We start from the raw sequence: 72,089 nt of genomic DNA, 5'->3' as shown, positions 1-72,089 counted from the left end.
ATAAAGCACAGGGAATATAATATACACCTGTTTATATGGGATATGTGCTCATTCCTCTATCTACATATATTTCATGTTCATTCCCCACCTATAAAGCACAGGGAATATAATATACACCTGTATATATGGGATATGTGTTCATGCCCCTATTCTCTACATATATTTCATGTTCATTCCCCACCTATAAAGCACAGGGAATATAATATACACCTGTTTATATGGGATATGTGATCATTCCTCTATTATCTACATATATTTCATGTTCATTCCCCACCTATAAAGCACAGGGAATATAATATACACCTGTATATATGGGATATGTGTTCATGCCCCTATTCTCTACATATATTTCATGTTCATTCCCCACCTATAAAGCACAGGGAATATAATATACACCTGTTTATATGGAATATGTGTTCATTCTCCTATTATCTACATATATTTTATGTTCATTCCCCACCTATAAAGCACAGGGAATATAATATACACATGTTTATATGGGATATGTGTTCATTCTCCTATTATCTACATATATTTCATGTTCATTCCCCACCTATAAAGCACAGGGAATATAATATACACATGTTTATATGGGATATGTGTTCATTCTCCTATTATCTACATATATTTCATGTTCATTCCCCACCTATAAAGCACAGGGAATATAATATACACATGTTTATATGGGATATGTGTTCATTCTCCTATTATCTACATATATTTCATGTTCATTCCCCACCTATAAAGCACAGGGAATATAATATACACCTGTTTATATGGGATATGTGATCATTCCTCTATTATCTACATATATTTCATGTTCATTCCCCACCCATAAAGCACTGGGAATATAATATACACCTGTTTATATGGGATATGTGTTCATTCCCCTATTATCTACATATATTCCATGTTCATTCCCCACCTATAAAGCACGGGGAATATAATATACACCTGTTTATATGGGATATGTGCTCATTCCTCTATTATCTACATATATTTCATGCTCATTCCCCACCTATAAAGCTCAGGGAATATAATATACACCTGTTTATATGGGATATGTGTTCATTCTCCTATTATCTACATATATTCCATGTTCATTCCCCACCTATAAAGCTCCGGGAATATAATATACACCTGTTTATATGGGATATGTGCTCATTCCTCTATTATCTACATATATTTCATGCTCATTCCCCACCTATAAAGCTCAGGGAATATAATATACACCTGTTTATATGGGATATGTGATCATTCCTCTATTATCTACATATATTTCATGCTCATTCCCCACCTATAAAGCACAGGGAATATAATATACACCTGTTTACATGGGATATGTGTTCATTCCCCTATTATCTACATATATTTCATGTTCATTCCCCACCTATAAAGCTCAGGGAATATAATATACAACTTTTTATATGGGATATGTGATCATTCCTCTATTATCTACATATATTTCATGTTCATTCCCCACCTATAAAGCACAGGGAATATAATATACACCTGTTTATATGGGATATGTGATCATTCCTCTATTACCTACATATATTTCATGCTCATTCTCCACCTATAAAGCACAGGGAATATAATATACACCTGTTTATATGGGATATGTGTTCATTCCTCTATTATCTACATATATTCCATGTTCATTCCCCACCTATAAAGCACGGGGAATATAATATACACCTGTTTATATGGGATATGTGCTCATTCCTCTATTATCTACATATATTTCATGCTCATTCCCCACCTATAAAGCTCAGGGAATATAATATACACCTGTTTATATGGGATATGTGTTCATTCTCCTATTATCTACATATATTCCATGTTCATTCCCCACCTATAAAGCTCCGGGAATATAATATACACCTGTTTATATGGGATATGTGCTCATTCCTCTATTATCTACATATATTTCATGCTCATTCCCCACCTATAAAGCTCAGGGAATATAATATACACCTGTTTATATGGGATATGTGATCATTCTCCTATTATCTACATATATTTCATGTTCATTCCTCACCTATAAAGCACAGGGAATATAATATACACCTGTTTATATGGGATATGTGATCATTCCTCTATTATCTACATATATTTCATGCTCATTCCCCACCTATAAAGCACAGGGAATATAATATACACCTGTTTACATGGGATATGTGTTCATTCCCCTATTATCTACATATATTTCATGTTCATTCCCCACCTATAAAGCTCAGGGAATATAATATACAACTGTTTATATGGGATATGTGATCATTCCTCTATTATCTACATATATTTCATGTTCATTCCCCACCTATAAAGCATAGGGAATATAATATACACCTGTTTATATGGGATATGTGTTCATTCCTCTATTATCTACATATAATCCATGCTCATTCCCCACCTATAAAGCACGGGGAATATAATATACACCTGTTTATATGGGATATGTGCTCATTCCTCTATTATCTACATATATTTCATGCTCATTCCTCACCTATAAAGCACAGGGAATATAATATACACCTGTTTATATGGGATATGTGTTCATTCCTCTATTATCTACATATATTCCATGCTCATTCCCTACCTATAAAGCACGGGGAATATAATATACACCTGTTTATATGGGATATGTGCTCATTCCTCTATTATCTACATATATTTCATGCTCATTCCCCACCTATAAAGCTCAGGGAATATAATATACACCTGTTTATATAGGATATGTGATCATTCTCCTATTATCTACATATATTACATGTTCATTCCCCACCTATAAAACACAGGGAATATAATATACACCTGTTTATATGGGATATGTGTTCATTCCTCTATTATCTACATATATTTCATATTCATTCCCCACCTATAAAGCTCAGGGAATATAATATACACCTGTTTATATGGGATATGTGCTCATTCTTCTATTATCTACATATATTCCATGTTCATTCCCCACCTATAAAGCACAGGGAATATAATATACACCTGTTTATATGGGATATGTGATCATTCTCCTATTATCTACATATATTACATGTTCATTCCCCACCTATAAAACACAGGGAATATAATATACACCTGTTTATATGGGACATGTGCTCATTCCCCTATTATCTACATATATTCCATGCTCATTCCCCACCTATAAAGCACAGGGAATATAATATACACCTGTATATATGGAATATGTGTTCATGCCCCTATTATCTACATATATTTCATGTTCATTCCCCACCTATAAAGCACAGGGAATATAATATACACCTGTATATATGGAATATGTGTTCATGCCCCTATTATCTACATATATTACATGTTCATTCCCCACCTATAAAGCTCAGGGAATATAATACACACCTGTTTATATGGGACATGTGTTCATTCCTCTATTATCTACATATATTACATGTTCATTCCCCACCTATAAAGCACAGGGAATATAATATACACCTGTTTATATGGGATATGTGTTCATTCCTCAATCATCTACATATATTTTATGTTCATTCTCCACCTATAAAGCACAGGGAATATAATATACACCTGTTTATATGGGATATGTGTTCATTCCCCTATTATCTACATATATTTCATGTTCATTCCCCACCTATAAAGCACAGGGAATATAATATACACCTGTTTATATGGGATATGTGTTCATTCCTCTATTATCTACATATGTTACATGCTCATTCCCCACCTATAAAGCACAGGGAATATAATATACACCTGTATATATGGGATATGTGTTCATTCCTCTATCATCTACATATATTTTATGTTCATTCTCCACCTATAAAGCACAGGGAATATAATATACACCTGTTTATATGGGATATGTGTTCATTCCTCTATTATCTACATATATTTCATGTTCATTCCCCACCTATAAAGCACAGGGAATATAATATACACCTGTTTATATGGGATATGTGATTATTCCTCTATTATCTACATATATTTCATGTTCATTCCCCACCTATAAAGCACAGGGAATATAATATACACCTGTTTATATGGGATATGTGCTAATTCCTCTATTATCTACATATATTCCATGTTCATTCCCCACCTATAAAGCACAGGGAATATAATATACACCTGTTTATATGGGATATGTGATTATTCCTCTATTATCTACATATATTTCATGTTCATTCCCCACCCATACAGCTCAGGGAATATAATATACTCCTGTTTATAAGGGATATGTGCTCATTCCTCTATTATGTACATACATTACATGTTCATTCCCCACCTATAAAGCACAGGGAATATAATATACTCCTGTTTATATGGGATATGTGATCATTCCCCTATTATCTACATATATTACATGCTCATTCCCCTCCTATAAAGCACAGGGAATATAATATACATCTGTTTATATGGGATATGTGTTCATTCCCCTATTATCTACATATATTTCATGTTCATTCCCCACCTATAAAGCACAGGGAATATAATATACACCTGTTTATATGGGATGTGTTCATTCCTCTATTATCTACATATATTTCATGTTCATTCCCCTCCTATAAAGCACAGGGAATATAATATCCACCTGTTTATATGGGATATGTGTTCATTCCCCTATTATCTACATATATTACATGTTCATTCCCCACCTATAAAGCACAGGGAATATAATATACACCTGTTTATATGGGATATGTGATCATTCCTCTATTATCTACATATATTACATGTTCATTCCCCACCTATAAAGCACAGGGAATATAATATACACCTGTTTATATGGGATATGTGTTCATTCCTCTATTATCTACATATATATCATGTTCATTCCTCACCTATAAAGCACAGGGAATATAATATACACCTGTTTATATGGGATATGTGTTCATTCCTCTATTATCTACATATATTCCATGCTCATTCCCCACCTATAAAGCACGGGGAATATAATATACAACTGTTTATATGGGATATGTGCTCATTCCCCTATTATCTACATATATTTCATGCTCATTCCTCACCTATAAAGCTCAGGGAATATAATATACACCTGTTTATATGGGATATGTGCTCATTCCCCTATTATCTACATATATTCCATGTTCATTCCCCACCTATAAAGCACAGGGAATATTATATACACCTGTTTATATGGGATATGTGCTCATTCCCCTATTATCTACATATATTTCATGCTCATTCCTCACCTATAAAGCTCAGGGAATATAATATACACCTGTTTATATGGGATATGTGTTCATTCCCCTATTATCTACATATATTTCATGTTCATTCCCCACCTATAAAGCACAGGGAATATAATATACACCTGTTTATATGGGATATGTGCTCATTCCCCTATTATCTACATATATTTCATGCTCATTCCCCACCTATAAAGCACAGGGAATATAATACACACCTGTTTATATGGGATGTGTGATCATTCCCCTATATCTACATATATTTCATGTTCATTCCTCACCTATAAAGCACAGGGAATATAATATACACCTGTTTATATGGGATAGGTGCTCATTCCCCTATTATCTACATATATTTCATGCTCATTCCCCACCTATAAAGCACAGGGAATATAATATAGACCTGTTTATATGGGATGTGTGATCATTCCCCTATATCTACATATATTTCATGTTCATTCCCCACTTATAAAGCTCAGGGAATATAATATACACCTGTTTATATGGATATGTGTTCATTCCTCTATTATCTATATATATTACATGTTCATTCCCCACCTATAAAGCTCAGGGAATATAATATACACCTGTTTATATGGGATGTGTGATCATTCCCCTATTATCTACATATATTACATGTTCATTCCCCACCTATAAAGCTCAGGGAATATAATATACACCTGTTTATATGGGATGTGTTCATTCCCCTATTATCTACATATATTTCATGTTCATTCCTCACCTATAAAGCACAGGGAATATAATATACACCTGTTTATATGGATATGTGTTCATTCTCCTATTATCTACATATATTCCATGTTCATTCCCCACCTATAAAGCACAGGGAATATAATATACACCTGTTTATATGGGATGTGTGATCATTCCCCTATTATCTACATATATTACATGTTCATTCCCCACCTATAAAGCACAGGGAATATAATATACACTTGTTTATATAGGGTATGTGCTCATTCCCCTATTATCTACATATATTACATGTTCATTCCCCACCTATAAAGCACAGGGAATATAATATACACTTGTTTATATAGGGTATGTGCTCATTCCTCTATTATCTACATATATTTCATGTTCATTCCTCACCTATAAAGCACAGGGAATATAATATACACCTGTTTATATGGGATGTGTGATCATTCCCCTATTATCTACATATATTACATGTTCATTCCCCACCTATAAAGCACTGGGAATATAATATACACTTGTTTATATAGGGTATGTGCTCATTCCCCTATTATCTACATATATTTCATGCTCATTCCTCACCTATAAAGCTCAGGGAATATAATATACACCTGTTTATATGGGATATGTGCTCATTCCCCTATTATCTACATATATTCCATGTTCATTCCCCACCTATAAAGCACAGGGAATATTATATACACCTGTTTATATGGGATATGTGTTCATGCCCCTATTATCTACATATATTTCATGTTCATTCCCCACCTATAAAGCACAGGGAATATAATATTCACCTGTATATATGGAATATGTGTTCATGCCCCTATTATCTACATATATTACATGTTCATTCCCCACCTATAAAGCTCAGGGAATATAATACACACCTGTTTATATGGGATATGTGTTCATTCCTCTATTATCTACATATATTACATGTTCATTCCCCACCTATAAAGCACAGGGAATATAATATACACCTGTTTATATGGGATATGTGTTCATTCCTCTATCATCTACATATATTTTATGTTCATTCTCCACCTATAAAGCACAGGGAATATAATATACACCTGTTTATATGGGATATGTGTTCATTCCCCTATTATCTACATATATTTCATGTTCATTCCCCACCTATAAAGCACAGGGAATATAATATACACCTGTTTATATGGGATATGTGTTCATTCCTCTATTATCTACATATGTTACATGCTCATTCCCCACCTATAAAGCACAGGGAATATAATATACACCTGTATATATGGGATATGTGTTCATTCCTCTATCATCTACATATATTTTATGTTCATTCTCCACCTATAAAGCACAGGGAATATAATATACATCTGTTTATATGGGATATGTGTTCATTCCTCTATTATCTACATATATTTCATGTTCATTCCCCACCTATAAAGCACAGGGAATATAATATACACCTGTTTATATGGGATATGTGATTATTCCTCTATTATCTACATATATTTCATGTTCATTCCCCACCTATAAAGCACAGGGAATATAATATACACCTGTTTATATGGGATATGTGCTCATTCCTCTATTATCTACATATATTCCATGTTCATTCCCCACCTATAAAGCACAGGGAATATAATATACACCTGTTTATATGGGATATGTGATTATTCCTCTATTATCTACATATATTTCATGTTCATTCCCCACCCATAAAGCTCAGGGAATATAATATACTCCTGTTTATAAGGGATATGTGCTCATTCCTCTATTATGTACATACATTACATGTTCATTCCCCACCTATAAAGCACAGGGAATATAATATACTCCTGTTTATATGGGATATGTGATCATTCCCCTATTATCTACATATATTACATGCTCATTCCCCTCCTATAAAGCACAGGGAATATAATATACATCTGTTTATATGGGATATGTGTTCATTCCCCTATTATCTACATATATTTCATGTTCATTCCCCACCTATAAAGCACAGGGAATATAATATCCACCTGTTTATATGGGATATGTGTTCATTCCCCTATTATCTACATATATTACATGTTCATTCCCCACCTATAAAGCACAGGGAATATAATATACACCTGTTTATATGGGATATGTGATCATTCCTCTATTATCTACATATATTACATGTTCATTCCCCACCTATAAAGCACAGGCAATATAATATACACCTGTTTATATGGGATATGTGTTCATTCCTCTATTATCTACATATATATCATGTTCATTCCTCACCTATAAAGCACAGGGAATATAATATACACCTGTTTATATGGGATATGTGTTCATTCCTCTATTATCTACATATATTCCATGCTCATTCCCCACCTATAAAGCACGGGGAATATAATATACACCTGTTTATATGGGATATGTGCTCATTCCCCTATTATCTACATATATTTTATGTTCATTCTCCACCTATAAAGCACAGGGAATATAATATACACCTGTTTATATGGGATATGTGTTCATTCCTCTATTATCTACATATATTTCATGTTCATTCCCCACCTATAAAGCACAGGGAATATAATATACACCTGTTTATATGGGATATGTGATTATTCCTCTATTATCTACATATATTTCATGTTCATTCCCCACCTATAAAGCACAGGGAATATAATATACACCTGTTTATATGGGATATGTGCTAATTCCTCTATTATCTACATATATTCCATGTTCATTCCCCACCTATAAAGCACAGGGAATATAATATACACCTGTTTATATGGGATATGTGATTATTCCTCTATTATCTACATATATTTCATGTTCATTCCCCACCCATACAGCTCAGGGAATATAATATACTCCTGTTTATAAGGGATATGTGCTCATTCCTCTATTATGTACATACATTACATGTTCATTCCCCACCTATAAAGCACAGGGAATATAATATACTCCTGTTTATATGGGATATGTGATCATTCCCCTATTATCTACATATATTACATGCTCATTCCCCTCCTATAAAGCACAGGGAATATAATATACATCTGTTTATATGGGATATGTGTTCATTCCCCTATTATCTACATATATTTCATGTTCATTCCCCACCTATAAAGCACAGGGAATATAATATACACCTGTTTATATGGGATGTGTTCATTCCTCTATTATCTACATATATTTCATGTTCATTCCCCTCCTATAAAGCACAGGGAATATAATATCCACCTGTTTATATGGGATATGTGTTCATTCCCCTATTATCTACATATATTACATGTTCATTCCCCACCTATAAAGCACAGGGAATATAATATACACCTGTTTATATGGGATATGTGATCATTCCTCTATTATCTACATATATTACATGTTCATTCCCCACCTATAAAGCACAGGGAATATAATATACACCTGTTTATATGGGATATGTGTTCATTCCTCTATTATCTACATATATATCATGTTCATTCCTCACCTATAAAGCACAGGGAATATAATATACACCTGTTTATATGGGATATGTGTTCATTCCTCTATTATCTACATATATTCCATGCTCATTCCCCACCTATAAAGCACGGGGAATATAATATACACCTGTTTATATGGGATATGTGCTCATTCCCCTATTATCTACATATATTTCATGCTCATTCCTCACCTATAAAGCTCAGGGAATATAATATACACCTGTTTATATGGGATATGTGCTCATTCCCCTATTATCTACATATATTCCATGTTCATTCCCCACCTATAAAGCACAGGGAATATTATATACACCTGTTTATATGGGATATGTGCTCATTCCCCTATTATCTACATATATTTCATGCTCATTCCTCACCTATAAAGCTCAGGGAATATAATATACACCTGTTTATATGGGATATGTGTTCATTCCCCTATTATCTACATATATTTCATGTTCATTCCCCACCTATAAAGCACAGGGAATATAATATACACCTGTTTATATGGGATATGTGCTCATTCCCCTATTATCTACATATATTTCATGCTCATTCCCCACCTATAAAGCACAGGGAATATAATACACACCTGTTTATATGGGATGTGTGATCATTCCCCTATATCTACATATATTTCATGTTCATTCCTCACCTATAAAGCACAGGGAATATAATATACACCTGTTTATATGGGATAGGTGCTCATTCCCCTATTATCTACATATATTTCATGCTCATTCCCCACCTATAAAGCACAGGGAATATAATATAGACCTGTTTATATGGGATGTGTGATCATTCCCCTATATCTACATATATTTCATGTTCATTCCCCACTTATAAAGCTCAGGGAATATAATATACACCTGTTTATATGGATATGTGTTCATTCCTCTATTATCTATATATATTACATGTTCATTCCCCACCTATAAAGCTCAGGGAATATAATATACACCTGTTTATATGGGATGTGTGATCATTCCCCTATTATCTACATATATTACATGTTCATTCCCCACCTATAAAGCTCAGGGAATATAATATACACCTGTTTATATGGGATGTGTTCATTCCCCTATTATCTACATATATTTCATGTTCATTCCTCACCTATAAAGCACAGGGAATATAATATACACCTGTTTATATGGATATGTGTTCATTCTCCTATTATCTACATATATTCCATGTTCATTCCCCACCTATAAAGCACAGGGAATATAATATACACCTGTTTATATGGGATGTGTGATCATTCCCCTATTATCTACATATATTACATGTTCATTCCCCACCTATAAAGCACAGGGAATATAATATACACTTGTTTATATAGGGTATGTGCTCATTCCCCTATTATCTACATATATTACATGTTCATTCCCCACCTATAAAGCACAGGGAATATAATATACACTTGTTTATATAGGGTATGTGCTCATTCCTCTATTATCTACATATATTTCATGTTCATTCCTCACCTATAAAGCACAGGGAATATAATATACACCTGTTTATATGGGATGTGTGATCATTCCCCTATTATCTACATATATTACATGTTCATTCCCCACCTATAAAGCACTGGGAATATAATATACACTTGTTTATATAGGGTATGTGCTCATTCCCCTATTATCTACATATATTTCATGCTCATTCCTCACCTATAAAGCTCAGGGAATATAATATACACCTGTTTATATGGGATATGTGCTCATTCCCCTATTATCTACATATATTCCATGTTCATTCCCCACCTATAAAGCACAGGGAATATTATATACACCTGTTTATATGGGATATGTGTTCATGCCCCTATTATCTACATATATTTCATGTTCATTCCCCACCTATAAAGCACAGGGAATATAATATTCACCTGTATATATGGAATATGTGTTCATGCCCCTATTATCTACATATATTACATGTTCATTCCCCACCTATAAAGCTCAGGGAATATAATACACACCTGTTTATATGGGATATGTGTTCATTCCTCTATTATCTACATATATTACATGTTCATTCCCCACCTATAAAGCACAGGGAATATAATATACACCTGTTTATATGGGATATGTGTTCATTCCTCTATCATCTACATATATTTTATGTTCATTCTCCACCTATAAAGCACAGGGAATATAATATACACCTGTTTATATGGGATATGTGTTCATTCCCCTATTATCTACATATATTTCATGTTCATTCCCCACCTATAAAGCACAGGGAATATAATATACACCTGTTTATATGGGATATGTGTTCATTCCTCTATTATCTACATATGTTACATGCTCATTCCCCACCTATAAAGCACAGGGAATATAATATACACCTGTATATATGGGATATGTGTTCATTCCTCTATCATCTACATATATTTTATGTTCATTCTCCACCTATAAAGCACAGGGAATATAATATACATCTGTTTATATGGGATATGTGTTCATTCCTCTATTATCTACATATATTTCATGTTCATTCCCCACCTATAAAGCACAGGGAATATAATATACACCTGTTTATATGGGATATGTGATTATTCCTCTATTATCTACATATATTTCATGTTCATTCCCCACCTATAAAGCACAGGGAATATAATATACACCTGTTTATATGGGATATGTGCTCATTCCTCTATTATCTACATATATTCCATGTTCATTCCCCACCTATAAAGCACAGGGAATATAATATACACCTGTTTATATGGGATATGTGATTATTCCTCTATTATCTACATATATTTCATGTTCATTCCCCACCCATAAAGCTCAGGGAATATAATATACTCCTGTTTATAAGGGATATGTGCTCATTCCTCTATTATGTACATACATTACATGTTCATTCCCCACCTATAAAGCACAGGGAATATAATATACTCCTGTTTATATGGGATATGTGATCATTCCCCTATTATCTACATATATTACATGCTCATTCCCCTCCTATAAAGCACAGGGAATATAATATACATCTGTTTATATGGGATATGTGTTCATTCCCCTATTATCTACATATATTTCATGTTCATTCCCCACCTATAAAGCACAGGGAATATAATATCCACCTGTTTATATGGGATATGTGTTCATTCCCCTATTATCTACATATATTACATGTTCATTCCCCACCTATAAAGCACAGGGAATATAATATACACCTGTTTATATGGGATATGTGATCATTCCTCTATTATCTACATATATTACATGTTCATTCCCCACCTATAAAGCACAGGGAATATAATATACACCTGTTTATATGGGATATGTGTTCATTCCTCTATTATCTACATATATATCATGTTCATTCCTCACCTATAAAGCACAGGGAATATAATATACACCTGTTTATATGGGATATGTGTTCATTCCTCTATTATCTACATATATTCCATGCTCATTCCCCACCTATAAAGCACGGGGAATATAATATACACCTGTTTATATGGGATATGTGCTCATTCCCCTATTATCTACATATATTTCATGCTCATTCCTCACCTATAAAGCTCAGGGAATATAATATACACCTGTTTATATGGGATATGTGCTCATTCCCCTATTATCTACATATATTCCATGTTCATTCCCCACCTATAAAGCACAGGGAATATTATATACACCTGTTTATATGGGATATGTGCTCATTCCCCTATTATCTACATATATTTCATGCTCATTCCTCACCTATAAAGCTCAGGGAATATAATATACACCTGTTTATATGGGATATGTGTTCATTCCCCTATTATCTACATATATTTCATGTTCATTCCCCACCTATAAAGCACAGGGAATATAATATACACCTGTTTATATGGGATATGTGCTCATTCCCCTATTATCTACATATATTTCATGCTCATTCCCCACCTATAAAGCACAGGGAATATAATACACACCTGTTTATATGGGATGTGTGATCATTCCCCTATATCTACATATATTTCATGTTCATTCCTCACCTATAAAGCACAGGGAATATAATATACACCTGTTTATATGGGATAGGTGCTCATTCCCCTATTATCTACATATATTTCATGCTCATTCCCCACCTATAAAGCACAGGGAATATAATATAGACCTGTTTATATGGGATGTGTGATCATTCCCCTATATCTACATATATTTCATGTTCATTCCCCACTTATAAAGCTCAGGGAATATAATATACACCTGTTTATATGGGATATGTGTTCATTCCTCTATTATCTACATATATTTCATGCTCATTCCCCACCTATAAAGCACAGGGAATATAATATACACCTGTTTATATGGGATAGGTGCTCATTCCCCTATTATCTACATATATTTCATGCTCATTCCCCACCTATAAAGCACAGGGAATATAATATAGACCTGTTTATATGGGATGTGTGATCATTCCCCTATATCTACATATATTTCATGTTCATTCCCCACTTATAAAGCTCAGGGAATATAATATACACCTGTTTATATGGGATATGTGTTCATTCCTCTATTATCTACATATATTTCATGCTCATTCCCCACCTATAAAGCACAGGGAATATAATATACACCTGTTTATATGGGATAGGTGCTCATTCCCCTATTATCTACATATATTTCATGCTCATTCCCCACCTATAAAGCACAGGGAATATAATATAGACCTGTTTATATGGGATGTGTGATCATTCCCCTATATCTACATATATTTCATGTTCATTCCCCACTTATAAAGCTCAGGGAATATAATATACACCTGTTTATATGGGATATGTGTTCATTCCTCTATTATCTACATATATTTCATGCTCATTCCCCACCTATAAAGCTCAGGGAATATAATATACACCTGTTTATATGGGATAGGTGCTCATTCCCCTATTATCTACATATATTTCATGCTCATTCCCCACCTATAAAGCTCAGGGAATATAATATATACCTGTTTATATGGGATATGTGATCATTCTCCTATTATCTACATATATTACATGTTCATTCCCCACCTATAAAACACAGGGAATATAATATACACCTGTTTATATGGGATATGTGTTCATTCCTCTATTATCTACATATATTTCATATTCATTCCCCACCTATAAAGCTCAGGGAATATAATATACACCTGTTTATATGGGATATGTGATCATTCTCCTATTATCTACATATATTACATGTTCATTCCCCACCTATAAAACACAGGGAATATAATATACACCTGTTTATATGGGATATGTGTTCATTCCTCTATTATCTACATATATTTCATGTTCATTCCTCACCTATAAAGCACAGGGAATATAATATACACCTGTTTATATGGGACATGTGCTCATTCCCCTATTATCTACATATATTCCATGCTCATTCCCCACCTATAAAGCACAGGGAATATAATATACACCTGTATGTATGGAATATGTGTTCATGCCCCTATTATCTACATATATTTCATGTTCATTCCCCACCTATAAAGCACAGGGAATATAATATACACCTGTATATATGGAATATGTGTTCATGCCCCTATTATCTACATATATTACATGTTCATTCCCCACCTATAAAGCTCAGGGAATATAATATACACCTGTTTATATGGGATATGTGTTCATTCCTCTATTATCTACATATATTACATGTTCATTCCCCACCTATAAAGCACAGGGAATATAATATACACCTGTATATATGGGATATGTGTTCATTCCTCTATCATCTACATATATTTTATGTTCATTCCCCACCTATAAAGCACAGGGAATATAATATACACCTGTTTATATGGGATATGTGATCATTCCTCTATTATCTACATATATTTCATGCTCATTCTCCACCTATAAAGCACAGGGAATATAATATACACCTGTTTACATGGGATATGTGTTTATTCCCCTATTATCTACATATATTTCATGTTCATTCCCCACCTATAAAGCTCAGGGAATATAATATACAACTGTTTATATGGGATATGTGATCATTCCTCTATTATCTACATATATTTCATGTTCATTCCCCACCTATAAAGCACAGGGAATATAATATACACCTGTTTATATGGGATATGTGTTCATTCCTCTATTATCTACATATATTCCATGTTCATTCCCCACCTATAAAGCACGGGGAATATAATATACACCTGTTTATATGGGATATGTGCTCATTCCTCTATTATCTACATATATTTCATGCTCATTCCCCACCTATAAAGCTCAGGGAATATAATATACACCTGTTTATATGGGATATGTGTTCATTCTCCTATTATCTACATATATTCCATGTTCATTCCCCACCTATAAAGCTCCGGGAATATAATATACACCTGTTTATATGGGATATGTGCTCATTCCTCTATTATCTACATATATTTCATGCTCATTCCCCACCTATAAAGCTCAGGGAATATAATATACACCTGTTTATATGGGATAAGTGATCATTCTCCTATTATCTACATATATTTCATGTTCATTCCTCACCTATAAAGCACAGGGAATATAATATACACCTGTTTATATGGGATATGTGATCATTCCTCTATTATCTACATATATTTCATGCTCATTCCCCACCTATAAAGCACAGGGAATATAATATACACCTGTTTACATGGGATATGTGTTCATTCCCCTATTATCTACATATATTTCATGTTCATTCCCCACCTATAAAGCTCAGGGAATATAATATACAACTGTTTATATGGGATATGTGATCATTCCTCTATTATCTACATATATTTCATGTTCATTCCCCACCTATAAAGCACAGGGAATATAATATACCCCTGTTTATATGGGATATGTGCTCATTCCTCTATTATCTACATATATTTTATGTTCATTCCCCACCTATAAAGCACAGGGAATATAATATAGACCTGTTTATATGGGATATGTGATCATTCCTCTATTACCTACATATATTTCATGCTCATTCTCCACCTATAAAGCACAGGGAATATAATATACACCTGTTTACATGGGATATGTGTTCATTCCCCTATTATCTACATATATTTCATGTTCATTCCCCACCTATAAAGCTCAGGGAATATAATATACAACTGTTTATATGGGATATGTGATCATTCCTCTATTATCTACATATATTTCATGTTCATTCCCCACCTATAAAGCACAGGGAATATAATATACACCTGTTTATATGGGATATGTGTTCATTTCTCTATTATCTACATATATTCCATGTTCATTCCCCACCTATAAAGCACGGGGAATATAATATACACCTGTTTATATGGGATATGTGCTCATTCCTCTATTATCTACATATATTTCATGCTCATTCCCCACCTATAAAGCTCAGGGAATATAATATACACCTGTTTATATGGGATATGTGTTCATTCTCCTATTATCTACATATATTCCATGTTCATTCCCCACCTATAAAGCTCCGGGAATATAATATACACCTGTTTATATGGGATATGTGCTCATTCCTCTATTATCTACATATATTTCATGCTCATTCCCCACCTATAAAGCTCAGGGAATATAATATACACCTGTTTATATGGGATATGTGATCATTCTCCTATTATCTACATATATTTCATGTTCATTCCTCACCTATAAAGCACAGGGAATATAATATACACCTGTTTATATGGGATATGTGATCATTCCTCTATTATCTACATATATTTCATGCTCATTCCCCACCTATAAAGCACAGGGAATATAATATACACCTGTTTACATGGGATATGTGTTCATTCCCCTATTATCTACATATATTTCATGTTCATTCCCCACCTATAAAGCTCAGGGAATATAATATACAACTGTTTATATGGGATATGTGATCATTCCTCTATAATCTACATATATTTCATGTTCATTCCCCACCTATAAAGCATAGGGAATATAATATACACCTGTTTATATGGGATATGTGTTCATTCCTCTATTATCTACATATATTCCATGCTCATTCCCCACCTATAAAGCACGGGGAATATAATATACACCTGTTTATATGGGATATGTGCTCATTCCTCTATTATCTACATATATTTCATGCTCATTCCTCACCTATAAAGCACAGGGAATATAATATACACCTGTTTATATGGGATATGTGTTCATTCCTCTATTATCTACATATATTCCATGCTCATTCCCTACCTATAAAGCACGGGGAATATAATATACACCTGTTTATATGGGATATGTGCTCATTCCTCTATTATCTACATATATTTCATGCTCATTCCCCACCTATAAAGCTCAGGGAATATAATATACACCTGTTTATATGGGATATGTGATCATTCTCCTATTATCTACATATATTACATGTTCATTCCCCACCTATAAAACACAGGGAATATAATATACACCTGTTTATATGGGATATGTGTTCATTCCTCTATTATCTACATATATTTCATATTCATTCCCCACCTATAAAGCTCAGGGAATATAATATACACCTGTTTATATGGGATATGTGCTCATTCTTCTATTATCTACATATATTCCATGTTCATTCCCCACCTATAAAGCACAGGGAATATAATATACACCTGTTTATATGGGATATGTGATCATTCTCCTATTATCTACATATATTACATGTTCATTCCCCACCTATAAAACACAGGGAATATAATATACACCTGTTTATATGGGATATGTGTTCATTCCTCTATTATCTACATATATTTCATGTTCATTCCCCACCTATAAAGCACAGGGAATATAATATACACCTGTTTATATGGGACATGTGCTCATTCCCCTATTATCTACATATATTCCATGCTCATTCCCCACCTATAAAGCACAGGGAATATAATATACACCTGTATATATGGAATATGTGTTCATGCCCCTATTATCTACATATATTTCATGTTCATTCCCCACCTATAAAGCACAGGGAATATAATATACACCTGTATATATGGAATATGTGTTCATGCCCCTATTATCTACATATATTACATGTTCATTCCCCACCTATAAAGCTCAGGGAATATAATACACACCTGTTTATATGGGATATGTGTTCATTCCTCTATTATCTACATATATTACATGTTCATTCCCCACCTATAAAGCACAGGGAATATAATATACACCTGTTTATATGGGATATGTGTTCATTCCTCTATCATCTACATATATTTTATGTTCATTCTCCACCTATAAAGCACAGGGAATATAATATACACCTGTTTATATGGGATATGTGTTCATTCCCCTATTATCTACATATATTTCATGTTCATTCCCCACCTATAAAGCACAGGGAATATAATATACACCTGTTTACATGGGATATGTGTTTATTCCCCTATTATCTACATATATTTCATGTTCATTCCCCACCTATAAAGCTCAGGGAATATAATATACAACTGTTTATATGGGATATGTGATCATTCCTCTATTATCTACATATATTTCATGTTCATTCCCCACCTATAAAGCACAGGGAATATAATATACACCTGTTTATATGGGATATGTGTTCATTCCTCTATTATCTACATATATTCCATGTTCATTCCCCACCTATAAAGCACGGGGAATATAATATACACCTGTTTATATGGGATATGTGCTCATTCCTCTATTATCTACATATATTTCATGCTCATTCCCCACCTATAAAGCTCAGGGAATATACTATACACCTGTTTATATGGGATATGTGTTCATTCTCCTATTATCTACATATATTCCATGTTCATTCCCCACCTATAAAGCTCCGGGAATATAATATACACCTGTTTATATGGGATATGTGCTCATTCCTCTATTATCTACATATATTTCATGCTCATTCCCCACCTATAAAGCTCAGGGAATATAATATACACCTGTTTATATGGGATAAGTGATCATTCTCCTATTATCTACATATATTTCATGTTCATTCCTCACCTATAAAGCACAGGGAATATAATATACACCTGTTTATATGGGATATGTGATCATTCCTCTATTATCTACATATATTTCATGCTCATTCCCCACCTATAAAGCACAGGGAATATAATATACACCTGTTTACATGGGATATGTTTTCATTCCCCTATTATCTACATATATTTCATGTTCATTCCCCACCTATAAAGCTCAGGGAATATAATATACAACTGTTTATATGGGATATGTGATCATTCCTCTATTATCTACATATATTTCATGTTCATTCCACACCTATAAAGCACAGGGAATATAATATACCCCTGTTTATATGGGATATGTGCTCATTCCTCTATTATCTACATATATTTTATGTTCATTCCCCACCTATAAAGCACAGGGAATATAATATACACCTGTTTATATGGGATATGTGATCATTCCTCTATTACCTACATATATTTCATGCTCATTCTCCACCTATAAAGCACAGGGAATATAATATACACCTGTTTACATGGGATATGTGTTCATTCCCCTATTATCTACATATATTTCATGTTCATTCCCCACCTATAAAGCACAGGGAATATAATATACACCTGTTTATATGGGATATGTGTTCATTCCTCTATTATCTACATATATTCCATGTTCATTCCCCACCTATAAAGCACGGGGAATATAATATACACCTGTTTATATGGGATATGTGTTCATTCCTCTATTATCTACATATATATCATGTTCATTCCTCACCTATAAAGCACAGGGAATATAATATACACCTGTTTATATGGGATATGTGTTCATTCCTCTATTATCTACATATATTCCATGCTCATTCCCCACCTATAAAGCACGGGGAATATAATATACTCTTGTTTATATGGGATATGTGCTCATTCCTCTATTATCTACATATAGTTCATATTCATTCCCCACCTATAAAGCACAGGGAATATAATATACACCTGTTTATATGGGATATGTGTTCATTCCTCTATTATCTACATATATATCATGTTCATTCCTCACCTATAAAGCACAGGGAATATAATATACACCTGTTTATATGGGATATGTGTTCATTTCTCTATTATCTACATATATTCCATGTTCATTCCCCACCTATAAAGCACGGGGAATATAATATACACCTGTTTATATGGGATATGTGTTCATTCCTCTATTATCTACATATATTTCATGTTCATTCCCCACCTATAAAGCACGGGGAATATAATATACACCTGTTTATATGGGATATGTGTTCATTCCTCTATTATCTACATATATTCCATGTTCATTCCCCACCTATAAAGCACGGGGAATATAATATACACCTGTTTATATGGGATATGTGTTCATTCCTCTATTATCTACATATATTCCATGTTCATTCCCCACCTATAAAGCACGGGGAATATAATATACACCTGTTTATATAGGGTATGTGTTCATTCCCCTATTATCTACATATATTCCATGTTCATTCCCCACCTATAAAGCACAGGGAATATAATATACACCTGTTTATATGGGATATGTGATCATTCTCCTATTATCTACATATATTTCATGTTCATTCCCCACCTATAAAGCACAGGGAATATAATATACACCTGTTTATATGGGATATGTGTTCATTCCTCTATTATCTACATATATTTCATGTTCATTCCCCACCTATAAAGCACAGGGAATATAATATACACCTGTATATATGGGATATGTGATCATTCCTCTATTATCTACATATATTCCATGTTCATTCCCCACCTATAAAGCACGGGGAATATAATATACACCTGTTTATATAGGGTATGTGTTCATTCCCCTATTATCTACATATATTCCATGTTCATTCCCCACCTATAAAGCACAGGGAATATAATATACACCTGTTTATATGGGATATGTGTTCATTCCTCTATTATCTACATATATTTCATGTTCATTCCCCACCTATAAAGCACAGGGAATATAATATACACCTGTTTATATGGGATATGTGTTCATTCCTCTATTATCTACATATATTTCATGTTCATTCCCCACCTATAAAGCACGGGGAATATAATATACACCTGTTTATATGGGATATGTGATCATTCTCCTATTATCTACATATATTTCATGTTCATTCCCCACCTATAAAGCACAGGGAATATAATATACACCTGTTTATATGGGATATGTGTTCATTCCTCTATTATCTACATATATTTCATGTTCATTCCCCACCTATAAAGCACAGGGAATATAATATACACCTGTTTATATGGGATATGTGTTCATTCCTCTATTATCTACATATATTTCATGTTCATTCCCCACCTATAAAGCACGGGGAATATAATATACACCTGTTTATATGGGATATGTGATCATTCTCCTATTATCTACATATATTTCATGTTCATTCCCCACCTATAAAGCACAGGGAATATAATATACACCTGTTTATATGGGATATGTGTTCATTCCTCTATTATCTACATATATTCCATGTTCATTCCCCACCTATAAAGCACAGGGAATATAATATACACCTGTTTATATGGGATATGTGTTCATTCCTCTATTATCTACATATATTACATGCTCATTCCCCACCTATAAAGCTCAGGGAATATAATATACACCTGTTTATATGGGATATGTGATCATTCTCCTATTATCTACATATATTACATGCTCATTCCCCACCTATAAAGCACAGGGAATATAATATACACCTGTTTATATGGGATATGTGATCATTCTCCTATTATCTACATATATTTCATGTTCATTCCCCACCTATAAAGCACAGGGAATATAATATACACCTGTTTATATGGGATATGTGTTCATTCCTCTATTATCTACATATATTTCATGTTGATTCCCCACCTATAAAGCACAGGGAATATAATATACACCTGTATATATAGGATATGTGATCATTCCTCTATTATCTACATATATTCCATGTTCATTCCCCACCTATAAAGCACGGGGAATATAATATACACCTGTTTATATGGGATATGTGATCATTCTCCTATTATCTACATATATTTCATGTTCATTCCCCACCTATAAAGCACAGGGAATATAATATACACCTGTATATATGGGATATGTGATCATTCCTCTATTATCTACATATATTTCATGTTCATTCCCCACCTATAAAGCACAGGGAATATAATATACACCTGTATATATGGGATATGTGATCATTCCTCTATTATCTACATATATTCCATGTTCATTCCCCACCTATAAAGCACAGGGAATATAATATACACCTGTTTATATGGGATATGTGATCATTCTCCTATTATCTACATATATTTCATGTTCATTCCCCACCTATAAAGCACAGGGAATATAATATACACCTGTATATATGGGATATGTGATCATTCCTCTATTATCTACATATATTTCATGTTCATTCCCCACCTATAAAGCACAGGGAATATAACATACACCTGTTTATATGGGATATGTGTTCATTCCTCTATTATCTACATATATTTCATGTTCATTCCCCACCTATAAAGCACAGGGAATATAATATACACCTGTTTATATGGGATATGTGTTCATTCCTCTATTATCTACATATATTTCATGTTCATTCTCCATCTATAAAGCACAGGGAATATAATATACACCTGTTTATATGGGATATGTGCTCATTCCTCTATTATCTACATATATTTCATGTTCATTCTCCATCTATAAAGCACAGGGAATATAATATACACCTGTTTATATGGGATATGTGATCATTCCCCTATTATCTACATATATTCCATGTTCATTCCCCACCTATAAAGCACAGGGAATATAATATATACCTGTTTATATGGGATATGTGTTCATTCCCCTATTATCTACATATATTCCATGTTCATTCCCCACCTATAAAGCACAGAGAATATAATATACACCTGTTTATATGGGATATGTGATCATTCCTCTATTATCTACATATATTTCATGTTCATTCTCCATCTATAAAGCACAGGGAATATAATATACACCTGTTTATATGGGATATGTGCTCATTCCTCTATTATCTACATATATTTCATGTTCATTCCCCACCTATAAAGCACACGGAATATAATATACACCTGTTTATATGGGATATGTGCTCATTCCTCTATTATCTACATATATTTCATGTTCATTCTCCATCTATAAAGCACAGGGAATATAATATACACCTGTTTATATGGGATATGTGTTCATTCCTCTATTATCTACATGTATTACATGTTCATTCCCCACCTATAAAGCACACGGAATATAATATACACCTGTTTATATGGGATATGTGATCATTCCTCTATTATCTACATATATTTCATGTTCATTCTCCATCTATAAAGCACAGGGAATATAATATACACCTGTTTATATGGGATATGTGTTCATTCCTCTATTATCTACATATATTTCATGTTCATTCCCCACCTATAAAGCACAGGGAATATAATATACACCTGTTTATATGGGATATGTGCTCATTCCTCTATCTACATATATTTCATGTTCATTCCCCACCTATAAAGCACAGGGAATATAATATACACCTGTTTATATGGGATATGTGTTCATTCCTCTATTATCTACATATATTTCATGTTCATTCCCCACCTATAAAGCACAGGGAATATAATATACACCTGTTTATATGGGATATGTGCTCATTCCTCTATCTACATATATTTCATGTTCATTCCCCACCTATAAAGCACAGGGAATATAATATACACCTGTTTATATGGGATATGTGTTCATTCCTCTATTATCTACATATATTTCATGTTCATTCCCCACCTATAAAGCACAGGGAATATAATATACACCTGTTTATATGGGATATGTGTTCATTCCTCTATTATCTACATATATTTCATGTTCATTCCCCACCTATAAAGCACAGGGAATATAATATACACCTGTATATATGGGATATGTGATCATTCCTCTATTATCTACATATATTCCATGTTCATTCCCCACCTATAAAGCACAGGGAATATAATATATACCTGTTTATATGGGATAGGTGTTCATTCCCCTATTATCTACATATATTCCATGTTCATTCCCCACCTATAAAGCACAGGGAATATAATATACACCTGTTTATATGGGATATGTGTTCATTCCCCTATTATCTACATACATTCCATGTTCATTCCCCACCTATAAAGCACAGAGAATATAATATACACCTGTTTATATGGGATATGTGATCATTCCTCTATTATCTACATATATTTCATGTTCATTCTCCATCTATAAAGCACAGGGAATATAATATACACCTGTTTATATGGGATATGTGCTCATTCCTCTATTATCTACATATATTTCATGTTCATTCCCCACCTATAAAGCACACGGAATATAATATACACCTGTTTATATGGGATATGTGCTCATTCCTCTATTATCTACATATATTTCATGTTCATTCTCCATCTATAAAGCACAGGGAATATAATATACACCTGTTTATATGGGATATGTGTTCATTCCTCTATTATCTACATGTATTACATGTTCATTCCCCACCTATAAAGCACACGGAATATAATATACACCTGTTTATATGGGATATGTGATCATTCCTCTATTATCTACATATATTTCATGTTCATTCTCCATCTATAAAGCACAGGGAATATAATATACACCTGTTTATATGGGATATGTGTTCATTCCTCTATTATCTACATATATTTCATGTTCATTCCCCACCTATAAAGCACAGGGAATATAATATACACCTGTTTATATGGGATATGTGCTCATTCCTCTATCTACATATATTTCATGTTCATTCCCCACCTATAAAGCACAGGGAATATAATATACACCTGTTTATATGGGATATGTGTTCATTCCTCTATTATCTACATATATTTCATGTTCATTCCCCACCTATAAAGCACAGGGAATATAATATACACCTGTTTATATGGGATATGTGCTCATTCCTCTATCTACATATATTTCATGTTCATTCCCCACCTATAAAGCACAGGGAATATAATATACACCTGTTTATATGGGATATGTGTTCATTCCTCTATTATCTACATATATTTCATGTTCATTCCCCACCTATAAAGCACAGGGAATATAATATACACCTGTTTATATGGGATATGTGTTCATTCCTCTATTATCTACATATATTTCATGTTCATTCCCCACCTATAAAGCACAGGGAATATAATATACACCTGTACATATGGGATATGTGATCATTCCTCTATTATCTACATATATTCCATGTTCATTCCCCACCTATAAAGCACAGGGAATATAATATATACCTGTTTATATGGGATAGGTGTTCATTCCCCTATTATCTACATATATTCCATGTTCATTCCCCACCTATAAAGCACAGGGAATATAATATACACCTGTTTATATGGGATATGTGTTCATTCCCCTATTATCTACATATATTCCATGTTCATTCCCCACCTATAAAGCACAGAGAATATAATATACACCTGTTTATATGGGATATGTGATCATTCCTCTATTATCTACATATATTTCATGTTCATTCTCCATCTATAAAGCACAGGGAATATAATATACACCTGTTTATATGGGATATGTGCTCATTCCTCTATTATCTACATATATTTCATGTTCATTCCCCACCTATAAAGCACACGGAATATAATATACACCTGTTTATATGGGATATGTGCTCATTCCTCTATTATCTACATATATTTCATGTTCATTCTCCATCTATAAAGCACAGGGAATATAATATACACCTGTTTATATGGGATATGTGTTCATTCCTCTATTATCTACATGTATTACATGTTCATTCCCCACCTATAAAGCACACGGAATATAATATACACCTGTTTATATGGGATATGTGATCATTCCTCTATTATCTACATATATTTCATGTTCATTCTCCATCTATAAAGCACAGGGAATATAATATACACCTGTTTATATGGGATATGTGTTCATTCCTCTATTATCTACATATATTTCATGTTCATTCCCCACCTATAAAGCACAGGGAATATAATATACACCTGTTTATATGGGATATGTGCTCATTCCTCTATCTACATATATTTCATGTTCATTCCCCACCTATAAAGCACAGGGAATATAATATACACCTGTTTATATGGGATATGTGTTCATTCCTCTATTATCTACATATATTTCATGTTCATTCCCCACCTATAAAGCACAGGGAATATAATATACACCTGTTTATATGGGATATGTGCTCATTCCTCTATCTACATATATTTCATGTTCATTCCCCACCTATAAAGCACAGGGAATATAATATACACCTGTTTATATGGGATATGTGTTCATTCCTCTATTATCTACATATATTTCATGTTCATTCCCCACCTATAAAGCACAGGGAATATAATATACACCTGTTTATATGGGATATGTGTTCATTCCTCTATTATCTACATATATTTCATGTTCATTCCCCACCTATAAAGCACAGGGAATATAATATACACCTGTATATATGGGATATGTGATCATTCCTCTATTATCTACATATATTCCATGTTCATTCCCCACCTATAAAGCACAGGGAATATAATATATACCTGTTTATATGGGATAGGTGTTCATTCCCCTATTATCTACATATATTCCATGTTCATTCCCCACCTATAAAGCACAGGGAATATAATATACACCTGTTTATATGGGATATGTGTTCATTCCCCTATTATCTACATATATTCCATGTTCATTCCCCACCTATAAAGCACAGGGAATATAATATACACCTGTTTATATGGGATATGTGATCATTCCTCTATTATCTACATATATTTCATGTTCATTCTCCATCTATAAAGCACAGGGAATATAATATACACCTGTTTATATGGGATATGTGCTCATTCCTCTATTATCTACATATATTTCATGTTCATTCCCCACCTATAAAGCACACGGAATATAATATACACCTGTTTATATGGGATATGTGCTCATTCCTCTATTATCTACATCTATTTCATGTTCATTCTCCATCTATAAAGCACAGGGAATATAATATACACCTGTTTATATGGGATATGTGTTCATTCCTCTATTATCTACATGTATTACATGTTCATTCCCCACCTATAAAGCACACGGAATATAATATACACCTGTTTATATGGGATATGTGATCATTCCTCTATTATCTACATATATTTCATGTTCATTCTCCATCTATAAAGCACAGGGAATATAATATACACCTGTTTATATGGGATATGTGCTCATTCCTCTATCTACATATATTTCATGTTCATTCCCCACCTATAAAGCACAGGGAATATAATATACACCTGTTTATATGGGATGTGTTCATTCCTCTATTATCTACATATATTTCATGTTCATTCCCCACCTATAAAGCACAGGGAATATAATATACACCTGTTTATATGGGATATGTGCTCATTCCTCTATCTACATATATTTCATGTTCATTCCCCACCTATAAAGCACAGGGAATATAATATACACCTGTTTATATGGGATGTGTTCATTCCTCTATTATCTACATATATTTCATGTTCATTCCCCACCTATAAAGCACAGGGAATATAATATACACCTGTTTATATGGGATATGTGCTCATTCCTCTATCTACATATATTTCATGTTCATTCCCCACCTATAAAGCACAGGGAATATAATATACACCTGTTTATATGGGATGTGTTCAGTCCTCTATTATCTACATATATTTCATGTTCATTCCTCACCTATAAAGCACAGAGAATATAATATACACCTGTTTATATGGGATATGTGCTCATTCCTCTATTATCTACATATATTTTATATTCATTCCCCACCTATAAAGCACAGGGAATATAATATACACCTGTTTATATGGGATATGTGTTCATTCCTCTATTATCTACATATATTACATGTTCATTCCCCACCTATAAAGCACAGGGAATATAATATACACCTGTTTATATGGGATATGTGCTCATTCCTCTATCTACATATATTTCATGTTCATTCCCCACCTATAAAGCACAGGGAATATAATATACACCTGTATATATGGGATATGTGTTCATGCCCCTATTCTCTACATATATTTCATGTTCATTCCCCACCTATAAAGCACAGGGAATATAATATACACCTGTTTATATGGGATATGTGATCATTCCTCTATTATCTACATATATTTCATGTTCATTCCCCACCTATAAAGCACAGGGAATATAATATACACCTGTATATATGGGATATGTGTTCATGCCCCTATTCTCTACATATATTTCATGTTCATTCCCCACCTATAAAGCACAGGGAATATAATATACACCTGTTTATATGGAATATGTGTTCATTCTCCTATTATCTACATATATTTTATGTTCATTCCCCACCTATAAAGCACAGGGAATATAATATACACATGTTTATATGGGATATGTGTTCATTCTCCTATTATCTACATATATTTCATGTTCATTCCCCACCTATAAAGCACAGGGAATATAATATACACATGTTTATATGGGATATGTGTTCATTCTCCTATTATCTACATATATTTCATGTTCATTCCCCACCTATAAAGCACAGGGAATATAATATACACATGTTTATATGGGATATGTGTTCATTCTCCTATTATCTACATATATTTCATGTTCATTCCCCACCTATAAAGCACAGGGAATATAATATACACCTGTTTATATGGGATATGTGATCATTCCTCTATTATCTACATATATTTCATGTTCATTCCCCACCCATAAAGCACTGGGAATATAATATACACCTGTTTATATGGGATATGTGTTCATTCCCCTATTATCTACATATATTCCATGTTCATTCCCCACCTATAAAGCACAGGGAATATAATATACACCTGTATATATGGGATATGTGCTCATTCCTCTATTATCTACATATATTTCATGCTCATTCCCCACCTATAAAGCTCAGGGAATATAATATACACCTGTTTATATGGGATATGTGTTCATTACTCTATTATCTACATATATTTCATGTTCATTCCCCACCTATAAAGCACAGGGAATATAATATACACCTATTTATATGGGATATGTGATCATTCCTCTATCTACATATATTTCATGTTCATTCCCCACCTATAAAGCACGGGGAATATAATATACACCTGTATATATGGGATATGTGTTCATTCTCCTATTATCTACATATATTCCATGTTCATTCCCCACCTACAAAGCTCAGGGAATATAATATACACCTGTTTATATGGGATCTGTGTTCATTCCTCTATCTACATATATTTCATGCTCATTCCCCACCTATAAAGCTCAGGGAATATAATATACACCTGTATATATGGGATATGTGTTCATTCCTCTATTATCTACATATATTTCATGTTCATTCCCCACCTATAAAGCACAGGGAATATAATATACACCTGTATATATGGGATATGTGATCATTCCTCTATTATCTACATATATTCCATGTTCATTCCCCACCTATAAAGCACAGGGAATATAATATATACCTGTTTATATGGGATAGGTGTTCATTCCCCTATTATCTACATATATTCCATGTTCATTCCCCACCTATAAAGCACAGGGAATATAATATACACCTGTTTATATGGGATATGTGTTCATTCCCCTATTATCTACATACATTCCATGTTCATTCCCCACCTATAAAGCACAGAGAATATAATATACACCTGTTTATATGGGATATGTGATCATTCCTCTATTATCTACATATATTTCATGTTCATTCTCCATCTATAAAGCACAGGGAATATAATATACACCTGTTTATATGGGATATGTGCTCATTCCTCTATTATCTACATATATTTCATGTTCATTCCCCACCTATAAAGCACACGGAATATAATATACACCTGTTTATATGGGATATGTGCTCATTCCTCTATTATCTACATATATTTCATGTTCATTCTCCATCTATAAAGCACAGGGAATATAATATACACCTGTTTATATGGGATATGTGTTCATTCCTCTATTATCTACATGTATTACATGTTCATTCCCCACCTATAAAGCACACGGAATATAATATACACCTGTTTATATGGGATATGTGATCATTCCTCTATTATCTACATATATTTCATGTTCATTCTCCATCTATAAAGCACAGGGAATATAATATACACCTGTTTATATGGGATATGTGTTCATTCCTCTATTATCTACATATATTTCATGTTCATTCCCCACCTATAAAGCACAGGGAATATAATATACACCTGTTTATATGGGATATGTGCTCATTCCTCTATCTACATATATTTCATGTTCATTCCCCACCTATAAAGCACAGGGAATATAATATACACCTGTTTATATGGGATATGTGATCATTCCTCTATTATCTACATATATTTCATGTTCATTCTCCATCTATAAAGCACAGGGAATATAATATACACCTGTTTATATGGGATATGTGCTCATTCCTCTATTATCTACATATATTTCATGTTCATTCCCCACCTATAAAGCACACGGAATATAATATACACCTGTTTATATGGGATATGTGCTCATTCCTCTATTATCTACATATATTTCATGTTCATTCTCCATCTATAAAGCACAGGGAATATAATATACACCTGTTTATATGGGATATGTGTTCATTCCTCTATTATCTACATGTATTACATGTTCATTCCCCACCTATAAAGCACACGGAATATAATATACACCTGTTTATATGGGATATGTGATCATTCCTCTATTATCTACATATATTTCATGTTCATTCTCCATCTATAAAGCACAGGGAATATAATATACACCTGTTTATATGGGATATGTGTTCATTCCTCTATTATCTACATATATTTCATGTTCATTCCCCACCTATAAAGCACAGGGAATATAATATACACCTGTTTATATGGGATATGTGCTCATTCCTCTATCTACATATATTTCATGTTCATTCCCCACCTATAAAGCACAGGGAATATAATATACACCTGTTTATATGGGATATGTGTTCATTCCTCTATTATCTACATATATTTCATGTTCATTCCCCACCTATAAAGCACAGGGAATATAATATACACCTGTTTATATGGGATATGTGCTCATTCCTCTATCTACATATATTTCATGTTCATTCCCCACCTATAAAGCACAGGGAATATAATATACACCTGTTTATATGGGATATGTGTTCATTCCTCTATTATCTACATATATTTCATGTTCATTCCCCACCTATAAAGCACAGGGAATATAATATACACCTGTTTATATGGGATATGTGTTCATTCCTCTATTATCTACATATATTTCATGTTCATTCCCCACCTATAAAGCACAGGGAATATAATATACACCTGTACATATGGGATATGTGATCATTCCTCTATTATCTACATATATTCCATGTTCATTCCCCACCTATAAAGCACAGGGAATATAATATATACCTGTTTATATGGGATAGGTGTTCATTCCCCTATTATCTACATATATTCCATGTTCATTCCCCACCTATAAAGCACAGGGAATATAATATACACCTGTTTATATGGGATATGTGTTCATTCCCCTATTATCTACATATATTCCATGTTCATTCCCCACCTATAAAGCACAGAGAATATAATATACACCTGTTTATATGGGATATGTGATCATTCCTCTATTATCTACATATATTTCATGTTCATTCTCCATCTATAAAGCACAGGGAATATAATATACACCTGTTTATATGGGATATGTGCTCATTCCTCTATTATCTACATATATTTCATGTTCATTCCCCACCTATAAAGCACACGGAATATAATATACACCTGTTTATATGGGATATGTGCTCATTCCTCTATTATCTACATATATTTCATGTTCATTCTCCATCTATAAAGCACAGGGAATATAATATACACCTGTTTATATGGGATATGTGTTCATTCCTCTATTATCTACATGTATTACATGTTCATTCCCCACCTATAAAGCACACGGAATATAATATACACCTGTTTATATGGGATATGTGATCATTCCTCTATTATCTACATATATTTCATGTTCATTCTCCATCTATAAAGCACAGGGAATATAATATACACCTGTTTATATGGGATATGTGTTCATTCCTCTATTATCTACATATATTTCATGTTCATTCCCCACCTATAAAGCACAGGGAATATAATATACACCTGTTTATATGGGATATGTGCTCATTCCTCTATCTACATATATTTCATGTTCATTCCCCACCTATAAAGCACAGGGAATATAATATACACCTGTTTATATGGGATATGTGTTCATTCCTCTATTATCTACATATATTTCATGTTCATTCCCCACCTATAAAGCACAGGGAATATAATATACACCTGTTTATATGGGATATGTGCTCATTCCTCTATCTACATATATTTCATGTTCATTCCCCACCTATAAAGCACAGGGAATATAATATACACCTGTTTATATGGGATATGTGTTCATTCCTCTATTATCTACATATATTTCATGTTCATTCCCCACCTATAAAGCACAGGGAATATAATATACACCTGTTTATATGGGATATGTGTTCATTCCTCTATTATCTACATATATTTCATGTTCATTCCCCACCTATAAAGCACAGGGAATATAATATACACCTGTATATATGGGATATGTGATCATTCCTCTATTATCTACATATATTCCATGTTCATTCCCCACCTATAAAGCACAGGGAATATAATATATACCTGTTTATATGGGATAGGTGTTCATTCCCCTATTATCTACATATATTCCATGTTCATTCCCCACCTATAAAGCACAGGGAATATAATATACACCTGTTTATATGGGATATGTGTTCATTCCCCTATTATCTACATATATTCCATGTTCATTCCCCACCTATAAAGCACAGGGAATATAATATACACCTGTTTATATGGGATATGTGATCATTCCTCTATTATCTACATATATTTCATGTTCATTCTCCATCTATAAAGCACAGGGAATATAATATACACCTGTTTATATGGGATATGTGCTCATTCCTCTATTATCTACATATATTTCATGTTCATTCCCCACCTATAAAGCACACGGAATATAATATACACCTGTTTATATGGGATATGTGCTCATTCCTCTATTATCTACATATATTTCATGTTCATTCTCCATCTATAAAGCACAGGGAATATAATATACACCTGTTTATATGGGATATGTGTTCATTCCTCTATTATCTACATGTATTACATGTTCATTCCCCACCTATAAAGCACACGGAATATAATATACACCTGTTTATATGGGATATGTGATCATTCCTCTATTATCTACATATATTTCATGTTCATTCTCCATCTATAAAGCACAGGGAATATAATATACACCTGTTTATATGGGATATGTGCTCATTCCTCTATCTACATATATTTCATGTTCATTCCCCACCTATAAAGCACAGGGAATATAATATACACCTGTTTATATGGGATGTGTTCATTCCTCTATTATCTACATATATTTCATGTTCATTCCCCACCTATAAAGCACAGGGAATATAATATACACCTGTTTATATGGGATATGTGCTCATTCCTCTATCTACATATATTTCATGTTCATTCCCCACCTATAAAGCACAGGGAATATAATATACACCTGTTTATATGGGATGTGTTCATTCCTCTATTATCTACATATATTTCATGTTCATTCCCCACCTATAAAGCACAGGGAATATAATATACACCTGTTTATATGGGATATGTGCTCATTCCTCTATCTACATATATTTCATGTTCATTCCCCACCTATAAAGCACAGGGAATATAATATACACCTGTTTATATGGGATGTGTTCAGTCCTCTATTATCTACATATATTTCATGTTCATTCCTCACCTATAAAGCACAGAGAATATAATATACACCTGTTTATATGGGATATGTGCTCATTCCTCTATTATCTACATATATTTTATATTCATTCCCCACCTATAAAGCACAGGGAATATAATATACACCTGTTTATATGGGATATGTGTTCATTCCTCTATTATCTACATATATTACATGTTCATTCCCCACCTATAAAGCACAGGGAATATAATATACACCTGTTTATATGGGATATGTGCTCATTCCTCTATCTACATATATTTCATGTTCATTCCCCACCTATAAAGCACAGGGAATATAATATACACCTGTATATATGGGATATGTGTTCATGCCCCTATTCTCTACATATATTTCATGTTCATTCCCCACCTATAAAGCACAGGGAATATAATATACACCTGTTTATATGGGATATGTGATCATTCCTCTATTATCTACATATATTTCATGTTCATTCCCCACCTATAAAGCACAGGGAATATAATATACACCTGTATATATGGGATATGTGTTCATGCCCCTATTCTCTACATATATTTCATGTTCATTCCCCACCTATAAAGCACAGGGAATATAATATACACCTGTTTATATGGAATATGTGTTCATTCTCCTATTATCTACATATATTTTATGTTCATTCCCCACCTATAAAGCACAGGGAATATAATATACACATGTTTATATGGGATATGTGTTCATTCTCCTATTATCTACATATATTTCATGTTCATTCCCCACCTATAAAGCACAGGGAATATAATATACACATGTTTATATGGGATATGTGTTCATTCTCCTATTATCTACATATATTTCATGTTCATTCCCCACCTATAAAGCACAGGGAATATAATATACACATGTTTATATGGGATATGTGTTCATTCTCCTATTATCTACATATATTTCATGTTCATTCCCCACCTATAAAGCACAGGGAATATAATATACACCTGTTTATATGGGATATGTGATCATTCCTCTATTATCTACATATATTTCATGTTCATTCCCCACCCATAAAGCACTGGGAATATAATATACACCTGTTTATATGGGATATGTGTTCATTCCCCTATTATCTACATATATTCCATGTTCATTCCCCACCTATAAAGCACAGGGAATATAATATACACCTGTATATATGGGATATGTGCTCATTCCTCTATTATCTACATATATTTCATGCTCATTCCCCACCTATAAAGCTCAGGGAATATAATATACACCTGTTTATATGGGATATGTGTTCATTACTCTATTATCTACATATATTTCATGTTCATTCCCCACCTATAAAGCACAGGGAATATAATATACACCTATTTATATGGGATATGTGATCATTCCTCTATCTACATATATTTCATGTTCATTCCCCACCTATAAAGCACGGGGAATATAATATACACCTGTATATATGGGATATGTGTTCATTCTCCTATTATCTACATATATTCCATGTTCATTCCCCACCTACAAAGCTCAGGGAATATAATATACACCTGTTTATATGGGATCTGTGTTCATTCCTCTATCTACATATATTTCATGCTCATTCCCCACCTATAAAGCTCAGGGAATATAATATACACCTGTATATATGGGATATGTGTTCATTCCTCTATTATCTACATATATTTCATGTTCATTCCCCACCTATAAAGCACAGGGAATATAATATACACCTGTATATATGGGATATGTGATCATTCCTCTATTATCTACATATATTCCATGTTCATTCCCCACCTATAAAGCACAGGGAATATAATATATACCTGTTTATATGGGATAGGTGTTCATTCCCCTATTATCTACATATATTCCATGTTCATTCCCCACCTATAAAGCACAGGGAATATAATATACACCTGTTTATATGGGATATGTGTTCATTCCCCTATTATCTACATACATTCCATGTTCATTCCCCACCTATAAAGCACAGAGAATATAATATACACCTGTTTATATGGGATATGTGCTCATTCCTCTATTATCTACATATATTTCATGTTCATTCTCCATCTATAAAGCACAGGGAATATAATATACACCTGTTTATATGGGATATGTGCTCATTCCTCTATTATCTACATATATTTCATGTTCATTCCCCACCTATAAAGCACACGGAATATAATATACACCTGTTTATATGGGATATGTGCTCATTCCTCTATTATCTACATATATTTCATGTTCATTCTCCATCTATAAAGCACAGGGAATATAATATACACCTGTTTATATGGGATATGTGTTCATTCCTCTATTATCTACATGTATTACATGTTCATTCCCCACCTATAAAGCACACGGAATATAATATACACCTGTTTATATGGGATATGTGATCATTCCTCTATTATCTACATATATTTCATGTTCATTCTCCATCTATAAAGCACAGGGAATATAATATACACCTGTTTATATGGGATATGTGTTCATTCCTCTATTATCTACATATATTTCATGTTCATTCCCCACCTATAAAGCACAGGGAATATAATATACACCTGTTTATATGGGATATGTGCTCATTCCTCTATCTACATATATTTCATGTTCATTCCCCACCTATAAAGCACAGGGAATATAATATACACCTGTTTATATGGGATATGTGTTCATTCCTCTATTATCTACATATATTTCATGTTCATTCCCCACCTATAAAGCACAGGGAATATAATATACACCTGTTTATATGGGATATGTGCTCATTCCTCTATCTACATATATTTCATGTTCATTCCCCACCTATAAAGCACAGGGAATATAATATACACCTGTTTATATGGGATATGTGCTCATTCCTCTATTATCTACATATATTTCATGTTCATTCCCCACCTATAAAGCACACGGAATATAATATACACCTGTTTATATGGGATATGTGCTCATTCCTCTATTATCTACATATATTTCATGTTCATTCTCCATCTATAAAGCACAGGGAATATAATATACACCTGTTTATATGGGATATGTGTTCATTCCTCTATTATCTACATGTATTACATGTTCATTCCCCACCTATAAAGCACACGGAATATAATATACACCTGTTTATATGGGATATGTGATCATTCCTCTATTATCTACATATATTTCATGTTCATTCTCCATCTATAAAGCACAGGGAATATAATATACACCTGTTTATATGGGATATGTGCTCATTCCTCTATCTACATATATTTCATGTTCATTCCCCACCTATAAAGCACAGGGAATATAATATACACCTGTTTATATGGGATGTGTTCATTCCTCTATTATCTACATATATTTCATGTTCATTCCCCACCTATAAAGCACAGGGAATATAATATACACCTGTTTATATGGGATATGTGCTCATTCCTCTATCTACATATATTTCATGTTCATTCCCCACCTACAAAGCACAGGGAATATAATATACACCTGTTTATATGGGATGTGTTCATTCCTCTATTATCTACATATATTTCATGTTCATTCCCCACCTATAAAGCACAGGGAATATAATATACACCTGTTTATATGGGATATGTGCTCATTCCTCTATCTACATATATTTCATGTTCATTCCCCACCTATAAAGCACAGGGAATATAATATACACCTGTTTATATGGGATGTGTTCAGTCCTCTATTATCTACATATATTTCATGTTCATTCCTCACCTATAAAGCACAGAGAATATAATATACACCTGTTTATATGGGATATGTGCTCATTCCTCTATTATCTACATATATTTTATATTCATTCCCCACCTATAAAGCACAGGGAATATAATATACACCTGTTTATATGGGATATGTGTTCATTCCTCTATTATCTACATATATTACATGTTCATTCCCCACCTATAAAGCACAGGGAATATAATATACACCTGTTTATATGGGATATGTGCTCATTCCTCTATCTACATATATTTCATGTTCATTCCCCACCTATAAAGCACAGGGAATATAATATACACCTGTATATATGGGATATGTGTTCATGCCCCTATTCTCTACATATATTTCATGTTCATTCCCCACCTATAAAGCACAGGGAATATAATATACACCTGTTTATATGGGATATGTGATCATTCCTCTATTATCTACATATATTTCATGTTCATTCCCCACCTATAAAGCACAGGGAATATAATATACACCTGTATATATGGGATATGTGTTCATGCCCCTATTCTCTACATATATTTCATGTTCATTCCCCACCTATAAAGCACAGGGAATATAATATACACCTGTTTATATGGAATATGTGTTCATTCTCCTATTATCTACATATATTTTATGTTCATTCCCCACCTATAAAGCACAGGGAATATAATATACACATGTTTATATGGGATATGTGTTCATTCTCCTATTATCTACATATATTTCATGTTCATTCCCCACCTATAAAGCACAGGGAATATAATATACACATGTTTATATGGGATATGTGTTCATTCTCCTATTATCTACATATATTTCATGTTCATTCCCCACCTATAAAGCACAGGGAATATAATATACACATGTTTATATGGGATATGTGTTCATTCTCCTATTATCTACATATATTTCATGTTCATTCCCCACCTATAAAGCACAGGGAATATAATATACACCTGTTTATATGGGATATGTGATCATTCCTCTATTATCTACATATATTTCATGTTCATTCCCCACCCATAAAGCACTGGGAATATAATATACACCTGTTTATATGGGATATGTGTTCATTCCCCTATTATCTACATATATTCCATGTTCATTCCCCACCTATAAAGCACAGGGAATATAATATACACCTGTATATATGGGATATGTGCTCATTCCTCTATTATCTACATATATTTCATGCTCATTCCCCACCTATAAAGCTCAGGGAATATAATATACACCTGTTTATATGGGATATGTGTTCATTACTCTATTATCTACATATATTTCATGTTCATTCCCCACCTATAAAGCACAGGGAATATAATATACACCTGTTTATATGGGATATGTGATCATTCCTCTATCTACATATATTTCATGTTCATTCCCCACCTATAAAGCACGGGGAATATAATATACACCTGTATATATGGGATATGTGTTCATTCTCCTATTATCTACATATATTCCATGTTCATTCCCCACCTATAAAGCTCAGGGAATATAATATACACCTGTTTATATGGGATATGTGCTCATTCCTCTATTATCTACATATATTTCATGCTCATTCCCCACCTATAAAGCTCAGGGAATATAATATACACCTGTATATATGGGATATGTGTTCATTCCTCTATTATCTACATATATTTCATGTTCATTCCCCACCTATAAAGCACAGGGAATATAATATACACCTGTTTATATGGGATATGTGTTCATTCCTCTATTATCTACATATATTTCATGTTTATTCCTCACCTATAAAGCACAGGGAATATAATGTACACCTGTTTATATGGGATATGTGTTCATTCCTCTATTATCTACATATATTTCATGCTCATTCCCCACCTATAAAGCACAGGGAATATAATACACACCTGTTTATATGGGATATGTGTTCATTCCTCTATTATCTACATATATTTCATGCTCATTCCTCACCTATAAAGCACAGGGAATATAATATACACCTGTATATATGGGATATGTGTTCATTCCTCTATTATCTACATATATTTCATGCTCATTCCCCACCTATAAAGCACAGGGAATATAATATACACCTGTTTATATGGGATATGTGTTCATTCTCCTATTATCTACATATATTTCATGTTCATTCCCCACCTATAAAGCACAGGGAATATAATATACAGTAAGTTACGTTAATTCTATTTTATTCCTTAGCGTCCGTGTTTTTAGTACGTTCCCGAGAACACAGGCAGAGCGACAGCGGTGACTTATAGCTTTGGACATGACCTCAGCCTCACAGCCAATACTGGACCCTGGGAGCTGTAGCAGAGACTGAGCACTGGACCCAGGAACAGTGAGTAGAGCACAGTGTGTACTGTTTTATTATTGTACAGGTTTCCTATATGCACACGGTCTCCTAGACTAAGACATGTGAACACCTGGAGCTCTTTCACCCCCCATTGCTCCGGGGCTGACTGCTGCTGCAGGACGGTGACCCCCCACCCCGGTCCCAGCCGTGACGTCACCGGGCTCTTGGCAGCACAACACACCGGCACCAATACTGTCCGTTCTCTCGGTCTGACGCAATTGACATTGCGCTGAAACACTTGGGTGAGGATGCTCTGTATCCTTCCTAACACGCAGGTCGCCGGGTAAGGAGCGTGGCGGCCATCTTGTTGTAGCCTCGCCCCACAATGCCCTGCTGTACGTGTACTACTTCCCTAATCCGTGCTAATCCTGTATTTCCTGTGTGGCAGATGTAGAAACTCTTTATTCGTGGCTCGCGTCCAGTGAGAGGTAATGGAGCAACTGGTGGGCTGCCTTTCTTTTAGAAAACGTTATGGATGGCGCAGTTTCATTGCCCCGGATAGTGGAGCTTCTGCTGGAAACCGTGACTTTCTGGTGGCAGGAGCTTCCTCCTTGGGGACAATGTCAAGCCAAAACTAGGACCGGTCAGACGTCGCTTTTTATGTATTGGTTTTGTCATGGATAGATCACGTCCCCATTACAAACTATGCGGCTGTTCGCATATCAGTCTGCTGCCTGTGCGTTACATTGTAGGAATAGGAGATGCTTTGTAATTTTTCCATACAAGAAAATGCTATTTTTCACACGGGCTAAACACCTAACATTCGGACCATTTATTGCCTTCTTGAAAAACCACTGATGTCTGATTGAGGCCTAAGAGTATGAGCCCATGACCTCTTTTTCAGGCAGTTCTGGCCAAAACCCTGTAAAAATGCTCCCAGAGATGCTGTTCCCATGTTCAGTCTTTGGAGCATCTTGGAAGCTCTTCCGGTTTCCTCAGACGCCAAGCAGTGAGCTGACCGTTCTTCTGCGGCTTTCTGCTCTGAAGACACTCCGCACTTTATAATAGAAGTCAGTGGAAAGGCCTGAAAGATGTCCAGGGGTCTTTCTGAGCCTTTTTTTTTTTTTTTTTACTTTAAAAACTACTAGCAATTTCCTAATTGTTGAATGGGGTATAGAAAAAAAAAAGTCTGCAAAAATGTGAGAACATAAGACGCCACTGACAGTCAAAACCGTTGAAAAGCTTGCAGAAAAGAGCTAAACACATTCTTCAAAAAACCCAGTGGCGTTTCCAGAAGTCTATTAATTCGCCTGACAAAGATGTCATGTGCACATATCACCCAGGGGCATCTGCACATATGACATGGGGGAAAATCTGCACTGCTGATGGAATCTACGTTCCCTGCCATTAGTGTCATACTTACCTGTCGCCTTTTTCTTCTGTTCTCCGTATGGCTCCGGTTGGTCTCCAACATTTTGTGAACCGCCGGACTGCTCCAGTGTTTGCTGGATGAGCCAGAGGTCACCGCTCCATGTAAGTCTATGAGAGCTAGAATGAGGGTCTCACAGACTTAAGGCCCCATCACACACAGCGAGATCGGTGATTTTGTGACGCCACAGCGATCTCGCCAGCGAGATCGCTGTGTGAGACGGGGATCAGTGACTGGCCCCCCCTGCCGGTTATTGCTGATTGTCCTCGATCGGCCTGGGCCTTTTTTCGATTGCTGGTCTGCCGCTGGCCAGCATGCATCGCTGTGTGTGGCAGCGAGAGACCAGCGATCAGTGACGCTGGTTTCTAATGTAATCATCAGGTATCCAGGAGCCGCGGCTCTTAGATACCCACTGTTTACCTTGGATACCAGCTTGCTCGCTGGTCCTGATCGCTGGAGGGGCTGTCTATGTGACAGCTCACCAGCGATCAGCTAACTATGTCCCAGTGATCCCATCCATGTCAGATCGTTGGTGGGATCGCTGGGACATCGTTATGTGTAACGGGGCCTTAAATTACATACAAATTCTTGGCAAAATCAGAATCGTCCTTGCTTTTTGCGTCACTATTGTTATCCGCACAGCTTGAGTGACACGTTAAGGCTGTGTGCCCACGTAGCGATTTTTAAGCGTTTTTGCAGCGATTTTCGGCGCAAAAACGTTTAAAAATCATGTACAGAACGCCCCCCATGCATTCCTATGGCATTCCGCACATGCTGTGCTAATGCTGCGCTTTTTTCCACGGCGGAATCGCATCGCGGAAAAAAATCGCAGCATGCTCATTCTTTTGTGCGGAATCGCAAAGAATTGCCGCGATTCCGCACCCATAGGAATGCATGAGAATCGCTTACTTCCCGCATGTGGCTATGCCCACCATGCGGGAAGTTAAGCGTCTCATGTGCGGTTGGTACCCACGGTGTGGAGGAGAGGAGACTGTCCTCCAGGCCCTGGGTACCATACCCCTGTAAAAAAAAAAAAGAATAAAAAATCGGGGTATATTTACCTTCCGACGTCCCGCGCTGCATTCCCGGCCTAGCGTTCCCAGTAATGCCTTGCGGCAAGGTCCTGTAATGACGTGGTCTCGCGAGATCGCTATAGCAACGCAAGACTACGTCATCACAGGTCTCGCAAGGCATCGCTGGGAACGCTGAGGCCCGGGAATGCAGCGCAGGACGCCGGAAGGTAAATATACCCCGATTTAATTTTTTTTTATCATTTTTAACATTCTATCTTACTATTGATGACGCATAGGCGGCCTCAATAGTAAAAACCTGGTCACACTTGTCAAACACTATGTTTGACGAGTGTGATCAACCTGTCAATCACTTTCCAAGCGATGCTTCAAATCGCTTGGAAAGTGCTTGAATATCGCACGCGAAAATCGCGGCAAAATCGCGATCATAATCGCGGTAAAATCGTGCGGAAAAAAACGCGTGATTTCTGGGAAGGAGTCCGGTTTTTAGTGAGCGTTCTAAAACGCTACGTGGGCACATAGCCTTAAACATGCTTCACTTATAGATTCTGAAGGAACCAAATCTGGAGAATAAAGTGCAAGGAGTGTGGCTGCGCAGCACATTACCTCTGACATTCCGCACTCAAAAATTACTGAGTATATCAATATACATAATGTAATGTTCTGTAGCTCATCTGTTCACGTTGTTGTATTCATTTTGCCTTCTATTTGTATTGTAGCGGGACCTTGTGTGTTGTACACAACTTTTTATTTCAAATACTTGAAGATGGACCAAGACAAGAGTCTGAAAGCTGAGAGTATATTGAGAATCACATTGGAGATCATCTATGTACTGACTGGAGAGGTGAGAGATTCTGGAAATGTTGTCAAATGACCTCAGACTTGTCTTTAACAATAAATGTCAGGAGAGGAGAGATTTGGAATTTTTGCAACTATTAACCCTTTAGCGACAACAGCCGTACATGTGTGTCAGCAATGTGCTATTACTGTATGGAGAGGGCTCAAGAGCGGAGCACAATCCATGTAGCACATGTATTGGCTTTGTTACATCGTCAACAACTAACACTAGCTGATGCAATAGGAGCAAGCTCCAGTCACATCAGTTTCATTTCTTGACAGTGGCATTTACAAGTCTTCAAGGTGGCAGCTGTCACTATTCATGACCACCAACACCCTGTGTAACACAATCGCGGGGTGCTGATCTGTTGCCCTAGCAGCCAAGCTCCTTCTCAAGGTCCCTTTGTAATATGTAGATCTTCGATGATGACCTGTTGGTGGACGTCATAGGTGATTGCCTATTTCACAACACACTTCAATGCAATGTATTGCAGATGATTGCATATACAGTATATTCAAGTCACCAAAAGGGACTAAATATAAGTGAAAAGAAAACCTTAAAAAGAAGTACAATTCAGTGAAAAATAAATATAAAAGTTTTAAATCTCACTTTTTTCCCTAAATGCGAAGTGTAAAAAAGAGAAAATTACATATTTGGCATTGCAAAGTCCATAAGTTGTATGTATCCTACAATGATATCTGTAAAAGCAAGCCCTCATACAAGTTCATTGAAGGAAAATTGGAAAAGCTATGGGTCTTGGGAAAATGAAGACACATTATTTTTTTTATTTAGTTATAACTGTTTTGGGTAAATCGCCCACATTTTTTTTTTCACCCTATCTATCCATATTTGATTTCTTAGTTATTTTTTTGGTATCACTGTATTTGTGGTGACATGGAGAATCAGGCTGCAGAGTCATTTTTACAGCACGGTGAATACAGTTGTGGAATTACATATTTATTCACCACTTCAGATTACTTTTTGCACGTTTTCCAGTATATTGTAAGGTAAAATTAATTGCCATTCAATACTACAAGTCGTCCTACAAAAAATATCCTTTATTCGGCTACGTTGACGGAAAAATAAAAAAACTAACTTTTTTACAAAAGAAAGCATAAAAACAAAAAATAGCTATTTATTATTAGAGCGGCATTTATTCCATGGAGCTTTACATGTGAGGAGGGGTATACATAATAAATAAAAGTACAATAATCTTAAACTATACAAGTCACGACTGGTACAGAGGAGAGAGGACCCTGTCTGCAAGGGCTCACAATCTACAGGGGATGGGTGAGAATACAATAGGTGAGGGTAGATGGTCGTGTAGCGGTTTGGTGATTACTGCAGGTTGTAGGCTTGTCGGAAGAGGTAGGCCTTCAGGTTCCTTTTTCAAAGTTCTCACAGTATGCAAGAGTCTGATGTGTTTGGGTAGAGAGTTCCATAGTAGGGCGGATGCATGGGAGATATTTTGTGTGTGATTGTGGGAAGAGGAGATAAGAGGGGATTAGAGAAGGAGATCTTGTGAGGATCGGACGTTGTGTGCAGGTAAGTACCGGGAGACTAGGTCACAGATGTACGGAGGACTCAGGTTGTGGATGGCTTTATATGTCATGGCTAGGGTTTTGAACAAGAGTCTCAGGGTAATGGGGAGCCAGTGAAGGGATTGACAGAAGGGGGAGGCCAGGGAATAGCGGGGGGACAGGTAGATTAGTCAGGCAGCCGAGTTTAGAATAGATTGGAGGGGTGCGAGAGTGTTGATTCTAAAGGGGTTAAAGAAGCACTCGCTGAAAATGCTTTAATGTATGACCAGTTTATAATGTTGATCAAGTAAATTATAAAAATGTTAATTTGCTTATTGACCACTTTATTTTATTAGTTCCATTTTAGTCCTTTCCTACATCACTTGACCTAAATTCTAATTCTTCAAATTGCACAAGAGGACACAAATCTAGTTTCTCTATGTATATCTATGTTAGTCATGTTAAAGGGACTCTGTCAGCACACAATAACTGTTCAAATCAAGTACAGGTGCTCGGTGCACCATAGTGGGGCCAATCACTTAAGTACACATTCACACCTACTTGTTCTCCCACTATCTACACTCCTCATCTTCTTTGACCACTCTGGCTTCATAGAGCCAGAGAAGGGTGGAAATAAGAGGGAAAACAAGCAGGTGCGAAAGTGTATTTTTTTTTAAATCAGATTATTTTTTATTAAACAGTTTTAACTTACAAAATTGAGACCAGGCACACACAGTTTGGCTACCCCAAGATGCACCGAGTTCCTGTACTTTGTTTGAACATTATATTCTTGGGAATCTGTCTGCAGGATTCACCCCCAAACTACTATGCGCATGTAGCGGTTTTAAAGACCGGTCCAGCAATGCCTTAATGTGGACAGTCACATTTCTCCATTACTGAAAAATCAGCATTTGAATTGATATGAATATGATATGAACTATTTGTAGATCTGAAGCCTTTGTCACTCGAGGTCTATTCCCAGCCAAGTGCTGCTTCCTCCTGCTATGCTGACAGCTTGATTGCCTGAAGTCACACAGCATAGAGGCTGTCAGTCAAACAAAAGGTGGGGAATAGATGGGTGGGTGGGTGGGGAATAGAGCTGGAGTGACCGAGGCTTCAGACCTACAAATAGTTCTTCAGCCTTATTTGCATATCAATTGCAACACTTATTTCTCAGAGCGCCACCTCAGTAGTGCATATCTCTAGTGCCGTTTCAGTTTTTCTCGGAAGGTTCCCCTGTTCTTATGGAGGCCATGTTACCGGCCGAAACCTCAGCACTGTTTATACAGTGGATGAACCTATTCTAAGAAAATACCTTTACGTCCTTTGCATTGACTTTGGAGTGCTGAATTTATTTTTACAACACTTAATTCTCAGTAATGAAGGAAGGTGATTGGTCATGTAACAGTATTGTTGGACTTCTACATATAAAAAGTTTGAAGTGTGAAATCCTACTGACAAATTTCTTTTTAAGGCTGACAAAGAAGTGCATATAGGCAAACTGATTTCAAGTCATACAGTATTTTATATATAGTCTGGAAGAGTCCATCTTTCTTCACATGTTGAGGATTTGTTTTCCTTTTTAGATCTGTTTTGGGATCATAAATGGAAATTAAATGCGCCAATACATGAGCAATGAATTCATAAAATGTCTTCTTATTGCCTCTGTGATCCCCAACCTTTAACCTTTAGAGAGCCACATAAGGCTGTGTGCATGTGTTGCGTTTTTTTAGCATTTTTGCGGCAATTTTCCACTGCGAAAACGCTAAGAAAATGCATCCCGTGCAATCCTATGGGATTCCGCTTTGCTGTGCTAATACTGCGGATTTTACCGCTGTGGAATCACATAGCGGAAAAAACTGCGGCATGTTCATTCTTTGTGCAGAATCGCAGCGATTCCGCACCCATGGGATTGCATTGAAAAGCTCACTTTATGCATGTGGCTATGCCCACCATGTGTGAAGTGAGCTCTTCATGTGCATATGATACCCAGGGTCTGGAGGAGAGGAGACTGTCCTCCAGGCCTTGGGTACCATAATCCTGTGTAAAAAAAAAAAAAAAAAAAATTAAAATAAAAAAAATCGGGATATACTTACCTTCTGATGGCCCCAGGAGTCCTCCCGCCTCTCAGTCACGCTCCCGGCATCTTCCGGTCCCAGTGATGCTTTGCGCGAATCACCTGAGATGACATTGCGCTCTCGCGAGCGTGACGTCACAAAGGTCCTTCGTGCAAAGCATCACTGGGAACAGAAGATGCCGGGAGCGTCGCTGAGGGCTGGGGCAGTCGGAAGGTGAGAATAACAATATTTTAATTTTTTTTTTTTTTTTAATTTTTTTTTATTTTTAACATCCTATCTTTTACTGTTGATGCCGCATAGGCAGCCTCAATAGTAAAAAGTTGGTCACACTTGTTAAGCACTATGCTTGACAAGTGTGACCAACCTGTCAGTCACCTTTCCAAGCGATGCTTCAAATCACTTGGAAAAGCGCAAGCATTCTGCAAGCTAAAAACACTTGTGTTTTGCGGGAAAATGCATGCGAATACTGCATGTGTTTTACCCGCAGCAGGGAGTTGCAGAAATGCTGCGAAAACTTCCGCAGCATTTCAGAACATGTGCACATAGCCTAAGGGGTGTTTGCATGCTGCTTCAAGTGCCCTCCTTCCTTATGGGCAGTAAACGTCTAGGAGTTGTAACTAACCCCCCATTTATTATTCTCCCCACCCTATTGCATCCAGCTTTAAGCAGCCGTTCATCTGACAGAATCATCCTGTCTCCAACTTCCGCCTATTTGTATGTGTGCATCCAGATCTGCTCTTCTGTGCTGTGCTGCTCAGCTGGAGACCTTCTCTTCATAACTTTTTGCTAGACCTGGGGCTAATGCACCCAGCTGACTGACAGCCATGAGCCACAGGCTGGGGACCTATGTGTTAGCAGATCCATTTTGGATTCTTTTTTAACACTGAGTATGCCCAGAACACTAGAGGTGTTTAGAGACACCGAATAAATATGAATGCAAAAGGAAAACCAAACTGTTTGTTCGAAAATGGAAATTTGTGATTTTCCATCTGTTTTTTGCTCCAGTTGTAAAGCATATTATTTATTATAATTTTTTTTTAAACACTGGATCCATCCCTAAAGTATGTTTTAGCTGGACATGTTAACAAAATCTGAGTGCGAGTCACATAGTACAGTGATTGACTAAAATGGTGCGGATAATTCACAAAGTGTTCTGTGAGTAAACTAAAGTCTCTGCTATGTACATTACAAATGAATGATGCAAGATCTTTTTTTTTTCTGGAATGCTTCTTTAAAGTGTGGCTGTCTTTTAACTCCTTAGAACCCCATTAAGATGCCTCGATCACTGCAGCTTGAGGAACACCGTGAGAAGAAGATCCTGCAACTCGCTGACAAGATCATTGAGCTGCTGACTGGAGAGGTGAGCGCTGCCGGGACATAATACCGTAACCCCATGGAACGTGTGGATCACTGTATTATTGTTGTCTCAGGTTCCTGCTGGGCAATATGCAGAAGAACTCGCAGATCTGGAAAAGGATGATATGGAGACTAGCGAGCTCCCCTCTTCACCAGGTAAGAAGAGAATATCACTGACATTTGTTATATGCAGATGTGTGTGTGTGTGTTATCCATGGGTCCCCGATCCTGAAGACTTTAGCCCGAGTGTCATTTAAGACACTAGTGAGTTGTTTATTGGTCTTAAAATTATCTATTCAGGATAGAAATTCTGGGTACGGTATGGATCTATTTTTTTCCAAGCATAAGCTATTGTCTGTTTTGGTGCTAAGAAGAAGAAAGTGAGGAGGTTGTACTGAGGATGGGCTATTTGCGGTGTAACAGAACTTCCCAGGGATCTCTTACTGTATAAGGGGAAATGGAAAACATCTCAAGCCAATGTATATAAACGAGACCTGGGGCCAAGTCCATCACACGTGCAACATGCCATCTTCGGAAGAAGAGACTTTATTTGTTAAAAAGGAAAAAGCAGTTTTAATGGCCCGATACACACTAGACGAATGTTGACCACACGCCGATACTGACAAGTTTGACTGATAGGCTAATGTGTTATGGGGCTTCCAGCCAACTGATAGTTGGGGGATATGTTGATTGGGCATGTCTAAAGCTGCAGTCACACATAGCGACTTACCAGCGATCCCGACAACGATATCAATGTGTCAGGATCGCTGGTAAGTCGCTATGTGATCGCTGGTGAGCTGTCACACAGACAGCTTCACCAGCGATCAGCACGCCGAGGTGAGGAGCGAGCCCGGGAGCAGCGGACAAGTGTGCCTGCTGTTCCAGTCTTCCACCAGCAGAGGGCGCGCCTGCATCCCCGGCCTCTCCTGGCGGCGTCCTGCTGCCTCCTGGTCCCCAGCGTGCGGCGGCGGCAAACTTTAAGGTACACACTCCGCGGGCTCCTGGTCCCCAGCTTGAGGCGGCGGCGGCACCTGTAACTCTCTGGTAACGTACACATCGGGTATCCAAAGGACGCGCGTCCCTTGGATACCCGATGTGTACGTTAGTTACCAGCTGATCGCTGGTCTCCCGCCTGTCACACGCAGCAATGCGTGCTGGCCAGCGGGAGATCAGCGCCGAAAAAAATGTCCAGAGGTTTCTTGCAGCGATCAGCGATACCGGCTTGTGACTCTGCAGCGATCTCGCTAGCGAGATCGCTATGTGTGACGGGGCCCTAATTTTGAACTGCCAATCTCTTTGTTTTCTCAAAGATAAGCCGCTGGCAGAAATGTGTGTTTCCGGCTCTATCATAGAGCGCTCAACTAAACAAGCACTCCTGTGCTTAGGAGAGACAGCCGAAATGGCTTGTCTGCCAGACTACTAGCTGAAGCATCATTCAGCAGATAGCCGTCTAATGTGTATGGTTTCACAGAAAATTGAAAAATCTATCTTCTGGACATTGCAAATAAAGAATATAAGTCCGTCTTTGTGTTCCCTACAGAAGGATCCAGTGACAGAAACACACAAAGACCTTCCAGTCCTCTTTATTCCGATTATAGCGAGGAGGAGCAAAATGAGTCAAAAGTTTGTGAGGTACGTAGAGCTGAATGTCACCATGAACTTTGGTTGTACTTGTGCAGATGTGTGGAGAAGCTAAAAGTTTTCTATCTTATTTTATTACATGATGTCACACTTTATTGGACCCTGATTATCAGAGAGAAGAAACGTTTCAGATTAAAGTTGAAGTTATAGAGGCAGAAGATAATGAGTTGTACCATAACGGTGATGTGCAGTGTAAGGAGGAGGAAATGCCCATAGACATCTCTACAAGTAAGTAATAATCCCAAATTAAAGAGTATTTTAATTTCATGAAAAACATATATACAATATAGTATTTCTGTTGACCGTAAAATTTTAGTGGCTCCTAGGTTTACACTAAGTGACCAGCGAGTAGCGACATCAATCTGTTACATGTTTCCTGATTAGCAGTCATTTAATTAGCGTGTTTTGACAGGTAAGGTGCATTTATGATGCACACAGAATAATCAGTCATTCTGTGCACATACAGCCTTTATTCTCTGCAAGCACATGTCCTTATTAGCCTTTTCACACTGCTGTCACCTTCATGACAAGGCCAATATTTCTCAATTCTGACCAGTGTCATTTTATGTGGTAATAACTCTGGAACACGTCAGAATATTCCAGTGACTCTGAGATTTTGTTTTTTTTCATGTTTGTGGTAAATTTTGGTCAATATGATGTGCGTCTATTTATTAAAATATTGAAAATTTGACCCAAAAAATTAAAATCTGGCAATTTTCACATTTTTAAGCAGTTAAATCAGATGGTTATACGACACAAAATCGGTAATAAATAACATTTCCATTATGTCTACTTTATATCCACATAATTTTTTAAACATTTTTTTGTTAGGACGTTAGAAGTTTGTGTTTTTTTTTTTTTTTTTTTGTTTTTCTGTTTTTTTTTTCCACATTTTTCCAACAAAATTTTAAAATAAAAAATTATAGGGACCACATCACATTTGAAGTGACTTTGAGGGCCTCAATGTGACAGAAAATACCTAAACAGTTGAAACCCCATCAAAAGTGACCCCATTTAACCCCTTTACCCCCAAGGGTGGTTTGCACGTTCATGACCGGGCCAATTTTTACAATTCTGACCACTGTCCCTTTATGAGGTCATAACTCTGAAACGCTTCCATGGATCCCGGTGATTCTGACACTGTTTTCTCGTGACATATTGTACTTCATGTTAGTGATAAAATTTCATTCATATAACTTGCGTTTATTTGTGAAAAAAACGGAAATTTGGCAAAAATGTTGAAAATTTCGCAATTTTCCAACTTTGAATTTTTATGCCCTTAAATCACAGAGATACGACACACAAACTTAATAAGTAACATTTCCCATATATCAGCACAATTTGGGAAGCAAAATTTTTTTTTGTTAGGAAGTTATAAGGGTTAAAAGTTGACCAGCGATTTCTCATTTTTGCAACACCATTTTATTTTTACGGACCACATCACATTTGAAGCCACTTTGAGGGGTCTATATGATAGAAAACACCCAAAAGTGACACCATTCTAAAAACTACACCCCTCAAGGTGCTGAAAACCACATTCAAGAAGTTTATTAACCCTTCAGGTGCTTCACAGGAATTTTTTGAACGTTTTAAAAAAAAAAATGAACACAATTTTTTTTCACAAAAAAAATTACTTCAGGTCCAATTTTTTTTTTTTTATTTTACCAAGGGTAACAGGAGAAATTGGACTGCAAAAGTTATTGTGCAATTTGTCCTGAGTACGCTGATACCTGATATGTGGGAGGGAACCACTGTTTCGGCACATGGCAGAGCTCAGAAGGGAAGGAGCGCCGTTTGACTTTTTCAATGCAAAATTGGCTGGAATTCAGATTGGACGCCATGTCACGTGTAGAGAGCCCCTGATGTACCTAAACAGTGGAAACCCCCACAAGTGACCCCATTTTGGGAACTAGACCCGCCCAAGGAACTTATCTAGATATGTGGTGAGAACTTTGAACCCCCAAGGGCTTCACAGAAGTTTTTAACTTACAGACGTACAATTAAAAAAATCATATTTTTTTCACAAAAATGATCTTTTCACCCTCAATTTTTATTTTTCCAAGGGTAACAGGACCCCAAAAGTTATTGTGTAATTTGTCCGGAGTACGATGATACCCCAAATGTGGGGGTAAACCACTATTTGGGCGCATGGCAGAGGTCGGAAGGGAAGCAGCGCCATTTGACTTTTTTGACTGGAATTGGGATTCGACGCCATGCCTCGTTTGGAAAGCCCCTGATGTGCCTAAACAGTGGAATCCCACCACAAATGACACCATTTTGGAAACTAGACCCCCCCCCCCACGGAACTTATCTAGATGTGTGGTGAGCACTTTGAACCCCCAAGTGCTTCACAGAAGTTTATAACGCCTGGATGTGAAAATAAAAAAATCATATTTTTTTTTCCACAAAAATAATATTTTTGCCCCAATTTTTTATTTTCACAAGGGTAACAGGAGAAATTGGACCCCAAAAGTAAAGTTGTTTTTCAATTTGTCCTGAGTAGGCTGATACCCCATATGTGGGGGTAAAACACTGTTTGGGCGCATGGCAGAGCTTGGAATTGAGATTCAGCGCAGAATTGAGATCAGACGCCATGTTGCGGTTGGAGAGCACTTTATGTGCCCAAACAGTGGAAACCTCCAATTCTAACTCCAACCCTAACCCCAACACACCCCTAACCCTAATCTCAGCCCAAACCCTAGCCCTAATGGGAAAATGGAAATAAATACATTTTCTTTTACTTTTATTATTTTTCCCTAACTAAGGGGGTGATAAAGGGGGGTTTGATTTACTATTTATGGCGGGTTTTTATGTTTGGCAGCAGTCATACGCTAAAAGACGCTTTTTATTGTAAAAATAGTTTTTGCATCACATTTTGAGAGCTATAATTTTTCCATATTTTGGCCCACCGAGTCATGTGAGGTCTTATTTTTTTGCAGGACGAGTTGACTGTTTTATTGGTACCATTGTCGGGCGCGTGTCATTTTTTTGATCGCTTTTTATTCCGATTTTTTTTGGGATGCAGAATGAACAAAAACCAGCATTTCAAGAATTTCTTTTGGGGGGTGCGTTTACACCGTTCCGCGTGGTTTTTATTCTTCGGGTCAGTACGATTACAGCGATACCTCATTTATGTCATTTATGTCATTTTTTTTATGTTTTGGCGCTTTCATGCAATGAAAACAATTTTATATAAAAAATAATTATTTTTGCATCACTTTAGTCTGCGAGCAATAACTTTTTTATTTTTCCCCGATTACGCTGTATGGCGGCTCGTTTTTTGCGGGACAAGATGAAGTTTTCAGCGGTACCATGGATATTTATAGCCGTCTTTTTGATCGCGCGTTATTGCACTTTTTGTTCGGCAGTATGATAATAAACCATTATTTTTTGCTTTGTTTTTTTTTTTTAAGGGGTTCACTAATGGGACAGTTTTATAGGGCGGGTCGTTACGGACGCGGCGATACTAAATATGTGTACTTTTATTGTGTTTTTTGTTTTGTTTTTTTTCCAAAAAATTTATTAGGAAATTTTTTTTTTTTTTTAACCATTATTATACTGTCCCAGGGGGGACATCACTGTCATGTTTGAGATCGCTGATCTGAAACATCACAGATCGCTGTGACAGATCAGCGATCTGACAGGCACTGCAGAAGGCTTCCTCATGCCGGCGCTTTGCAGGCACTGAGGAAGCCCGCCCCCGAAGGTCCCCGCCGCCATATTGGATCCGGGGACCTGCAGGGAAGGAGGACCCCGGAGCAGCGTAGCACATCGCGCTGCTTCGGGGGGCTCTGGGAAGTGCGGAGGGAGCCCCCTCCCTGCCGATGCTTCCCTAAACCCCCGGTACACTACGATCGTGTTTGATCGCGGTGTGCCAGGGGTTAACGTGTCGGGGGCGGTCCGTGACCGCCCCTGACACATACTGCCGGATGTCAGCTGTGATAATCAGCTGACACCCGGCCGCGATCAGCGGCGCTCACCTTATGAGCGCCGCTGATCGCCATGACGTACTATCCCGTCCATGGGCATAGGGGCACGGGTCCCATGGACGGGATCGTACATCAGATGTCAGAAAGGGGTTAAGAAACTACACCTCTCGAATTCATTTAGAGATAAGGTGAGCATTTTTAACCTGTAGACAATTCACAGAATTGTATAACATTGGGCTGAGTAAATGAAAAAATTACCATTTTTTTTCCACTAGAATGTTGCATTGGCCTCAAACTTGTAATTTTCAAGAGGGATAATAGGAGAAAATGAAAGTTACAATTTGTTACGCAATTTCTCCGGCGTACGCCAGTAACCCATATGTGGTCACAGTGCAAAGCTCAGAAGGGAAGAAGCGCCATATTGTACTGCAGATTTTGATTTTGCTGGAAGGGTTTGAGGGTGCCATAAAGAGGACCCCACTTTCCAAACTTCTCACCCATTGAATTCATCTAGGGGTGCAGTGATCATATTGACAGCACATGTGCCTCACAGTATGGCCGGGGTCACACTGGCGGGGCATACGGCCGAGTGAGAGGCGCTAAAAGCACGCATTAGACACAGACCAATGATTCTCTATGGGGTCCCTCGCACCAGCCGTATATTTCTCATCCGTATTCTACGCTCCGTGCCAATCGCAGCATGCTGCGATTGTCAGCGTTCTACGCCTGTAGTACGCCAATGCAAGTCTATGGGTGCGCAAAAAATACGGATTACACACGGACCAGACGTGTGACCTGCGAGCAATACGCAGGTCTTTTGGCTGGTGACAGGAAATGGGGCAATCCATCATCAGGAAGCCTAGACATGCAAATGAGCTCAAAAAGCGCTCCAGACATCCAGGAAGTACGCCTCCACGGAGTACAGCAGCCTCATGGCGTCCACTTACATAAATGTGGAGATGTTAATAGTCCTGGTGCAGGAGCGTCCCGAAATCTGGGACCAACGCGATGCCAATTATTCCAAACGGGCAAGAAAGGAGGCGTCATTGAGGCGCATCTGTCGCCAGATGTACCATGACTTTGGTGATCGACCACGTGAGGAGCAGCATAAAATTCGTAAGTACAAGCCAAAACATGAGTAACATTAGCGCACAACAAAAAAGGAATATAGAATCAGCACCCCCCTTCCTGTGCATGTACTTTTTGCCTCATGAGGCCGTTAGATTTGGATGTGACACGTGGATTCACACAGCCATTTATGCCACAAGCTCCTCATCCTCCTAGACAAACCAATTATTAAGTGTAGCTAAAGAGACCCTATGTATCTGCCCAATTAGATATGCCACCATGGGTAGAAAGCACACCCCAGAAGGCCCCATGCCTAGACTACTGGTAGCAAATATGACCTATCAAATATGTGAATTTGACAATATTTCCTGTCACATTGCAGTGGAAGATGTGATGAAACGCTGGCGAAGCATCCGGGACCAATACCGCTGGGGATGCGGGATACGTAAAACGAAAATATATCTATTACAACCGGCTGTCCTTCCTCTCCCCAATTCTGGATCTGAGACCGTAAGTAGATACCTCACACCACATTACACAGATACTTTACAGGGCAAAAAATATTGATGTATTTTTGCCTCTGTTCTATTTCATAACAGAACTCAATCCAACCTTACGGATCGAGGTGGCTGGCCCATCTTCTCCCCCTACAAGAAGCATGGCAGAAGATGAGTCATCACAGGAGAACCCATTGGCTGCCCAACAAACCACACCACCAGGACGGTCTGCTGCTGCCCCATCACCCATCCTGGAAGAGCCGGGCAACTTGAGCAGCAGCCCAACTGGCCAGATCAGGGGATCCCCACAGGCTGCTGTTACATCCTGGCGAGGCCGAAGAAGGCGCCAGGTCACTGTTCAAGAGAGCAGGACCAATGTGGACACAGGGGTGCTAAATTATTTATCTCGAGTCACTGCAGATGATGGGGAGGAGGCCTACTCGCGTAGCCTGACCCTTTATCTCCGTGCTCTTACCCGTGAGGTCAGGCTCCGTATTAGGGGATGTTTTCAGATCCTGCTTGATGCAAGCACCCCCCCCCCCCAATACCCCATATGAGCTTTTCGAATATCTGGAGAGGTGGCAGCTTTCCCCCCGAAATCTAATGCGCATGAGACCATCCACACAGATGCTTGCTCAAGCAGGGTCTGAACATCCTCTAATACGTGGGCCTACAACTCACCCCCTTCCTCCCCCTACCCAACCTTCCCAACAGCAGCAACAAATTTCTGGCTCTAGCCAACCCCACCAATATGGCCACTTATTCCCACCCAGTGTTGGAGGCTGGTCCCAACCTGGTTGGGGACGACATGGCTATATTGGTGGGTATGAGACACGGCCCTACCCGCCCCAACAAGATGCCCCTCAGCAGTATTACTATGGCCACTACCCTCAACAATCACAGGAGGAAGGTCAGTACCAACAGCATGGGCAACAGTCTGCACCCAAACAGGGCGATGTTGCTCAAAGTAGTCAGCAGCAACCACAGGCTGCTCCTCCGCCTTCTCCTTCGCCAACATTCCACAATTTATAAGTGGCTTAAAACATGGAATTAGTAAACCCATACTGTACATGACTGTTCTTAATCGGTCTGATGGGAGGAGATGTCCAGTGTGTTTGAACTGGTGGTTAAAATCCCAAGGCAAAGTAAAAAAGAGGTTTTATCCAGCAGCAACATGAGCTAAAACAGATAATACTAACATTTCTTATGACGGTTTTCAAATCATATGATTAAGACACCATGACAGGCAAGGCTACCTTATGCATTTCTGAGACATATTACATGTCTGTAAAAAATACAAGATTTCACGGGGCTATACTGGCAAAGTTAAAGGATCAAAATAGAGTACTCACTTGATAATGCATAGAAAAGGCGTGCTGTCCATATTCTTAGTCCAATTTAGGCCAGCTAACTATATTCCAAAATCAAGGCAAACAGCCTCAAGACCATCACGCTCTCTCTATTTATTATCAAGTCAGTCTTCTAATTTGATCCTTTGACTTTCCCAGTATAGTGCGGTGAAATATTGTGTTTATTAAGACATGTAATATGTGTCAGAAACGCGTAAGGTAGCCTTGCCTGTCATGGTGGCTTATTAATATGATTTGAAAACATTCAGAATAAATGTTAGTATTATCTTGTGTAGCTCATTTTGATGATGGATAACTCCTCTTTTTTACTTTGGATTCCAAATGTGTACAGTTGCAATGTTGTTATTGCACTATGTATGTTGTAGGATATGTTTGTAATTTTGTTTGAACAACAATGTTGAAATATGCCAAAAGCCCAATTTGGGCCATTGCCCAAGATTTTCATAGGGCAAGAATATGATTGCCTTACAAACTTAAAAAAAACCCCACAAAAAAGCCAAAAGTAAAAATTGGCCAACTACACTTTACGTCTCTGTCTTAATTGTCCAAACCCATATCAAAATACGCTTACCAAATCAAAGCAACAGTCAGAGATTCAGAAGGGGTAGAAATATATATATTTTGACACACATCAAACCAACATTGCCAACATAGATCCAGCATGCTCTTGCCAAGAAGGTTCCCCCTGAGGTGCCATAAAGTAATTAGTGAAATGATCACGCACATTGAGGCCAGAGATCGGTCTACGTTGATGTTTGATAGGTGGTCTCACCCTACACACATTGTCCTGCCTACGCACAACACCAGCAGAGGAGGAACAATCATGTATCCTGGTGAAGTTATGAAGTACCACACAGGCTTTCACTACTTCATTAACATTTTGTTCACTCAGCTGAATGGCAGACTGGAGTACCCGCCATTTGGCACAAAGAATGCCAAAGGAACACTCCACCAGTCGCCGAGCACGTGATAGGCGCAAGTTACATATCCTGCGCCTGTGGTGAAGGTTGCGCCAGGGATATGGCCTCATGACATTGCGCGTTAACTGAAAGGCCTCATCTGCCACAAGAACATAAGGAACAGATTCTTGAGTGGAGCCTGGTAGCTGGCGTGGTGGTGGTAGATCCAACTGGTTGGTGTGTAGCCGCCGAGCCATAATGGAAGTATTGAAGACTCTAGAGTCTCCCGTCCTTCCATAGGCCCCAATGTCAAAAATTATAAACTTGTATTGAGGGTCGGCCAGAGCCAACAATACAACAGAAAAGTATTGTTTATAATAGAAGAATTGGGAGCCAAAGTTCGGCGGATTACGCCCCCGGATATGTTTGCCATCAAGGGCCCCAATACAATTTTGAAACTGGCATTCTTCCTCAAAGTCCTTGATATCCTCAACCAGTCTTCCATCCTGGCCTCGGGCATGACGACTTGATATAGTCTTGTCCATATTTCAATACATGTTGACCTGACTATGCCAGATATGGTTGATCTTCCAATCCCAAACTCATGGTGGAGGGCAGCATAAGACAGGCCAGTGGCCAGGAAGCTGAAGAACAACAGAAAAGGATGATTGTTGAATGCACATATTTCCAAAACAAACAGGTCCATACATACCAAACTTGGTAAGATTTCAGAGCAAATAACACACACATCTTGCTTTGCACAATGAGTAAGTGATATTCAGTACATATTCGACACAACATTCGTGTCTGTAAGTTGAAACATATGTGGACTAAGATGAGGGCCTAAAACTTACTCCAAGAAGGCAAAAATTCAAACTTTGCCCAACACATCATGAACATAGAGAATGTGGTTGTGTAGTACATACCGTATTGTGAGTAGAAGTCGCTCCTCTGCAGATATAGCTTTGTGCATCCTTGTATCCTGAAAGGTTATCCAAGGGCGCACTGTCTCCAAGAGTGTAGAAAATGTTGCAAGGCTCATGCGACAGTATTGGTAGAATTTTACAGGATGCTCCCGCATAGAAGAATATAGGTGGTGAAAATGACCTCTTGCGAGTCGTTGCCTCAAAAGTGGATGTACCCACATGCGTCTCCTCCTCCGCGATCCACTATCACTGGGTATGGTTGGCCAAAGCACCATGACAAAAGCCAGTTGAAGAGAACCTGCTCAGTTGTGTTGAAAGTCAGACTGTCTGACATGTTGCACATACCACAGCAACACACCTAGTGAAGGCAAGGTGACAAATGGACAGAATTGGAGGCTGCCACTTGTTCCTGAGCCAATAAATACAGTGCAGGCTAATGATTTAAATAGTTAGTAGGCCTCAGAACCGTTAAATGTCCATTTTGCAAGGCTGCAAGAAAATCTCGCCATACGGATTGCATACGGATGCTGACATGTGCAAAATATGCGACCGCACCTTGCTTATGGATGACCTACGGAGCACTATTTAGGGGTCATTCATCCGTATTACGCCTGTAAACTACAGACCGTATTTTGCGCAGGTTAGTGTGACTCCAGCCTATTTTATGCCATTCGGTGTTAAAGAAAAAATAATTATATTTTTACCACTAAAATATTATTGTAGCCAAACTCTTAATTTTTATAAGGCATAATAGGAAAAAATTGACCAAAGAGTTTGTTGTGCAATTTTTCTTGTGCGCAATATAATATCCTACATGTAATCGGGAGCTACCTTTGAGGCACAGTGCAAAGCTCAGGATCAAAGGAGCACCATTTTGGAGTTGGATTTTGCTGTCACATTGGTGCCAGAACAGCAGAAAAACAAAATCAGAAGATGATCAGCAGTGCCATCAGCTGAGGACTGGCAGCAACCAATGGGACCCAGCTACATCTATTTACTGTTTGCGGAGGCCTGGCCAGAGGTTGTTTTCATAGAAGAAAAAACAAAACTATGCACTTGACATGGAAACAAGGCCAATTGACTTAACTATTCATGAAAACATAGCCACATGCATGTAGAAATATGGCAGCAGGTGCTCTGATAAGTCAAAATGTGAATTATTTTGCCATAACAGAAGGCGGTTTGTTCGCCGATTGGCAGGAGAGTTGTACAACAATGAGTGCAAGCTTCAGTGAAGCATGGTGGATTGTCCTTACAGGTTTGGAGCTACATTTCAGAAAATGGAGTTGGGGTCAAGATTATTTATTTTTAAGGCACCACTGATTCCAGGGTGCTGTACACTTTAAAAAGGTTTACATATAAAATACATACTGTATTTTACGGATTGTCTTCTTAGAACCATAACTTTTTATTTTTTTGTCAATATGGCCATGTGAGGGTTTTTTTTTTTTTTTTTTTGCGGGATGAGTTGTAGTTTTGAATGACACCATAGGTTTTACTACATCATGTACTGGAAAACAGGGAAAAAAATTCCAAGTGCGGTGAAATTGAAAAAAAAAATGCCTTTCCACAATAGTTTTTTTTTTAAATGCTAAAACTGACCTGCCATTATGATTCTCCAGGTCATTAAGAGTTTGTAGATACCAAACATATCTAGGTTCTGTTTTATTTAAGTGGTAAAAAAATGAATCCAAACTTTGAAAAAAAAAGCGCCATTTTCTGAGACCCATAGTGTCTCCATTTTTCGGGATCAAGGGCTTATTTTTTGCACTCCAAGCTGACGTTTTTATTGATACCATTTTGGTGTAGATGCAATGTTTTGATCGCCTGTTATTGTATTTTATTGCAATGTTGCTGCAACAAAAAAAAGTAATTGACGTTTTTATTTTTTTTCTCATTGCTCCATTTACCAGCACCGATCGCTGACATTTAACCCCTCTGATGTCGCTGTTAATAGTGACAGCAACATCAAGGAGCATCGCAGAGGGAGTGAGCTACGTCTCTGCTTCCATCGCCACAATGCAAATCAGTCGCGTTGTTGATGGTCTCCATGGTGACTCTCGGCCGTGGGGTCCTTCAGGGTTTTGCAGGGAAGGTGGTCTGTGAGCACCTGCTCGGAGCAGGAGCCGACACGCCTCCTCCCATGCCTGTCAGATGCTGCTCTGGTGCTCTGTAGTGCAGAAGCATTGCATAGTATCAGATCAGCAATCTGTCACTATAGTTATGTCCCATTTAAAATCAAAAAAGGTTATCACCTTCACCCCCAGGCCATTTTACATTTTTGCGTTTTCGTGTTTCACTCTCCTTCCCAGAGCCATATCTTCTTGATTTTTCCATCAATATGGCCATGTGCGGGCTTGCTTTTTTGCTGGACAAGATTGTACTTTTGAACGACACCATCGCTTTTATATAGTGCACTATAAAACGGAAAAAAAAAAACAGATGTGTATTTATTTTTTTTTATTGTTCTACTTTGGGGCAAATGGGGGGTGATCTAAACTTTACATTTTTTTAAATATTTTGTTTAAAAACTTTTTTTTGTACTTTTCACTTTCTTCAATAGTCTCCATGGGAGACAAGAAGCTGCAATCCTCCATTCACTGCAGCCTTGCTCTATGTAGCAGAAATGCTCATTTGCTATGATCGTCGACCGCAATGACAACAACAGGGGTCTGCTGCAGACTAGAGTTGAGCTAATTTGTTCGGATTCGGTTGCCGAATCTGAATTTGCCATATTCGTGCCATATGGGTACCCCTATTCATGCCGAATGTACTGTATGTCTTATGATCGGTTCCAAACACATTTGGTCATTTCTGCTCCCATTGACTCCAATGACGTTCGGCTGTGTTCAACGAATATATATTCAAAAACAATATTCGCTGCCGCTTAGGAACCGAATGCGAACAAATTCGCTCAACTTTACTGCAGACCCCGGGTTGTCATGCCAACCTATCAGCAACCCGCGGTCATGTGACTCGGGCGCCAATGGGTGGGATTAGTGACGTGCTTCTGGAGTGGTCACATTAAATGCCGCTGTCATAGATTCAGCGGCATTTAACAGGTTTTAACAGTTGTCGGTGTATCACAATTCCACCTGCGGCCATTAGGGGCACATGTCAGCTGATATGTGCCAGAAAAGATGTGGGCTCAGCACCAGAGCCCACATCAAAGGGAGAGACTCGACATGTGACATACATCTAATGCGCATATCATGAAGGGGTTAAAAAGTGTAAGAAATATATATAAAAATCCCCAAATAAAGATCAAAAACAAAGAAAATTAATGCAATAAATACATTTATTTAGGTAAAAAAAATATTAAAGTACACATATTGGGTATCGGTGTACTCAGGAGAAATTGCACAACAAATTATATGGAGCAATTTCTCCTGTTACCCTTATGAAAATGCAAAATTTGGAGCTAAAAAAACTTTTGTGGGAGCTTTTTTATTCATTTTCACAGCTCAACGTTATAAACTTCTGTGAAGCACCTGAGGGTTTCAAGGTGCTCACCATACCTTTAGATAAGTTATCTTAGGGGTCTAGTTTCCAAAATGGTGTCACTTGTTGAGGGTTTCCACTGTTTAGGCAAATCAGGGGCTCTCAAACACAACATGGTGTCTGCTAATTATGCCAGCAAATTTTACATTCAAAAAGTCAATTGGCGTGCCTTCCCTTCCAATCCCTGCCGTGCGCCCAAACAGTTGTTTTCCACAACATATGAGGTATCTGCATGCTCAGGAGAAATTGTACAATAAATTGTATGTATTCTCCTGTTAACTTTATGAAAGTAAAAAAAATTGGGTCTAATGGAAGATTTTTGTGAAAAAAAAAAAGTGAAATGTTCATTTTTTCCTTCCACATTTGATTAATTCCTGTGAAGCACCTGAAGGGTTAATACACTTCTTGAATGTGGTTTTGAGCACCTTGAGGGGTGCAGTTTTTAGAATGGTGTCACTTTTGGGTATTTTCTGGCATAAAGGTCCATCAAAGTGACTTCAAATGTGAGGTGGTCCCTAAAAAAAAAAAAATGGTTTTGTAAATTTATTTTAAGATTTAGAAATCTCTGGTCAACTTTTAACCCTGATAACTTCCTAACAAAGAAAAGTTTAAAATCTTTGTACTGATGTAAAATAGACATGTGGGAAATGTTTATTACTTTGTGTGACATAACTCTGATTTAAGGGCATAAAAGTATGAAAATTGCCAAATTTTTGCCAAATCTCAGTTTTTTCACAAATAAACGTAAGTCATATTAAAGAAATATTACCTCTATCATGTAGTACAATATGTCACGAGAAAACAATCCAGCGTTATTACCACATAAAGTGTCAGTGGTCAGAATTGAAAAAATGTACCTGGTCACAAAGGTGAAAACAGGCTTGGTATGAAGGGGTTAATATCGGCTAATGGGCCCTCTCCATGTACAACCATGAGCTTCAGGAAAATGACCGCCGGAGGCGGCGTATGCGCAGAGTGAGATCTCAGGAGACGAGATCTCATTTCCCGGGACGATATCTCCCGAGATCTCACTATGCGCGGCCATTTTCAATTCAGCATTACAACAATGGAAGTGCGGGGGCTCCGGTCTTTCACAAAAAGCCGGCGGAGCCCCTGCACCGCCGATCACCTGCAAAAGTGCCACACCAGCCCGGAATGGATGTGCGGGGACTCCGGGATTTCCACCAATGCCAGCGGAGCCCCCGCACCACCGATCATCTGCCAAATCGCTGCCCATCAGCCTAGGATGGATGTGTGTGGGCTTTCACAAAATGGCGAGCCCCCACACCACCGAACCTGCTGCATCAGTCAGGGATGAGCCAGACCACCTCGTGACCCCACTCCACCAGTGCTCCATATCACACCCTACCCCCCAGATAAGCTGAATAATTCGGACTGTAAGACGGACCCCTCATTTGATGCATTAATTTTTTTCCCTATTTTTCTTCTGAAAATTTGAGGTGCGTCTTATGGTCCGGTGTGTCTTATAGTCCGAAAAATACGGTAATTGCTTCACCTGTGCAATACAAAGGAAATCCTGAAAACATGACCTGTTGGTGGGCCTTGAGGACTGGAGTTGGGGAACCCTGGTCTATAGGGTTGTTCACCTGTCCATGTTTTGTGAACCGAATCTCTGTCTAAAAATCACACGGACATGTTTGTTTTTTGTTGCCATTAAGGGTGAAAAACAATATGTCTAGAGGTCTGTGAAAATCTTAGGCAGCTGACGAATGACAGCAGTGTACAGTCCGTGTGTCGTCTGTGATTAACATTGTAATAGATAGGAGAAGCTTTGTAATTCTATTTATTTTTTACACGTAAAAATCACTGATTAAATATGGATGGTAAAAACTGACACATGGACCAAATACCGATGAACCTCTGACGCTGTTTTTTGCATACATGATTAAACACTGACGTCTAACTGAGGGTGTAAAATGATGGGAGGTGTACTCGGCCAACTAAAGGGGCAGTCACTACCCCCAAATATACTGCAAAGGCACAAAAACCTGACCAGCACCTGCTAACAGAATAAAGCCAGTGTGAACAGGTGCAAGCTGCTGTGACTGGATCCTGTCCAAACTAAATACAGCAGCACACTGTAAGCACTGAGATGTATGTGAGATGTAGACTGCATTCCTGCTACATAGACTATACGTGCAGAATAGGCCTTGTGCTTCACCTCCGTTCAACTCCAGAGCAATGGGTCATATATAGAGTGTGCGCAATATTTAACAACTGCTGTTTCTATTTTCAGCCGATGCCGACAACATCAGGAATTCCTCTGCATATTGGGAAGAAGAGGACAAAGACTTGAATAGCTCACCCATACAACTTAGTTTCCAAAACAGACATCCAGCACTTCAGGCCATCGATGATGGGGAAAATACTTCAGATAAATCCACTTTTCCTCCATATGAAACTGCTCACAATGACAAAATTTTTACCTGTCTGGAATGTGATAAATGTTTCCCTGAGCACGACGCACTCTTAATACACCAGAGAAGTCACATGGAGGAGAAGTCTTATCTTTGCTCTAGCTGTGGAAAGTGTTTCAAAAAGAAATCAAACCTTATGCAGCACCAGAAAATCCACACGGGTGAGAAACCTTTCCTCTGCTCTGAATGTGGTAAAAGTTTTACCCGAAAAGCTGATCTCGTGAAACATCAGAGAATCCACACGGGTGAAAAGCCCTTTCCTTGTAATCAGTGCGGGAGGTGTTTTACTCAGATATCTGCTCTCATAAGACATCGGAGATTCCACTCAGGTGAGAACCTGTTACCTTGTGTTGATGGTGAGACATGCTTGTTGCATACACCCACTCTACTAGACAATGGAAGACTCGTATGTGAGAGTAAGGAATTGCCATTTGAGCAATTGAAATCCTCTAAACATTGCCATAGCTGTAGATAAAAAGCCATGGACCACATACCCAAAAATCATACATTGATCTAGTGCCACCCAAAAATTGATAAAATCAAATATGAGGTTCTTAGTTTCCATCCTTTATCAGACTGTATGAAACCCACTGCAACAACATCGCCACAGTGCACTGGTAGCAGGTGTGACCCGGTACCCCTCCGCTTGCATACTGCAGGGAAAAGCCCCTGTGGCTCTTGGCCATGCAACCCCACAGGCACAGTAGCCATACCCACAACGTGTTTTTTTTTTTTTTTTTCTAAATTTACTGACAGCCGGCCTCAATGTAGAGCCAGTGTCTTGGCCGGCTGCTCTGTATTCTCGGAGCCGTGATTGAACCGCCCTGCTCCTATGACTGGGTAGTGAATGCTGGCTGGGAGAATAAAGATCATTTTCTACCTGCTGCATTCAGTTGCGTGCAGTTGCCATACAGCCTAATAACACTGTTAACCTGCAGATTAACCCCATATATGCAGGCAAAGAGCGTTATTCCTGACAGGTTCCCTTCAAGCGTAGAATATGTGCTGAAATCTACATGTGAAAACCAGTCCGCTATATCCAGCAGTCTCATAGACATAAGCGGCCGTCACTTTATTTAGACAGTGGGACAAATCAGAGCTCCATTTTCAGGATTGGTGGAGGTCCAGTAATGGTGGGGGGAGTTGGGGGTAAATCCACCCGCCTGCATCAGCAGTCACTGTCAGCTGCAGAAATTTAGGTGTACAGCACTATGGCAGCACCAATTACATAAAGTTTGCAAGGTGCCGTGACAGTGGTGTCACCCCTTGTGATCTCCACAATTGTTCCGTCTTGAGCAACTTACCAAGCAAGTTACGGTGCTTAAGTCTGGGTCACTGCTCCGCACCCCACATTTCCAGTTAGAAATGACGTGCCATGCGGAGAGGTCATAGTGCTAATTTGCATCAATTGAGCTTGTTGGGCTTTGTGGTTTGACCCACAATATTGCTGCCGTGCTGTTGTATACAGCTGCAGACTTCTGAACCTGATATTTCCCGATCTAGACCCAAGACCTGTCCCTGCCCCATTTGAATCCTGTAGCCGCTGAGTGTCAGTCATGTGTGCTCAAATTTTGCCACAGGGATTTTTTTTTCCTTTATCGGCACCACCTTTGGTTGTGTCTTGTATGCTCTGATCAGAAGGTTTTACATTAGAAAAATAAAGCTACTTCCCTTAAAGGGAATCTGTCAACAGGTTTTTGCTACCTAATGTGAGAACAGCATAATGTAGGGGAAAAAAAACCTGATTCAGCGAGGTGTCAGTGGATTCCTTGCTGTAGCTTTTTATTAAATCATTGTTTTATCAGCAGGAGATATCACGTGAGTGCTAGTAAACCTACTGCTATGTACAAACAAGAAAAATTCTAGCCAGCTCACCCAGTTAGACGTCCTTAGTGGTTCTGCTCACTGCCAGGAAGCCGCACGGAGTTGTAATGGGAGAGGCACACCCATGTTGCAATAGAAACAAAAACCAGCAAATAATTCCAGCGGATGCTTCTTACTTGGCCATAAAATCCATTTTATTTTTATCTTTTAAAATAGTTCCATGTGGCAGAAACCCAAATATATACAGGGGGTTAGAAGAAAAAAAGGGCACACTGCTGCTTCCTAGACCTAGAAGAAGACCTAGTAAGGTCGAAACGCATAGTCTGCACGCATAAAGCAGCAGTGTGCCCTTTTTTTCTTCTGACCCCCTGTATATATTTGGGTTTCTGCCACATGGAACTATTTTAAAAGATAAAAATAAAATGGATTTTATGGCCAAGTAGGAAGCATCCGCTGGAATTATTTGCTGGTTTTTGTTTCTACTGGTATGTAGTCCAACCACGTCCACACCAATGATTGGCTGCTTTCTGCCTATGCACAGTGTACACAGCAAGCTGCTAATCAGTGGTGTGGGAGGGGCTATACAGAGCTTAGCATCTAGAGAACTTGTAGTTCTACAGCAGAGAACTGCAACAGCCAGTAAAATGATAGATTACTGGAATCAGGCTCTCTGCCTCTACTCTACATCATGTTAATATCTGATGGGGCAGCAAAAACAAGCTTCCAGATTCTGTTTAATTCAAAGGGACAGACAACACACAGGCAAGAATGGCAATGTTCCTGGAAGGCTGCTTATACCAGCGAGATACAGAGAAAGAGTTCTAAAACTTCTTATTTTAACCAAATCTCCCTTGTATGCTAGTTATTAGTCAGTTTTTCCTAAAAATCTGTATTCACAGGTTTTTGTATTATTCCTTGCAGATGGACACATCAGGAATACCATGGAAGATTCATATATCTTACCTCCTGATTCAAAAGTAGAAGATAAACCTTTCCCCAAAAAATTTGCAGGAGAAAATCCCAGTTTTGTAAAAATTCATCCAGTCCTTCAGGATGCCGATATAAATAGTAATCCTTCCAAGGACCTTTCTGATGTGTCAGATTTCATTGGCAGCGGACCTCCTAAAAGTGACAAAATATTTCCCTGTTTGGAATGTGATAAATCGTTCACTCAGTATACCAAACTCTTGGTCCATCAGAGAAGTCACACAGGTGAAAAACCATTTTCATGTTCTTACTGCGGGAAAAGTTTTACGGAAAAGTCCAACCTAATTCAGCATGAGAGAATCCACTCTGGTGAGAAGCGGTTTGTATGTTCCGAATGCAGCAAAGGCTTCACACGGAAAGCTGACCTCATTAAACACTTGCGAACTCACACAGGAGAGAAGCCATTTCACTGTCTTCTATGCGATAAATGTTTTACCCAGAATTCTGCTCTTTTAAGACATATGAAGTTTCACACAGGGGAAAAACCATTTACATGTTTGGAATGTGGAAAACGCTTCATGCACAGATCTGGCCTTAAAAGTCATCAGAAAATTCACAGTCGGGATGAATGTGGACCACAAAGTAAATGCACGGCACAGGAATAAGTAGTGTCACTAAGCCAGAAATGGAACGTCTTGGGTCAGACTTGCTGACACTAGCCAACAAGTAACTGCTTTCACGTTCCAAATGATCTTATAAAACTGAGATATGGAATCTGACTTGTTGCTATTGAAAAATATGCCACTTTTCGTTCACTCTACAACCCCTGGCAAAAATTATGGAATCACCGTCCTTGGAGGATGTTCATTCCGTTGTTTAATTTAGTAGATAAAAAGCAGATCACAGACATGGCACAAAACTAAAGTCAATTCAAATGGCAACTTTCTGGCTTTAAGAAACAGTAAAAGAAATCAAGAACAAAAAATGTGGTTATCAGTAATGGTTACTTTTTTAAACCAAGCATAGGGGAAAAATTATGGAGTCACTCAATTCTGAGGGAAAAAATTATGGAATCACCCTGTAAATTTTCATTCCCAAAACTAACACCTGCATCAAATTAGATCTGCTCATTAGTCTGCATCTAAAAAGGAGTGCGCACACCTTGGAGAGCTGTGGCACCAAGTGGACTGACCTGAATCATGGCTCCAACACGAGAGACGTCAATTGAAACAAAGGAGAGGATTATCAAACTCTTAAAAGAGGGTAAATCATCACGCAATGTTGCAAAAGATGTTGGTTGTTCACAGTCGGCTGTGTCTAAAATCTGGATAAAATACAAACAACATGGTAAGGTTGTTTACGGCAAACATACTGGTAGACCAAGGAAGACAAAGCGTCAAGACCGGAAACTTAAAGCAATATGTCTCCAAAACAGGAAATGTACAACAAAATGACTGGGAGGAAACTGGAGTCAATGTCTGTGACCGAACTGTAAGAAACTGCCTAAAGGAAATGAGATTAACATACAGAAAAGCTAAATGAAAGCCTAAACAGAAAAAAAACAAGGTTACAATGGGCTAAGGAAAAGCAATCGTGGCTGACTGGATGAAAGTCATATTCAGTGATGAATTGCGAATCTGCATTGGGCAAGGTGATGATGCTGGAACTTTTGTTTGGTGCCGTTCCAATGAGATTTATAAAGATAACTGCCTGAAGAGAACATGTAAATTTCCACAGTCATTGATGATATGGGGCTGCATGTCAGGTAAAGACACTGGGGAGACGGCTGTCATTACATCTTCAATAAATGCACAAGTTTATGTTGATATTTTGGACACTTCGCTTATCCCATCAATTGAAAGGATGTTTGGGGATGATGAAATCATTTTTCAAGATGATAATGCATCCTGCCATAGAGCAAAAACTGTGAAAACATTCCTTGAAAAAAAGACACATAAGGTCAATGTCATGGCCTGCAAATAGTCCGGATCTCAATCCAATTGAAAATCTTTGGTAGAAGTTGAAGAAAATGGTCCATGACAAGGCTCCAACTTGCAAAGCTGCTCTGGCAACAGCAATCAGAGAAAGTTGGAGCCAGCTTGGTGAAGAGTACTGTTTGACACTCATTAAGTCCATGCCTCAGAGACTGCAAGCTGTTATAAAAGCCAGAGGTGGTGCAGCAAAATACTAGTGATGTGTTGGAGTGTTTTTTTTGTTGGTTTGTTCTTCATGATTCCATATTTTTTTCCTCAGAATTGAGTGACTCCATAATTTTTACCTATGCTTGGTTTTAAAAAGTAACCATTACTGACTACCACATTATTTGTTCTTGATTTCTTTTACTGCTTCTTAAAGCCAGAAAGATGCAATTTGAAATGACTTTAGTTTTGTGCCATGTCTGTGATCTGCTTTTTTTCTACAAAATTAAACAACTGAATGAACATCCTCCAAGGTGATTACATAATTTTTGCCAGGGGTTCTAGTATAGATGGAGTCTGAACACACAGACACGATAACAGTGTAACACTGCTATTATTTATTTATGCCCCCAGACATGTTAGGCTAATGTCAGCTGAACCGCCAATATTGCTAGACATTAGTCTGTGGGCTGAACCTGTCACTTTGCTCTCCCAGAGATACGGCGCCACCAGACATGTTCTTCATAGAAAACACAGACACGCTTCGTTGAACAAACTCGTGTGCGGGAGAGCCATCCGTGATGGCTGCTGAAAAAACACTTGACCAAATGACTGTTTGGCTGGCAGCCAGCTAATATGTATGGCGCGCCATAGGTTTCAATTCTTTAGCATTTTTGTTGCCACACAGCCATATTGTGTTCAAGTTACTTTAGCAACACAGCGGAGTGTAGCTACAATCCAGGAGACCAGATGTCTATCTATTTTTATTCTTTAACCAGCATAATATTTAATAAAAGAAAAAAGGTCAACAAGAGCTACAACTTTTTATTTTCCTATTAACCCCTTCTCGACCTTTGACGCCACGTAGGCGTCATGAAAGTCGGTGCCAATCCGACCTGTGACGCCTATGTATTGTCATGGGGAGATAGCGTTCCTGCAGGTCGGGTGACTCACTTAAACGTCACTCGACCCGCAGGTACAGGAGGCTTTGTACTTCACCCCGGTGGGGGGGGTGGCTTAGCCCCCCGTGGCTACGATCGCTCTGATTGGCTGTTAAAAGTGAAACAGCCAATCAGAACAATTGTAACATTTCATCAAAGAAATTTTGTGAAATATTACAATCCAGCCATGGCCAATGCTGCAATATCATCGGCCATGGCTGGAGACCGCGATCTGACCCCCCCCACGACTGACGGGGGCTATTTACCCTCGCCGCCGACTGATGCATTCAGTATTTGCTCCCCTTGCCCTCCGCCCCCCCCCCCCCCGGTGCCTCCTGAGTCCCGGTGTCACTCCTGAATCATCCATGGGCGCCGGCATCTTCCAAAATGGTGGGCGCATGGGCAGTACACCCGCTGAATCTGCTGGCCGCAGATTCATTCATTCATGACAGGTACATTTTGATCACTGTGCTAAACCCTGTCAGTGATCAAAATAAAAAAAAATAAATAAACCCCCTGTTTATCCCCATAGGTAGGGAAAAGTAGTAAAATAAAGAAATTATATTTATTTTTATTTTTCCATTAGGGTTGGGATTAGTGTTCGGGTTGGAATTAGGGTTAGGGGTGTGTTGGGGTTGGGATTAGGGTTAGGCTTGTTGTTGGGGTTGGGATTAGGGTTAGGGGTGTGTTGAGGTTAGGGTTGAGTTAGAATTGAGGGGTTTCCACTATTTAGGCATATCAGGGGGTCTCCAAACGCGACATGGCGCCACCATTGATTCCAGCCAATTTTGCGTTCAAAAAGTCAAACGGTGCTCCCTCCCTTCTGAGCCTCGACGTGTGCCCAAACAGTGGTTTATCCCAACGTATGGGGTATCAGCATACTCAGGAGAAATTAGACCCTCAAAGTTGTTGTGCAATTTTTCCTGTTACCCTTGGGAAAATAAAAAATTGGGGGCTAAAAAGTTATTTTTGTGGAAAAAGGTTTTTTATTTTCACGGCTCTGGTTTATAAACTTTTGTGAAGCACTTGGGGATACAAAGTTCTCACCACATATCTAGATGAGTTCCTTGGGGGTCTAGTTTCCAAAATGGGGTCACTTGTGGGGGTTTCTACTGTTAAGGCACATTAGGGGCTCTGCAAATGTAACATGACGCCCACAGACCATTCCATCAAGTCGGCATTTCAAAACGTCACTACTTCCCTTCCAAGCCCCGACGTGTGCCCAAACAGTGGTCCCCCCCCCCCCCACATATGGGGTACTAGCGTACTCATGACAAACTGGACAACAACTTTTGGGGTCCAATTTCTTCTGTTACCCTTGTGGAAAAAAAAATTTGTGGGCTTAAAAATAATTTTTTGAGGAAAAATTTTTTTTTATTTTCACGGCTCTGCGTTATAAACTCCTGTGAAGCACTTGGGGGTTTAGAGTGCTCAACACACATCTAGAT

At 37.5% G+C, this 72,089-nt stretch overlaps 1 protein-coding gene across 1 annotated transcript; it reads left to right on the top strand.

Annotated features, from left to right (window-relative positions):
- The first annotated feature begins 40,629 nt into the window (after positions 1-40,629).
- On the top strand, positions 40,630-71,607 carry LOC141074248 (uncharacterized). The gene is made up of 8 exons (XM_073561862.1): positions 40,630-40,778; positions 43,470-43,594; positions 48,448-48,546; positions 48,617-48,698; positions 50,083-50,174; positions 50,297-50,411; positions 64,631-65,140; positions 67,557-71,607. Exons 2-8 carry the CDS (start codon positions 43,517-43,519, stop codon positions 68,225-68,227), a joined length of 1,647 nt encoding a protein of 548 aa, XP_073417963.1. The 5' UTR covers positions 40,630-40,778; positions 43,470-43,516; the 3' UTR covers positions 68,228-71,607.
- Positions 71,608-72,089: the final 482 nt, after the last annotated feature.

This window comes from Dendrobates tinctorius, unplaced genomic scaffold, assembly GCF_039654945.1.
Source record: "Dendrobates tinctorius isolate UK_male_01 unplaced genomic scaffold, ASM3965494v1 ptg000331l, whole genome shotgun sequence".
Lineage (NCBI taxonomy): Eukaryota > Metazoa > Chordata > Amphibia > Anura > Dendrobatidae > Dendrobates > Dendrobates tinctorius.
This window is presented reverse-complemented; position numbering and strand designations above follow the sequence as displayed.

Bases quoted from the DNA above. Each gene is read 5' to 3' on its own strand.
- LOC141074248 (XM_073561862.1), top strand. From the start codon at position 43,517: ATGGACCAAGACAAGAGTCTGAAAGCTGAGAGTATATTGAGAATCACA. The intron at 48,547-48,616 runs GTGAGCGCTGCC...TTGTTGTCTCAG, and splicing joins TTGAGCTGCTGACTGGAGAG to GTTCCTGCTGGGCAATATGC. The intron at 50,175-50,296 runs GTACGTAGAGCT...CCTGATTATCAG, and splicing joins ATGAGTCAAAAGTTTGTGAG to AGAGAAGAAACGTTTCAGAT.